Consider the following 72,089-nt stretch of genomic DNA (forward strand, 5'->3'; position numbering starts at 1 on the left):
ATTCAAATCCATTTGGGCGACTTCAACGCAAAGATTGGCTCCGACAATCAAGACCTTGAGCGCATCATGGGGCGCCATGGCCTAGGACAGATGAGCGAAAACGGAGAGCTGTTTGTAGAATTTTGTGGCAACAACAACATGGTGATCGGTGGATCGCTCTTCCCCCATCGACCAGCACATAAGGTCACTTGGGTATCCCGAGATGGCCGAACAGAAAATCAAATTGACCACATCTGCATCAGCCGAAAATGGAGAAGGAGCCTTCTTGATGTCCGCAACAAGCGAAGCGCAGACATTGCATCTGACCATCACCTCGTCCTTGGCGAGATACGACTGAGAGTTGCGCGTGTCCAACGGCGTGAGGAGAAAGTCGGGTGTCGATACGACGTCCGCCGGTTGGAGAATCCAGAGGTGAAAAGGGCATACGTTGAACAGCTAGAATCCCGAGCCTCGGAGCTGCCGACAGACGGAACAGTCGAAGAACAGTGGTGTGGAATCAAGAATGCCTTTATCACGACGAGCCATGGTACTCTCGGTAAAGTTTGTGGAAGAAGAAGTGACTGGATGTCGGATGAAACTTGGAGGATGGTCGATGATCGGAGAAAGGCGAAAGTCGGAATTGAGCAGGCATGTACCGGGTCAGCCAAAGCAGCCGCCCGCTTACGATATGCGGAGCTGGAAAAGGCAGTTAAACGAGCTTGTAGACGAGACAAGAGAGCCTGGACAAACTCCCTAGCCGAAGAGGGGGAAAGAGCCGCCGCCAATGGAGATATCCGATTACTTTATGACATTTCTCGCCGCCTCAGTGGTGCAAGGACTAATGCAAGAATGCCGCTGAAAGACCGAGCAGGTCAGTTATTGACCGATCGAACAGATCAGCTCAAACGATGGACTGAGCACTTCGAACAACTCTTCCGAGTCACGAATAGCGATGGCCAACAGAACCCGCAGCTTGAAGCGCCAACAGTAAGTCGCATAAATGGCGTCAACTCGGAAGCGCCTTCGCTGGCTGAAATAGAAGCGGCAATCAAAAACATGAAATCCAACAAAGCACCTGGGATCGATTGCATCCCTGCTGAAATGCTGAAAGCCGACCCTGCCCTGTCAGCACAAATGTTGCACCGTCTTTTCGCTGACATCTGGGATACTGCAACATTCCCGGCCGACTGGATGCAGGGTATCCTTGTAAAGGTCCCGAAGAAAGGAGACCTGACAGAGTGCGGTAACTGGCGAGGCATAACGTTGATCTGTACAACCCTCAAAGTACTCTGCAAAGTGATCCTGAACAGGATCCAGGAGAAAATCGACGCTACACTCCGACGGCAACAAGCTGGATTCCGATCCGGACGATCATGTGTGGACCACATCACAACGCTACGAATCATACTGGAACAAATCAACGAATTCCAGGACTCTCTTCTGCTGGTGTTCGTTGATTTCGAAAAAGCATTCGACCGACTTAATCATGAAAACATCTGGGCGGCTCTAAGGCGACGAGGGGTCCCAGAGAAACTAGTCCATCTCATCGAAGCACAATACGAGGCATTTTCGTGCAAGGTCTTGCACGATGGTGTCTTGTCCGAACCAATCCCGGTAACTGCTGGAGTGAGACAAGGATGTATCTTATCACCGCTACTTTTCCTCATCGTAATGGATGAGATTCTGACTGGATCGATCGACTGTGCACCGAACCGAGGATTGCCGTGGAATCCTTTAACAATGGAGCAACTGAACGACCTTGACCTGGCTGACGATATTGTTTTGCTCGCCCAAACACAACCGGACATGCAGAGCAAACTCGACGACCTCACCGAAAGTTCCAAGGCAGCAGGTCTCAAAGTCAATGTCGGAAAGACCAAGTCAATGGAGATCAACACAGGAAATCCCTCCAGTTTCATGGTAGCTGGGCAACAAGTTGAGAAAGTGGAGTGCTTCCAGTATCTTGGTAGCCAGATAACGCCTGATGGTGGTACCAGGAAAGACATCGAAACCCGGATCAGAAAGGCCCGATTTGCGTTTGCGAGTCTCCGAAACATCTGGCGGTCACGCCAGATCTCTCTACGAACAAAAATCCGAATCTTCAACTCAAACGTCAAATCCGTATTGCTGTACGGGTGCGAAACTTGGTGCACATATGCGGTGACGACGCGAAAACTGCAAGTATTTGTAAACCGCTGTCTGCGGAACATCATCCGCGCTTGGTGGCCTGGCAACTGGATCTCGAATGAGGAACTACATCGCCGGTGTCATCAAAGGGCGCTAGAAATCGAGATTCGGGAACGTAAGTGGAGATGGATTGGGCACACGCTGCGAAAAGATGAAAACGAGATTTGCAGAGAGGCGCTTGACTGGAATCCAGAAGGTCATCGAAGAAGAGGCAGGCCCAGAAACTCGTGGCGGCGAAGCCTAGCCGCTGAAATCCGAACTGTCGACGAGAATCTTGACTGGGACCAGGTGAAGTCGCTGGCTCCGGATCGTCAACAGTGGAGGTCTTTTACCACGGCCCTATGCACCGGAGGATCGGCGCGGGATCATTAAATAAAATAAATAAAAATTTTCTCAGGTGGCGAATGATCAACACTTTGGCACAAAGCTGCCACTCCAGGGCCGGTGTTGGAAAATTTAAAAAATAAGTTCTTGGAAATAAATCCAAACATAATTTTAAAATGAAAGAAACAAATTCTTTTTCATTGCTCATTTGTTTCTTTTTTTTTCTCAGGGAACATTGCTCATTATAAACACAGGCAGTAATCAATATTTAATTTAGAATTGAAATATAAATTTGGTACTAAATACAGCCGGTTGTTTTGAAAGAAATTGCTGGCTTCCAGCAATCTGGATTGCTGATTTTCCAGCAATTTGAATTGCTGGAAACCAGCATTAACGTTTGCTGTTTTTTCCAGCAATTTAAATTGCTGGAAATTTTGCTGGAAAGTCAGCGGGACAAAAACCAGCAAAATTTTGCTGGTTTCCAGCAAAAAAAAATTTGCTGTGTAGAAATATTACAAACCAGCTTGTCAACTTGAATGGGGATTTCTCTTACAAAACTTGTAAGACTCAATTTTTTTTCAGACAATGTTCAGCAACAACACTTTAGTTTTCCGTATGCATGATTGTTTATATGATTTGGTTAAAGAAGGACATTGGTTGGAAGGAATTGACTGCTTCGATTTTTTGGCTCTGAATGCAGTAAAGCATGACGAATCGCAAATGATTGATTTTCGGAACATTGACTCAGGCAGGAGACGGAATAAAAATATTTCAAAGATACTTGTTTTCGAGATATCAATGGCAAAATGGAAATCTCCGCCAAACCCCGTTGCGATCGTAACAACAGCAACAGAAGGCCACCACCGGACCCCAATGGAAACTGTTTTCGAATACGACCCTTTTGTTATCCTTTTCCCCTTCCTTAGTAAATTTTTCTAACCGTTGAGTTGCCGCGACTATTACGGCCCCCTCCCCTACTAACCTATATAATTAAATGTTAAATTAACATTGATAAAGATATCAATGTTGTCCGGCCATAGACAAGGTCTCCCTACCCCGGTGTACCTTTAACTTTTTTTGCCGAAAAGTTGCTGAGCAGAATTTTTCAATAATACCAAAAAATTTTTCATAGAAAATAATAAATAAAAAATGTGTTTCTCTGATTCAAATTGAGAGAATTTTCAAAACATTTTCGAGGTAAGAGATACTTTGAATCGGGTCTCCAAAATAATTATCTCTCAGAATTTAATAATAAAAATGAACCACCCTAAAATTGCTCCGACATTAGGATGAATATTCGAAAATTTGTATTGAATATAAATACCTATAATCATAATAATTTTTAAATAATTTGTAAGTTTTTCAAAAAATAATTACCGTTTGCTTCTAATTTACGTATGTCATAACTTCTTAAAACTAAACTAATATATGCACGTTTCACTAACCTGAGTCGATTCTTCTCCAAACACATTATCGAAGTAGTAAACTTTAGGTGGTTCACTTGGGCTGGCGTTGGGCTTAAAAACCGTGATGGACCGATTGCACTTATCTGCCTTGATAATATTCTGTGATCCAGAATCGATTTCATTTTTATCCATCGGACGCACTCGCACGACGACACGAACATTTTCGATCTCTCCCTCTGACTTTGTTTCCTCCTAAAATAATAAGGTTTGAGCTATTATGGGTTCATTTTACGATAATTTACAACAATTACCGGCATTTTGAATAACTTTAAGATGAATTTAGTTGGGTTTAACGCGAAAATCTAAACATTTATCACCAGACGAATCCTAAACTCGACACAGAGCAAACAAATTCAGATCTGAAAATTCGATCCGTTTTGCAACTTTTCTTTTATTTGTTTTGACAACCATTGCGCCAAGTTAGCCCGTTGGGTGACGGTGGGTGGTCAGGAGTTCTCAAGCTAGCATATACTTGGAAAGTTTAACCAACATTGGGGTTTCTTTCACAACCGTGTAGTTTGTTCCAAATTGAAACAAACTTGCTGTCGTTGCTGTCCCATGTGCTCAGCTCAAAAGTTGATTTTGCTGCAAAACTAAAAATTATCTATTTTGCTTTTTTAAAAGACCGAAATCGTGAAAAGTAACATTTAACTATGGCACGGCGGCCGGAGCATTTGGCTCCACCGGAAATCGTAAGTTCAATGGATCACTATAATGTTGAATTATTGAAAATATTGTTTGTTTACAGTTCTACAACGAAGAAGAAGCTCGAAAGTATACGAACAACACCCGTATCATCGATATTCAGGTAGAAATGTGTGAACGAGCCATCGAGTTGCTGGTCTTGCCGGAAGATGAAAACCATCTTATTCTGGACATTGGCTGTGGTTCCGGTCTGTCGGGTGAGGTGTTGGAAGAGCAAGGTCATGCCTGGATTGGTGTGGATATATCTAAAGCGATGTTGGATGTTGCGTTGGAACGGGAAGTCGAAGGTGACTTAATACTTGGCGATATGGGTCAGGGAATGCCGTTCAAAGCTGGCACCTTCGATGGCGCCGTTTCGATATCAGCCCTGCAGTGGCTCTGCAACGCAGACAAAAAATCACACGTGCCCTCCAAACGGTTGTACCAGTTTTTCAGCACACTATTTTCGTGTTTGGTAAGTAAAAATCGCTAGGTACACGTTTTAAAATTCCTACAAGTTTCTGGTTCGGAAAAGATATTAACGCTAAGGTTTAAGGTTCAAAAATTAAACTAGCGGTCTTCCAGACTTAAAAAATATGAGGTTCATGAAACGTTAAAAAACATTTAATTTTATCATTATTTTTCACAGACTCGTAACGCCAGAGCTGTGTTTCAGTTTTACCCGGAAAACTCTGAACAAATTGAACTAGTTACAAGCCAAGCAATGAAGGCTGGTTTCTATGGAGGTCTTGTAGTGGATTATCCGAATTCATCCAAGGCCAAAAAATATTTCCTAGTGCTGATGACCGGAGGTGTAGCCAAGCTTCCAACAGCACTGGGCACTGAAGAGAGCTCGGACCAAGTTAGTTACAGTCGGAAGCGAGATTTTGCCAAAAATGCTCGAGGAAAACCGCTGAAGAAATCTCGTGAATGGGTTCTGCAGAAAAAGGAACGCCGAAGGCAGCAAGGAAACGACACCCGTAAAGATTCTAGGTACACGGCGAGGAAACGTAGCGGAAGATTCTAAGGTTTGTACATATAACCTGTTTTATATATCTTCATACTTATTTTGAAACGGTTGTTAATATTTATTTATCCGAAGGCATGTCACCGAATTGTTTTTAAACTTTTATGGAATGAAAACAAGCTTCAGCTATGAAGTATATGCTATGACCGAGCCCTATTCTGCGCATTTTCTCACTTAACATTTTTTTTAATATAGTGGGTAGAAATTATTATAAATAATGTTTGAGAATACATTCGTTCAGTTTATTTTTAAATTATTTTGAATTTGCATTCATTGATATATTACAGTGCGCAGAATACGTGCTTGTAGCGTTATCTACATTTGATTCTCAACTTGTTTTTTGTATTGACATTATTATTGAAAGTCACCATTAAGCTTTATGACCCAATGGTATTTTTTTAAACTGATACAAACAAAACCACGTTTGCGTATTTTTTAATGTGGAAATTTTTCACGCAGTGTAATTTTTCCCTAACATTTCCTGAAGTACTGTTAAAAATGTTTGTATTTTAATACCTACTTCTTTTTTGCGGCGGTTTATAGTTTGTTTATGCATTTCATCAGTAAGTAGTCAAAAAAATGTTGTTTTGCTACCTTATCGATTATTTTTTAGACAAACCTCACATGATCGTTCTTTGGAAGTTTTGAATGCTTCATAATGAAATACAGTACGAGTTTAGAATCGGATTCAATTTGTTCAGTGTTATATATTTACATCAATTTAGGATACACCTTAACAGTTACTAACAACAAACTTGATAACTAGTCCTTTTTCTGCGGCTCTTTGGCCACCACTTTCGGTTGATCGTAGGACCTTTCATGCATAAATATAAAAAAGTACAACATTGCAAGACCCGCCACAGCATATACCACGTACCCTTGAGTAGTAGTCGTGTTGATTATGCTATCTCTTTCCTGTCTTTCTCGGAATTTTTGTTCCGCTTTCTGTCTCCGTTCGAAATTACTACCGTAATGATTCCGAGCCCATTCATCGAAATCGTAAATCGGCGTTCGCCCGGATGCATCCGGAACGTGCGTTCGAGTCATTCGTTTTTTATAGAACCGTGTTTGAGCGTCGTCCTCTTCCGGCTCTTTTGATACCGCTGAAGGTTGACTATACTGTCGCCCCGCGGTGTGTAAGATTCCTTTGTCGTATAACTTCCTCAGGCGGTAGTTTCCCAAAACTTCATAGGCCTCGGTAATGGCTCGAAATTTTTCTGCCGCACTTTCGCTTCCTTCGTTTCTGTCTGGATGGTACAGCTTCGAGAGTTTGTAGTATGCCTGTTTGATATCGTTCTGGGTTGAATTTGGAGTTATGCCAAGGGCATCGTAATGTGAGCTTTGTAGAATTTTGTAGATGCTGATACACCGTTGAATTATGGGATAGGCCGTGCCCAAGCTCAGGCACGTGTCGGCATGTTGTGCCAGTTTCAGTATAGAGCAGATACCGGATACCGTTTTTAGAGTATTCATGTTAGATACCGACGATATATTTAAAATAATTTAGAAACTGCTACGAATATTACACATCCTGTCCGTAAAATATCAAAACAATCTCGGGAAACGAAGGTAAACAAACGTTATATCAGGTTTATATAATTTGACATGTAGAAAAATGCACGGTTAACATAAAGAAATCATTTATTTGTTATGCGTGTATCTTTTTAAACTTTGTTAGTTCCTAAATTTTCTTAATGGCTTGATCTGGCTTAGTTTTTAGGTGCATTTTAATTTTATGTTTATTTAAATACACATGCCTTAATGAATCATTTCTTATTAAATATTTGCTGCTTATGAATTTGCTGCTAATAAAAATTTACGCAGGTTCGTAGAGTACGTTCTTTTGCGCCACCTTAGTAAAAGTGTAATATACCTTGGGTTTAGCGCTCAGAGAGAAAACTGTCAATTTTGTGAGCAAAAAGTTTAATTTGTTGTGAATTGTGTTTTCTAGTTAATGGAGATCTGAAAAAAAGTTGATTGTTGATTGATTTTACAAATACTTCGTGATACCTAAAGTGGAAGAAAATGTATCAGCAATATTTGTATCAGACTTTTCAAAAGTTACCAAATCTTAGCGCGGATGAATTGAAGGATCTGCTAAACGACGATGCTAAACTGGATGAACGAGTTAATCAAGCTGTAAGTTTGTTATTGGTTTTTCATTATTCTATTTCTCGCCTGACTCATCTTTTGGTTCTCATCATTTTAACAAACATGATCAATCATAATTAGGTCGAAACTTTAGAAGCTGAAAAAGATTCTGTGCTGAACAACAATCGAAGCCGAGCCGAGGGTAATCTCGAAAAAGAACCTCAATTGATTGAATTACGATCCCGAGTGAATGACCTTTCCGAGCAAGGAAAAGTCCTGGCCAATGCTGTGAAGGAGAAGTCAGAAGCACTAAGTATGAGAGTGAATATATCTAAGTAAAAATTTTGAATTGTTCGTAATATAATCTATTTTAGAATCCAAATCCAATGGAACTAATCCAGACACTGTTCTGGCCTTGCTCCAGACAGCAGCTGCAGAAAGCGAAGAAGAATCGGAACAGATTGTCAAACAATTTCTCGATAATGAGATTTCCATCGACGTTTATCTAGATCAATTTATGACCTCACGGAAAACGATGCACAGTCGAAAACTGAAGGCAGAAAAGATGACCGAACTAGTTCGTAATGGCATAAATCAACAACGATCGATGCAGCCTCCTCTGCACGGTTTACCTGCTCCAGGAATGGCTCCGTATCCTCCTTCAAGTGGTTTCTACCCATCATCAGGTGTTCCCTATCCAATAGGACCGGTGTCGATGCCTATGCCGGGGATGTTCAGACCACCTCCGTATTGATGACCAGAAGATGGAAGCATGACGGTTTATTCCAGCCATTATTATTTTGGAATCCAAGTGCACATACATCTGTTGTTTGTTCAACTAACTGTAATTATTAAAGAGATTAAAGCTTGAAGTTCATATGCATGTCGCATCTTGTTTATTTGAAAAATGTTGTTGCTTTTAGCAGCAAACAGTATTCTAAACCAATAAGGTTCATAATGAGTAATACAGTGTGTCACAAAATTTTTAAGGTCTGGCATCGTGTTTGCATCTAGAGCGGAAAATTGGATTCCAAAAAATTCAATCGAATTTGCGTTTTGGAACTTGCAACACGTAGTTGCTATTGGATTGATCGAAATCTATTTATTGCTTTGAAAATTTCAAAGCAAAATAGTGCTTTTGAGAAAGTATATCCAAGTTCAATTGTGTAAGTTTAAATTTTGACAAATTGTACGACTTAATTAACGATTTCTCAATTGATGAATATTCGCCAAAACGGTAGGATAAACAAGTTTTATTTATTAATAGATTGAAAATGAATAGTAGATAAATTCACTGAAGTTTGAATAAGTGCAAAGTGCAACCATACCATTGCTTTAAGCTCAGAAAATTAAGTCGGTAGACTATCATCGCTGAAATCATCATAATCTTCGCCGTCGTCATCGGTGAACAGATCATCTCCTTCATCGTCTTCGTTGTTCGCTAATTTAAGCTGCTCGAACTTTTCCATCAGTTCCTCGCGAGTCCTGGGCGTATAGTCAATCTTATTCCTGGCCTTAACCGTTACTCCTTCATTTTCATAATCTGAATCTTCCTGTGCCTCGGAGTTCTTTTCGTTTTTCTTACCCTTGTTCATGTAACGCAAAAATGTTCTTCGTTTGCGCTCTGGAAGTGACTTGATAAGCTGGTCCATTTCTACCTTCAGCTTTTGCTTTTCCGCGTCGGTTGGATCCGGAGGAATGATATTAACTTCGTCGGCTGCCTTCAGGCACTTGGCGCAGCATTTACTGCTCAAAGCACAATCTCGGCACAACACATGATAGGCCCGTTTGACCTTACGCTCGTTACACTTGTTGCATGTTTTCGGTTGAGTTAGCGGTTTGTACTTCCGATATTTGATTTTCCATTCGATCTGTTCCTTGCAACGTTCGCAAACTTCACATACGTTCAAATTATTGATCAGTTTGATCAAAGGAGTATGCTTGTCATGCAAGTCATTTTTGAAGGCAAAGGTATTCTGGTGCTTTTGAGCCCTAGTTCGCTTACCGTGGTCACCACGCTTCGAACTCATATTTTAATAAATGATACAAATTCTTGTAAGCTAAGTAATTTCTCGTTCAGTTGTTAAGTTCACGTGTTTTACTTCAAAACAAAATGTTGTTTTCGTACATGTATACATACACTTAAAATAATTTACTTTTTTATGAAAAAAAAAATTAGCTGTAAACAAATAAGAGTGTAAAGCTAAAGGGCTAACCCGAATCACACACTGAGAAAATGTCGGACACGTCAGCAAGCATCAATGTTTTCCAAAGAGATTACCGCAGATTAAACAGATGGCACACTCTTTTTTTTATAACTATTTGATACGGCTCATACATTAAAGCTTTAAAGATCAATTTTTAAACTGCGACCCAGAGATGGGTCTTGACTCAAACATTCAGTCAGCGAAACTATTTTTTTTTTGTAGAGAAATGAATCCAACCGTGTTAGATGAAATTTCAGGGACTAGATAAGAGAAAATCGATATTGAAAAACATACGAAAAAAATTCGCCTTGTCTCCCGGTAGGACTTGGCTGGATATCCAAATACGGCAAACGCATCATTTCTCATCATAACTGACAACCCGTGCAGGATATGAGAAGGCAATGCAAATCTTGCCGTGCTTAAAAATATCCAAACTTGATTCCAACTACCGTAAGATGAAATGATGGGAATAGAAATAGACCAAGAAAAATGATTATGATCACATGGGAGAACTATTCCCTTCATTCCGATAGACATCGACACTCAACCACACTCAGAAAAATAATATTATGTATGCCATAAGATTCTCTTATGAAGTGGCGCCATAAGAAAAATTAATGAAATTCATAAGATTGTCTTATGACGCGAATGAATTCTGAAGATGAACGCCTACACTCAGAAAAATACTCTTATATATGCCATAAGATTCTCTTATGAAGTGGCGCCATAAGAAAATTTAATGAAATTCATAAGATTGTCTTATGACGCGAATGAATTCTGAAATGAACACCTACTCCAATAAGAAATTTTCGCTTTTCATAAGAGGGTCTCATGGAAACAGGAAATGTCATGTTTGGTGAAAATAATTCAAGAAATTTGATGTTTAAAACTTTAATTTTATTATTCGGCCGACTTATTTCAAATTATATCACTATCAGCAGCACATCACACTCGGTACCAATAAAGTTATTCGGTAGCAACCGGTCCATTAATAAAATTATTTTAGACGTGTAGGATACAGATGAGACAGAACAGTCAAAAAGTTCAATGATTCTGAACATGCAGAATCAAGTGACGGACAAGTAAAATGAGATAATCGGAAAAACGGACTACTTCGATTGTAGACCATTTTCCGCGAAATGCACAAACAAATTGCCTATAAAAAGAACGGCACCTAAACGTAAAGGTGATTCTTGATTCGGATTTTGTAGTGCAAGCATCACTAGCCAAGAGAACCCAACAAACATTTTTCGCTGAACAACCGCTGAAACACTATTTCGTTATAATTTTAAATCAGCTATCTTGCTGAAAGAAGGCAACCAAAATTCAGGGAGAAGCTGCTGTTCAGCTCTTAAACATCGACATTTGGAGAAATTAATCAGCGAAGTTGCCATGAAACGTCAATTGACGGATCACCAAAAAAAAAAAAACAAAAATAATGATGACCGATGTATGCCCGATGTTTGCCAGCTATTTTTCCCCTCTCTTGTTGTTTTTGCTCCATTGAAACTGGTCTCGAACTCTAAACCTTCGACTTGTTGGTCTCATGCCGCAGAACGCAGAACCAACTATGGATTCTGTGGAGCATAAGAAAAGTGTCGTTCTTAAGCGACCGAAATATATCCCAACCAAGGTCAATTTCACATGAAGAAATTGAAATTGAAATGCTTCGCAAATGAAAAGAAGCTTTCCCGGGGGTCATTTTATCAAGCAAAATGAGAAACTACGAATAATTAGACGATTAAAAAAATTCTTATTTCGATACATTCGCTATCATGCATTGGTTGATCAATGACAACAACAGAAATTTTGATATAGCTGAAAGTCGCTGTCGAAGTTACCCTTGTACAGCTGACGCCTGTCAAATTTGAATGGTGTCAAAAATGGTTGGACAAAGGCTGAACGAGTTATTCTTCAACCAATTTTCCCCTACTTTCTATTGGCTGAAATAAAACTTCCTTACATGCTGAAACAGCGCTGAAGTATTTCGTTCTTCAGCCAGAAAGCTGAAACAGCAATCAGCACCTTAACACAGCATACGATCAGAGAATTGGCGTTTTTAATCAGCAAAAATGTTTGTTGGGAAGACGGCAAAAGAAGGCGAGAAAACTCCTGAGTTTACGACAAGACGGTGGTCAGCATGCTGAAAAGTAAACAAAAAAAGTACTTGAGTAAATAAATGTTTTCAACGTTCACAAAAAATGATTTCCTACTCAAACTTACCATTTAGAAGATCGAAATCACATTTAACTATTACAAAAACTTCTAACTCCAGAACTAGTGAGTCCTTTGTATGACGATGAAAAACAGACTAATGGAGTGAATGTGTTCATTATTTTTCACAATGCCGCTTCTTGTGTTTTTCATAAGAACTTCTTATGAAAATAGAAAGAATTTCATAAGACTCTTATGAAAACCAATTTTGCACTCTAAAAAGCGGTTCATAAGACGGTTCTTCTAAAAATTATAATAAGAATTTGCCTGAGTGTACTTCAATGAGAGGTTAACAATTGTTGCTTTTCATAAGAGATTCTTATGGAAACAGTAAATCACTTTCTAATAAGAAAAATTCTCGATATTTCATGCTGAAAACATTCACTTTATTGTTTGCAAAATTTGTTCAAAATCAAATTCTTCATGGTCACCATCAGCAGCGCATCAACAGAAGCTCCATCAATGTTTTTTTTTGCCGCATCTTAATCTTCGACCTTTCGTTTTTTGCCGATCAGCTTGCTGAAAAGTAAACAAATAATGTATTTTAGTTTACTAATATATTCAACGTTCACACCAAAAACATCAAATCGAACTTACCATTCCGGAGATAACAATAACATTTAACATTGAAGGAAAACTATAATAACTATAAACTGGCGATTGTTTCGTACTGTTAGATGATGAAAAAAAACTGATGCTATGAATGAATGTGTTCATCATTTTTTCACAATGCCGTTTCTTCTATTTTTCATGAGAACATCGTATGAAAATTGAAAGAATTTCATAAGACTCTTATGAAAAATTAGTTTGGACGCAAAAAAGTGGTTCATAAGATGTATCTTATTTTCAATAAATTTGTTTAACGACTGGTTGATTTTCGTAGATTTTTCGATTGGCATTTTCAGTCAAAAATAATATAGATCAAAAACAATACGTTTACATATTATCCGACGTTTCGGCCTTTGGTCTTGGCCTTCTTCAAAGGAGAATCTACAATTTTATTTTATTTTTGTGAAAATTAATTAATATCTAATAAACTATTTTTATAAATGGGCGTTGCACTTACTAGGTATTGTACTGTAGATCTGGCTATGGGTGTGGGACTAGATGGGAGCTTTTGCTACGATGGTTCTGTTGTCGGTAAACTATGTGTTATGATTTTTAGGAGCGTAGAGATAAATATTGTGACTTACGGTTTTTTGCGAAATGGGGTTTTACACATTTTAATTAGTGTTTCACTTGTAATAGCTGTCTACTATTTTTATAGGCCTACTCTTAACTGTTTTGTTGTTTTTGTTTTTGGAATTGTTTACGTTTGGAATGTTTTGGTATTGGTGAAATATATGGTTGGAAATGGAGTAAAGATATTGGTTTGTGTTTTGGATGATAATATTATACTGTGTGTGTTGAATATGTGTTTACAATATTTATCTCTACGCTCCTAAAAAGACAAGGCGAATTTTTTTCGCATGTTTTTCAACATCGATTTTCTCTTATCTAGTCCCTGAAATTTCATCTAACACAGTTAGTTTGTTTGTTTAGTTGTTTTATTTGGGATTTTAAGCCTCTTGGGTTTATTCATCCCATACACAGTTGGATTCATTTCTCAACAAAAAAAGCTTGAAAGATCTTTTTTTTTATTTATTGACAAAGATGTTAAAATCGCGAGTCTACATACACGCCATTCTTTGTAGAACTATTTTATTTCGTTAAGCGGGAGACACTACAATTTCATATGGTCTGGCAAAGAGAATGACGGGAGCCAATCGAACTGTCATTCGCGGGAGCCAATCGAGCAAACTTTCTAAATATTGGAAAATCATGGATAAAGTATTGTGATTCACAAAGCTTTCCTGGCTTTGTGATAACATTAACAAGAGTTATTTATCATAATTTTCATTTGTTTTTCACCTATACTGCCCCTACTCGCATAACGGTCCCATATGAATTTTCGTCATTTTTCATCTAACCTGACAGTTCGTCATTTTGAACATAGGGCTTCAATATAAAACAATAAAAAAGAGATTTTGTTCCAGAAATTTCGAGAAGTATATCAACTCGTGGCTGTCCCATATGAAATATACCGGCAAAACAGTCCCATATGTTAAAAAAAACCACGGATTTAGTTACTTTTCAATGTTTCTTTCGACGAAATAGTCTTTGATTTATTGCTTGGAATCATTTAATAAAGATTCAATTCTCTTGATGTCGAATTATGCACACTAGTTTTCGAAGGCAGACCAGTAAGAAGAAAGGAATCTCTTCCTCAGCGAAAAACTATCAGATGCAATCAAAATCGTAAAAAGATTGAACTCACATTGAAGAATTCACGATATTTTTCCAAAATTAGGTTTGTTTTTCTGATAACTGCGTTTAGAAGTTCAAAAAAGATCAAACTTAAGTCTTAGAAAGTAGCTTGGTGAGCAAAACATATTCTGTATGGGAATGTTATGACTTATGCGAGTAGATTAAATTTTGAAAAAAAATCTCAAATATGCTCGCATAACAGTCCCATAACGAATAAAAATGGTGCTCCCGACCTTATCAATGTCCCAATTTCGAAAATTTCAGGTCGAACGATTTGTTATGACAACCTTGAACACATGTTTCATGCAAAAGAACTAATGACGTATAAAATTTCACCAAAACTTGAGCCAAATGAGTGCTTCCCTTAATATGCGCATATAGCCCGGCTCTCCCCTATATGGTGCAAGAATAGAAATAAATAATTTTATTTATTATAATAGCATCCCTGTTCAAGTCAAGTCCGAATTACACGCTACTCACAAGTTAGACGAATTTCTCGACTAAGTGCTTCCATTTTGTCCGCTAGAGGATGCTGATTAGAGTGTCTTACCCGGGAATTAGAAAAATTCGGGAATTCCCGATACCCGGGAAACGCTTTAAAAATCCCGGGAATTCCCGAAGCCAGTAAAATGTTCTAAATTACTACAAATTTACACGATCTAAATTGGAAAAATGAATCATATTGAGCAAGGAAAATGATAGTTCAACCACTGACCATACTGACTGGACAGTCGATTTCGTTTATTGGATAATTTTTCCAACAGTACGCAATATCGATTCCAGAGTGCACATTGATCGGTTTGAGAAATGCTATCCCAGTTAGAAAGTGCCACAGAACTTAAAAAAAAGGCAATTTCTACGATAAAATCGGGCTAAACAGGCGCTTATTTCCGTCGGTTTTGCAAACCTTCAAAATTTGAAAAAAAAAAAAAAATAGCCTGAAAATGGTTGAATTTGTGTTCTAAGTGTCATGTCAGTGTGATCTGTGACCTTGATGGCTTAGTCTTAAATTTTTTTTTCTTAAATTTGGTTAACATAAGGAATTTGATAAAAAACATGTATTTCCTATCGAAAACTTAGTGAAATAGTGAAAAACGCCAAAGAATCTATAAAACCAAAAATGAAACGCTACGGAAAGAATCTAAATGTTCTATTCTCATCATTTAGAACTTCCGTTTCGGATACTGTTAACAGTAGCAAAATCATCAGCAAAGAAATGACATATTGTTGAACAAATGGATAGTTATCTGAAAACTTACGATGTTCGATAAATAACAGTCTAGCAAACTAACTATCGATAATGAGAAATCTTTCTCCATTATTTCAAATTTTTGCAGCTAGAATCAGACCAATTTTTCGGTTAAAGTACTTTTTTTTGGGTCTTTGGTTTGCTTATTGAATTTTTGACGCATTGAAAAAGTTTGAAATATTTTGCAATACTAGGAACTACCTTAAATTTAACAATACCATATTGATAAAGATTCTTACGCAATTGAAATCTTCATTTTAATTTTTTCCCGGGATCCCGGGAGTTCTCGGGAAACGGATCGTCAGATTTCCCGATTCCCGGGAACGCTAAAATGGCCGGGAAATGGACACTCTAATGCTGATGGTGTCGCCTTCTAATTGTATGAAGAAAATAAGTGTGGTCACAGTGTGTGGTGTGGTGAATATTGGTTTCAATTATATTTGATAGAATGCTCGAATGGCTCCGCGCGAATGACAGTTTGATTGGCTCCAGTCATTTCTTTGCTAGACTATTTGAAATTATAGTGTCTATAACTTTAATTAATAAGATACAAAGTTACGGTCTTCACATACAAACTTAAAAGTACAACTTTTACTCCTGTAAACGTTACTTAAAAACTCTGCAAAAAATCATGGATGAGTTTTGAATCAAAACGAAGCTTTTTAGACCCCAGAGTTTGAAAAATTAAAAAATTACCACAAATCGACTCAGTCTAATACCACATACGTTTTTCGAAATCTTCAAACTTGAACAAAATTATAATAATAAAAAGTTAATAGAATAGCCGTCAAGAATTCTGTGTTTAGTGTTTTTAAATCTAAAGATGCCAAAATGTCACCAATTACGTCAATTCACGTTTCAAAAATTTTCTACTGTTACTGGAATAGTTTTGGCGTTTGATTCATCAAAAAGTACTGTTTTACATCACTTTTTTACATTTTTTGTGGCCATGATCTTAAGAAATTAAAAAAAAAATATTTCCATACGTGCAACATATACACTGCCGGCCAAAAGTTTGGGATCACCCGCTAAAAACATGCAAATTTTTATCGTTCATATCTCAGCCGTTTTAGGACATATTGCAAATCTTCTAATCTCATTTGAAAGATAATGAGCAATAGCTATTTCGGAGGTATTTTGCCTAGAAATAATGTTTTAGTTTAAGTACCTTAAACTTAGCCTAAAGTTAGAATATTTTCAAAAAATCGCACTCAGTATTCAAAGCCGATCATCTCGGGATAGGGTGGACCAAATTTCAAGATTTGAGTTGCATTAACATCAAATATATGTTTGTTGGAATCCTTATTCTATACTTCTCAAAACACAACAAAAAAATGTTGTGCAAAAATTCAAGAATGTATTTTTAAATAATAAAATAGACACTTAAGTTGTCGTCCAAAAGTTTGGGATCACCCCTTAGTATCATTTAGCCTATCATTCTTGTAAAAAATCGCTAATTTATCTCATTCATATCTTTCTCATACAACATCGTATTGCAGATCCGAAGGGAATTTTTTTCAAGCACTTCATAACTGACTTAACAGCCTTTTTCCCGAAGCATGTTTATTTTTTTATTTTTTAGGACTTTGAATAATTTCAAAATAAATTATTAAATATTGTTTGAAAACATATTTGAGTCACGTTAAAAGCTTTTCTATAACTATAAATTTTATAAAAATCGGTTTAGAAACAAGAGAGTTTTAGTGGAAAAGTGCTAGGGGTGATTTGACCCCCGGCGGTCAGGTATACAAAGGTAGGTATACAAAGTGTCGGTGTCGGTGTGTTTATCGTTAAACCAATTCAAGTCCGTTGATAGTAAAAATTTCAAACTTAGACAACATTTCACTTTATTTTATCATATAAAATGTGTTCTCTAACTAGAGAGCTCATCAAACTCTCTAGTTTAGATACAACTTTTAAAACTAGATTGCCATGAGCTAGTATGGTCAAGCGGCTTGAGGTTTTTACTTCTAACCTGAAGGGCAGTGAATCTCGAGGCTGATTTTGGTTTCGAAAGTAAGTAAACTACGAAAATACCTGTAATTATGTAAATATTAAAATCAAAAGAAAAATTTATGATAGACCCGACAATCTAGCAGCCTGTCGTCTGGTTGTCAGAGCGATTTGTCAACCGGCTTTTTTGGGTTGCGTAGGGAGTTTTTTGATATTCTCTTAAGGGCTGTATAGCATTCTCTTCAGCCAATGAAACCAACTTCAAAGTATTTCAAGGTTTTCTATTTATTTGTTTTCGTTTGGTTAAAAATACTTGTAAGCCCAATTCCCTCCCTTTGTTTTATTTCCTCTTAAACACGTACTGAAGATAAAAAAAATATCACATTACTAGTGTTGTTCGGTAGCAACACATGATTCTCTCAATTAACATTAAAAACCATCGGCACCGGATGAATATTGCTTGCCTCAAGTAGGGATCTGCATACCTAATTACAGTAATAACCTAACTTGGAATCCAGCTAGTAGATATTATTGAAAAAAAGTCACAAATAAAATATGCTAATCTATGTCGAGAGATTTAATTTTTTCCCGTGTTTCGTCTATCAAATTGGATTTTCCAGTCCGCACCCGTTCCTCTGCGATGAAGAAAGGTTGCATTTGCTCAAACTTCTTAATGTGGTCCTGGTGCAGTTCTGCTACCGATTTCAGCTCCCCGCCATAATCCGACGGAAGGCAACTGCGAGGAATCCACTCGTCGTACAGCTTATCTAGATTGGCATTTACGGGGTGTAGGAAAAGCTGCAAAAAAGTGTTTACAATTAGACTTTATTGTTTTCCCTTTACTTGCTGGTGTCGGGACAGCATAGCTACCATATTGAGAATTTCGGCACGGAGAAACGGTTTGATAAGGTACAGGACTTTATCGAAGAAAGAGACGGCATTCAACACGTGGATGGCTTTCAGTTTGGCGGGCAATGCATCTTGGAGGTAATGGAAGAAATTTCGTAAGGTTGTCATGTTGACCCGTAGTAGATGTGTTAATCCGACGTTGCTCATGTCGAATAGGCATATCAATCCTGGACGAGGTCCCTGGGTGTAAAGACAAGAATCTAGCAGCATGAAGTATGTTTTGACAGCGTCATTGAAGTTGTAGTTCGATGCTTTCGGGCTGCTTAATCTGTGATAAATCACCGAGTACCCGGCAGGAGTTGGAGGTAACGGAAAATAATCTCTGAAATATGAATAACATTATAAGAACACATTCACGCTTTATAATTCCTTATCATGTATTGTATCTGCAATTTATGCAATCACTGAAGCATAATATAAATTTTGTATTAACTAACCTACATTTAACCTCTTCAAATAACGGTGCCTTCGATTTTTGAATAAATAAATGATTTTGAACCCCAGGTTTTTGTCCACCCAAAAATGAAATTGAGTATTGTATCATCTTTCCGTGGGCATGGTAAGAGGCTCATTTATATCACTCTGATATAAATGGGTATGCCTTGTCGCGCAAGATCTTAAAATATCGAATAGTGTAAATATCACACCAGATCTTGCGAGCACGAACGGATCACTGATGAACACCAGTGAAACGGAACCTACGTGTTGGCCCCACGGCTTTAAACTAACGTCTTACCAGTGTTCAATATGGTCCGATCAGTATTGATTGTTTGACCTGATATAATTATTCATACAATTTGTTTAATAAAGTTTTATATTTCAGGTCCTTGTTTAAGAAGTCCAGATGTGTCCCCGTATCCTAGGCTTCAAGGAGTCACGGATTAATAACTCTCATAACTAATAATAAGGTAGTAGTATTCGCGTCCCCAATGCTCTAGTAAGTGTGCATTTGCGGTTTATGAATTTCGAAGGCTTATTCTTAAATCAAGCATTTTACAAGAACTAGAGGCTCATTGGATCAGAATGCTTTTTGGACAGTTTCCTGTTAACAATAATTCTTTCTCATTTCTTTTTGCTAGATTTGCCTAATGTTCGGTTAGGTTTGAAATTCAATTAAGGAAGTCAAAGAAAGATGGTACGATTTGGAAAAACAATAATAAAAGATAGTCCAGGAAAATAATATCGGGAATCAAAAATAGGAATGTAATTTATTTCAACTGAAACAGATTGAGGAAAGTTGCTCTGAGAAGTTGCTCAAAGTTAGCGATGAGGCTTTAGAAGAACAGCATTGTCATTAGTAGTATAGTCCTGTTCGGTTATTAATCAGTTTATTTTTTATTCTTTGTGTAACGTAGAATTTTTACAAGTGCTGCCAGTGATAAACACCTTTCAATGGAGATTCGGTTTTATGGTATCCAAGTTGTTAATGTAATTACATATTTGGAAATATCTTTTATTAGCCAATCTATGCTAATCTCAAGCGAAAACAATCATAGGCTCAAAGTTCTTGAATCGAGTAAGGTTAGGTGACAGGTAGGGTCCAACACTATTCACTGTGACAACAAACCTCAGCCCTACAGTGGCTACTATTTGTTGCTCACTTCACATGACACAATACTACTCACTGTGAAAACAAAACTCGTCCTTACAAAGGCTACTATTTGTTGCTCACTTCACATGACACAATACTACTCACTGTGAAAACAAAACTCGTCCTTACAAAGGCTACTATTTGTTGCTCACTTCACATGACACAATACTTTCATTGTGACAACAAACCTCAGCCCTACAAAGGCTACTATTTGTTGCTCACTTCAGTTGACACAATAATACTCACTGTGAAAACAAAACTCGGCCTTACAAAGGCTCACTTCACACTACACAATAATACTATCACGACAAACCTCAGCCCTCTAAAGCTACTATTTGTTGCTCACTTCACATGACACAGTGTTACACATTATTCAACCGATATAAAATACCCTCGCTCGCAATACAGCTCATTGGCAAGCCCAGCCCTGGTTCGCCAGGGTCTGACTTGTCAGAGAGCAACCGGAGTTTAAATGAGACACATTCTTAATCCGCCCGGTGTATTGCGGTCTCCTCCCAATCCTTCCCATTTCATTTACCTAGCTTTCCCCCGCGGTGAAAAATTTTGGCCTCAAAAGGGCCGTGTGATTTCTCATAAAGCTGCCGCATGAAAAAAAAAAAAAAAAAAAAAAAAAAAAAAAAAAAAAAAAAAAAAAAATTGAGTATTGTATCATCTTTGAGGCCAAGGCAAAAATTAATCCCTCGATCACGGGTTTTCTTCCGAGGCATAGCCTTTTTTGGATTTCCACAATACGAACTGTCGTCAACAAATTGTCAACAGTGGAGGTGTTTTGCCACGGCCCTATGCGCCGGAGAATCGACGCGGGAGCATTAAGATAGTAAGTACAATAAACAAGTTTAATAATTTTCAATAGATAGAAATTCTGGATCTTCTAAATTACACTGACGTTAGACGTGTAATTTTCACATATGAAATCATTGAAATACTATTCGAACCATAAGGTTTATTCTACACCCATAGAAGAGGTTGCAAAAATCCAATGCCTATTTAGCACATCTCTGTGCCGATAATGCGCTGAAATGTGCACTGTGCCGAAGATGATATGTTTGAAAAACCGTAACTGGCATAAGGACTCGGCTCCCAACTAAAATGATGCATGACCACTACATTCAAGCAAAACAAGAAAAACATTTTATGGGATTTCGTTCCTATTGGATAATTCATCCCAGAAACAAGAAAATAAAAACATAAACCACAGCGCCCGTAGGGAGAATCGAACTCAATTCACTAACTAAATGATCTTGTCAAACCGACATCTTAACCAGTGTACTAATTAAGCTTCATGCAGGAAGAGGGATATTTGTCATAGGCATTCTGCCACCGATCAATCACAAAAGAAACGCACGACAGTGGCTTCCCGGCGTTTGGCCTCCTTTCAAGGTATTCATTTGTCTTGCGATGGAAACGGGAAAGGGAACGGGAGTGGAGGAAACGGGAAACCCATTGAATGAGAACTGTGCTTTGCTTACTGCCTGCTATTACATACACACGCTACATATACACAGCTGCTAAAGCCGGGCAGCTTGGCCGGTGCTTGTTTGCCTTTGAATTGAAGGAATATATTCTTGTTGCTTTTGCTACATACACACGCACAGCTTAGCCGTGGTTGTTTGCCGGCGAATTGAATTGGAGGAATGTTTTTTTTTGTTGTTGCTTTTACTGCATACATACGCACAGCTCGGCCGTGGTTGTTTGCCGGGATTGAATTAGAAGGATGTTTTTGTTGTTGCTTTTGCTACATTCACACGCACAGTGCTCGGTTCGCTGGCTGCCTGGTGTTGGCCGGTATTTATTTCCATCCTTCTTCGTCTTGTGATGCGATAGGGAGGGACGTGAAAGCGTTTTTATTTTGTTTCTTTCAGACATAAGCAATTCGGTTAACTTGGGAGATTAATGCCGGTGGGAGCAAATCGAATCAGCACCGATCGCGTTATCTTCTTGTACCAATGATGCTATGTAATTGACTACACGCCATTGGCACAGAGGCTGAATTTTGGGTGTAGAAATTTTGAGAAAAATACAATGTAAAACACATGTAAACACTACATCATTGGGTACCTAGTTTCACTTCATCCATTTCCATCCATGCATTCAAAATTTTTCACAAAAGAAAGTGTTGCATTTTTTAAAAGTATTTTCACTCCTTAGTATTTTGCGGCATAAGTGTCACAAACGGATTTTCTTTGAAAAAATAGTTTTTTTGATCAAAGCTTAAACGATAGGAATATACTTTAGTAATCTACGGCAAGGATGAGCAACCCGCATAATACAGCATAATAAAGACGGGTTGAACGATTATAGATTTTTTTAATCGTCATGACTCAGCGAATTTCTGATTGCATCTGTAATTCTGTGAATCAACCCAAAAAGTTTGTAACGATTACACAGGCGAACACCATTTTTGATGCCTATGTTTCAATAACTGATTTTGTAAGATTTTGGCGTCCCGAATTCATAACATTCCAGAGATTTCGTCTGTTACTTCTAGTTTCGGTGATATGACTGAAAACGGTGAAAACGGTGAAAATTATTAACCCTTCGTTTCATGATTTTTTATTTTTTCTATAAAATCATTTTAACACTAGAAAGACCGCACCAGTCAAAATGACTGGTTGGACACTTTGTTTGTTAAATATCTTTTGCATACTTTGCTTTAAAAATTCGCAAAAAATACGACTTTTCATGAATTTGGAATCTCTACAAAACTGTGTATTTTTTATTTCACTAGCTCTCTTAGTAAGCGAGAAAAATTTCGCCATGGACACTCGGACCGTGACCAGTCAAAATGACTGGTAAAATTCACAACCCTATAACTCAAACAAGATAAAATTTTTTCGCTTGCTTTTGGTTTCATATGCAAGCTACATTCAAGACAATGAGTCCTAGTTAATTTATGGTGGGCAGAAGTTTGTCATTCGTTATGAAATTATTGATTTTCGATGCGAAGTCATTAACATTTGAAGAAAAAGTTCTCGGATTGACCGCTGTGCGGCGCTTCAAGCACTTGACTCTCAATTTTTTTGGTCTGTTTTGTTGCTCAACTATAATCGAACTTTCTGGCAAAATTTGGCGGAATTTCATCACGATTTGTAAAAGTTATGTTAGATTTAATACATGTCCATTCGAGTAATCGAGTAGTTTTAGGTGATAAATATGTTTTATACTAAACTAGAATGAGTAAAATTATTATGAATTGAGTACTTATTTATTCAAATTTGAAGACGTCAGCTATGAAACTGAATAATTAAAATGATATTTCAACATGGGTGGACGATATATTCTTATATGTTGGTTACCCACCATGGGTGCACGGAATCACCGCAGTTTCTGCCCAAGTATGTATTCACTTGCATTCTTAGATTATTAGGCTCGACAAATTTCCAATGCAAGTTCACTTACAGGTATTCCGGCACCCGTGTATATAAATGGCCAGCTGACAACTGATTGAACATTCTTATTATAAGAGGAAACACATCTTACCTGTCGGCAACTTATGGGGTTTGAACCCTAGAGTTTTCTTGCCGATACCGGGACTCGAACCCAGTACACCTGGCATACCTAAACTAGACTCACGCCAGTCTATCTGATAGACCACATCGGCGCTAAGATATTTCAACATGGGTGCACGGAATGGCTGTAAATTCGCCTTGTTAATTATATAGAAATAAATAGTTTTTAACTTGCTTCAGACCACAAAATATTTTTGAGTTAGATATTGTAGGCATTTGAAATGCAATATTAGTCCATCGAAAAACTTTTAAGGAAAAACAAATCAATGTGTACATTTGACAATGTTGATTAATTATTTTTATTTCCACTGTTTTTCGTCGCACGACATAACTTGATGTATATAATTCCTAAAATTCACTCGATCCATGATAACCGTTTTCCAATTTCTTGGATGTTGATCAGATCTTATCAGATAATTATACGAATGCAAAAACCTGTTTTTTAATAATAAATAAATAAATTTATTATTTCAAGATATAATTGAAATATTTCTTTTCCAGGAATGAAAAAAACGGAACTTAAATCATTGTGTCTCAACATGAAAGACATGGTTTCGACTTTGGTTTAGTTAAGATTTGTAATAATGCTTTTTAAAAAATTGCAAAAAGTCCAATATTTGACTAAAACGCGGCGAATCCGTGCACCCATAGTGAAAAACCATGTATATAACACAAATTTTCATTTGAATCTGTAAAAGTCTTTATTCTTTACCTTTAGCATGCAAAAAAAAATAATTTTGGATGAATGGCGGTGAATCCGTGCACCCATGGTAAATTTATCTACTTATAAAGAAAATATGCTTCAAAACCTACAATATCAGGTATAATTTATAGGCATCGGGTTGAAAAATTTCAGAGCGATGGATGCTAGAAAATATCTACTAAAACAAAACTGAAGTGAAACCGTGCACCCATGGTCAATACTCATAGCCATTTAACATGTTTTTATTATAAGATTAATAATGTGTTTTAAGTTTTTGATAATTATTTGACATATTCATTTTATGACATACACGCATTCGTCAACTATGCCAAAATGAGGAGATTCCGGGCACCCATGGTGAAAAAATATTTCCATTTTATAACAAAAATGTTATCGAATAAATAACAAAATAATTTCAAAAGAAAAAAGTTAAAAATATTTTGATAGAAAAATTCCCCCTTTACCAGTCATTTTGACTGGTCACGGTCCGAATAGGTATATTCAATTTGCCGGTCCTTCTAGTGTTAAACAGTTGAAAATGATGAGTACATCAAGAAAAAAAATTAAAATAAAATACGATTTTTCCATTTTTCCATACATTAATTGTTGCAAATTTGTTACACTATGAAACGAATGGTTAAATTGATCAGTTTTGGGTACAATTGAACTTTCGTAACTGATAAACCAATAAAACTACATTAAAACCAAAAGCTGATTTTCAATCAACTAACCACCCTTCATTCAATCAAGGACTCAGATATTGCCAAGATGTATAACGCTCTAAAAAATGAATTCTACAATTTATAATTATTCCTAAAAATAAGACATCATCAAAGGAAGTTATTGAATATTGGATATTAAAGATTTAAACTTATTCAACAAATTTGTTGAAAACTGCGAAATTATTTGACTTTTAGATATAAAAATATCAAAGATTCAATTTAGTTTAATTTAACTTTTAAATTTGGTCAAATTTGCCGTTTTTTGCAGGTTTGGAAAAAAAATAACAAAAAGAAAACTTTCAACACTTTTTTCTCAGAATTCAAAATAACTTGCAGTCTTTGGGAAAGTTAATCATTGATTCAATAAGTATTTGTAATTTACATTGTTGTGAAAAAAAGGTCACAAATTGAAAAACTAATATTTTACCTATTTTTTAAAATTATCTCAAGAACTTGAGCTTACGAAAAAACTAATTGAATATTAGGATTCAGCGCCTCTGAATAAGTCAAAATCAGACTGGTCTCACACTTACGATTTGTTTTTGCTGATGAACACGGATGAACACTGTATAATTCAAGTATCACACAAACAATCATAAATATATAGTTTAATTAACTATATTTATAGTTCGATACCTAGATTCAATCATACATTTGTAGTTGAATCTATCATATTTAGAGTTGAATCAACTACACCAGTACAGTTGAATTTATCATATCTTTAGTTAAATGTTAGAGGTCATCAAGAAATGAACAGTTGAATCTATTCTATTTATAGTTGAATAACTAAAATCAATCATACTAAAATTAATCATATTTATAGTTGAATCAATTATACCACTATAATTGGGTCTATCGTATTTATAGTTAAATGTGAGACGTCAACCAGAAATGTATAGTTGAATCTATTATATTGAAGTTGAATACAATTGTATTTGAATCTATCATATTTACAGTTGAATCAATTATACCATTAAGTTGAATCCATTATATTCATAGTTGATTGTGTAAATTCAATAACCAGTTTATAGTTGAGTCTATAACATTTATAGTTGGATGCGAGAAAATCAACTACGCTTTGATGATTGGTATAACCAACCAGCTGAAATAATTAGAACAACTGTAATCTTTTTTCTCCGTGATATTAAGCGTTTCAGTTTTTTCCCGCACTTGTATTTTTATGCTTCTCGCATCATGCAAAACTTTACGATTTCTCCGATCTTATGTAACCATCATGTAATTTCATGTGATTTTAAGTGTTAATAATCGATACTTTGAGCGCTTTCAGACATCTTCAAATCAAGTTTAATTGAGCTGAAATTTTACATTGATCACTGTTCTCACCCAATGAAGAAAATGTGCATACAGGCTTCTTTGGATTTTGGCAACACGCACGAACATTTTGCGTTGCGAAATCGAACTGTGCTTAAAATGAACGGATTTATCGTCGAATTTGTTTACTTGTTACTAAAAACAAACCATAGTTATATTGGTGTTATGTGTTATAATAAACCATAGTGAAAAACAAACAGTTACACTGACATCACTACTGGTGCCTATCGTGGTATTGCAAGACTACTTTAGCTTCGTTCAATGGTTGGTAAAAATCAGTTTCAAATGGTTTTCGTCAACGGGTAGATGTTCAACGAGTCAATGTTTTGGTCGAAACTAGTCAGGTCGTTGTTCAATGGAGCAAGTAGAAACTAGTCGAAACCAATCTAGCTCGGCAGCAGGATTCGTATCGACCTGGTAGAAATCGGTAGAAGTCAATTGGAAAGAGAAAGGTGATCAACTGTCAATCCATTTCTACTTGTTTCGTTTCGCACGTTTCGACTAGACTTCATTGAACAGACATTTTGCATGCAATATCTTGCTATGAACCAGCAGTGATGCCAGTTGAATTGATTGTTTTCCAATTCCAAAAAACTCCCTATTCAACAGCTTTAACTTTTTCCGCCTAATGAGATGCGAAGCTACAGTCTTCGATCAATTTGTTCAGGAAAAAAATTGCTTCAAAGAATTAGAAATTGATACCAAACGAATCCAAAATGCATAAAACGTCAAAATCAGGCGTTTTCTCGAAAAACAATTTTTTGGTAAAAAATAGCCTTTAAGATTTCAAGGATAACCTAAGGGAGGTCAAAGAAAATCCGGAAAATATTTATGTTTATTTAGATGAAAAATGACTTAAAAATGCATGAAACCCGAAAATTTTTTGTTGGCCCAAATCGACTTTCTGGGACAGGTCGTTTTTCAGAAAACCGACTGTGTTTAAATTTTAATTTCAAGAGAGTTTTCAGGAGATACAACTAATGTGTACGATTTTCAATTTTTTTTTTTTTTGCTTAAAAAATAATTTTGTTCCACCAGAATGAGCTTATCGTTGGCGAATTAAACCAAACACTAAACTTACTGATGCTGAAAACAATGTCGTATCTTTGCATCAAATGGATCTCTGTTGTTGAACAGCTCCGGAGCAGATTTCTTGACTTCGTAGTAGATTTTCAAAACTTTTCGTGCGTCTTCTACTTTTTTGTTGCACGCATCGTAGAAGCAAGCCAGTAGTTTATCGGTGATTTCGAACGGAACTCCTTCGACAGCCGGGGTCCTCAGGGCTTTTAGCTCATCCTTGTTGATTCCTTCTCGCTTAAGGGCCTCTTCCAGATCAAAATCAAAATCGTGTGCCATTGTTGCTGAAATGATAAAACATAAAAGGTATAGCATTAATAGTGACAATTTTTTTAAACGTTCGTCAGTCGCGTTTCGGGTGCCGTGTCGAACGGTCGAGTATTTTTTCCGCTTCTATTCATACCAATCGAGTGTCGATTTGTTTTCTCCCGTTTCTAGTTGATATACGTGGATTGTTCAAAATGTGTTGTTTGATTTAGCTTGAAAGTGTTTTTACTGTTTTTAATGGGCAAATGGCAATAGTAATTCGGAAGTTTATGCGCAGCAATAGTTAAAAGTTTAAATAAGAATCATATGGAATCGCTTCGAAACTCGTGTCAAAGTGATAAGCCAAGTGAATATTTTTGTGGCCTTTTCTTGGGATTGTTTGATTTGGTGATTTAAGTGATGAAGGTTACGTGGGAGAAGTGTAACCTAACGAGGGATTTCGATTATTCAAAACGAAACAAGTTTGAACGTGCTTGGACATGTTTCGATCGAAGTAGGCGGTGTTACCGTTTGTGTCAAACCCGGTGAGGAAGTTCCTTTTTGTTTCTCTTTTCTTTTGTACATTGAACGACGATTGTGCTTTCGTCATTCAGAATGGAAATTATTCATCTAAATATATTAAAACTTAAAAATATCATCAATTCCAAAAAAATCAATTCAATATTATAACGGTACCTTTAAAACGATTTTTTTTATTTCATTAATATTCAAGAGTCCTGATTGTGAACATTTGAAATGTGTTCAAATTGATTGGTTCATTGACTCCGGAGATAGTCCGGAGATAGTAGTAGAAATAATATTTTAGGAAGTTAATTTTTCAAAACTGCCATGTCTGTGTGAGGAGAAAAAGACTAGGGGAGATGGGGGCATAATGGCCACCTTAAGGAAAACGCTTATTTAACCATAGAAAATAGCTATAATATGTAGGATACATTATTGTTTCGTGTTCAGACACTTGAAAAGCCTTTTCCCTAACGGGCTGAAACGTGAAAAACTAGATGAAAACGTTAAAAAATGCATTTTAAAAATTTTTGCCAAAAACTGAAAACCAGCCACTGTAGAGGCATAATGAGAACCCCCCTGAGGCAGTATGAGCACCATTAATCAGAGCAAGATGTGCGTTTTCTGTCGGGGAATCTAGCAGCGAATTCAACTCGATGAAGTCAGGTTTGTCGTAGATTCATCAAACAAAGCAATAACAAAATAATCTTGGTCTGTTTGTAGAATACAAACAATTCACGCACGCTCATACATTATGGGCTTTGTTTGGAGGATGATGCTACTAGCCGTAAAACGTAACAATAAAAAAAGCGATCATGAATTGTAAATGGAAAAAAATCACCTCGAACAGAAATCGAACTCTAGTCTTTTGATTACCTCTCCGATGAAAACTAGTCAAGGTGTGGCTCTATAAATCAATTTTAATTCGCTGCTAGATTCAACGGCAGAAAATGCTCATTATGCCTCGATAACATGCTGCTCTATATGCCCCTAGTCAACAAATTTAAGTAAAAACGTGTTTTAAAATTGATTCAAGTGAAAAATCAAAAATGTTTTGATGCTGAAAATTGAGAAACAATGTGTAGATCATGTTGCAGTGCGTACATTTCAGATCAAGCTGATTTAAAGGTCATAAAAGCTTATTTGGTGGTGCTCAAAAATTATAATATTTTCGTCACTTGAGAACCTTGCTGGTTATTATTTGATATTTCTGTATAGATGAAAAGGACATTTCTTTTTTGGTGAAAAATTAATTCTATAGGTAGTACGAAACAAGTCCTCATGAAAATTTGTTTAAGAAAATACGTACTTATGTAGAAAAATGGAGTGCTCATTATGCCCTGGGTGCTCGTTATGCCCTCATCTCCCATACTTTAAATCAAGCACAGATAAATTTTCATAAATTTCATTCCAATATTGCCTCAACTGCTTTTAATGTTTTCGATTTCAGCTTCATGAAAAAATAACAATTACACCAAACCAATGAACGTTTTAGATATTTACTCTTACTACTTATTCATTGTTTAATTCATACGAATATATTAATCTAGCAATATTCCATTTCTTATCAGAGAAACGAATACGTGTGACAAATATTGTTTTTATAAGTAATCAAATATATGAGTACGTTAAAAATAAAAATTTCAGGTTAAAAAACGCTTTCATTAAAAGTTATGAAGACAATTTTTGAAAAAAAATTCTTTCTGTAGCTTTTTCACCGTAAAAATAAACGTATCAACACATAAAAGTTTTAAAAATTTAGCATTCTATTACTCTAAAGTTACACTTTTTTACAGACGCCTTAAATTTTTACTAATTATGACTAATTGATGTTATTTTTTTCCAAATAAAAGTAAAATAATGTGAACGCTAGATAAAAAACGATCTTTCATAATACTAGATTTCGATCTCTTTTTTGTAAATGTTTTGTTAGTCCAAAGACGTTCATATTGAGTCTACACATATCACAAATAACGGTTATGCCTACACATTTTTCAGTTGGTTCAGAAGATTTAATTATTTAAAACCATTGTTCATTTTTATTTAGTATGCATACCAAAACAGCTCTGAAGCAACACTAAAGGCTAGTGTAACTGTGAGATAGTGAGACGATAAATAGTTGTCTTCACTGCTCCGTCCCGTATCCTTTTGAATAAAATAATTATAACAGTAATATTTGTCCTTTTGGTTATTCATTTGATTATATTATATATCATATCATATATTTTCAAAATATTCCCTATATCATATTATTCCTTGCATTTCCAGATACAAATAATATTAGAAGAAATGCATCTGGGGATAACCTGAAAAAAATATTGCAAGCGGCACGGGTAGCCGGCCATTGTAGGTTTTTGAGGGTTGGATGCCTTCCTTCGACGAACCATCGGACCGTGGAAGCCCTAGAAGAAATTCGAAGGCCAAGCCACACAGACATAGGCAGGACCTTGCTACCGATGGGGGAACCATACATACATACATACATACATACAATTTTTTTAAACGTTCGTAGTGTTTCTTATAATACAAATTGTTTCGAGTATTTAAGATAAAAGGTATACATGGTTTATAGTAGGTCTGATGCAAGACAAAACTAGAGACATAATTTTCTTATCCTCGCTGATTGGGATGACCTATGCCAACAAATACTATGTACAAACAATATGTAATTTATTTTGCTTGACACGTCAAACGCCTTTGTCGACAGATACATTGATTGTATAAGGCTTATTGTATGCTCAGTACATTAGGATATCAAAAATTACATTCGTTGTCACCACAATATCAAATGATACGTGTAAACGTTGTTCGGCATACCAATTCATACCTTAAAAGTGAGAAAGGTCTCAACAAGCATTTACCTAAGGAGGATTCGAAGTAGTATTAGACTCGGAGTGTAGAAAAACAAACGCTAATTATTCTAACGACTGCCGCTGGTGGCGCAAAACGATGATGGTAAATAGCAAAAATAATTATGTAAATTTTATTTGTACCCAAGGGAGGTGGAAATTCATTCGATAAGCCACAGACCAATTGACCTTTTCTGCCCGTGTTGGGGAAGAAAATAATCCCTGGGATATGTTAATTTCTGGAACTACAAAAGCAGCGAGCGTTGAGAATGATTACTATGAACGATTAATATTGATTGAATTTTTGACTGTGAACTTATGAAAGTGATTCGTCTCCCCAAATGGCAAGAAAAAGTGAATAACCTCCTTATGATTGAATCACAACAAATATTGCGTGGTGCCTGAGAGTTGGAAAAGCAGATCACCTAAAGTTTGTTTACTCCATTGATTCGAGGTGGGATGTTTTCTCAATAAATGCAGCATGTGAACGGGTTTCTTTACTAGTAGGTCGTTCGACAGATTTTGTTTCTTAGATAAATGTTTTTTTTCAGTTCTTCTATTTGTTGCGGCTAAACTCACAAATGAGTTTTGGATAATTTTTTTTTATTTCGTGAAGATGAATTGATTTCTTTTTCTTGTTTTCAACATAGTTCGTTGTAAATTATCAAAACTTCAACTTTTGGGTAGTTTTAACAGGCACTAATGCAGAATATTTAGCCTTGGAAAGAATAAACCAACCGGTTTAAAATCCCTGAAATAAGAGTAACTTATTATCCCTGATTGATTTAGAAGCACGTTATAAATTGTTGATTTATCTCGTAACCAAATAATTTTCCATGCCATAGTTGGTTCCATTTGTTGGCTTCGTTTGCATAAATTGAGAACTTATGCTAACAAAATTGTATTGGGCACACCTCCCGCCTCCTATCTACCTTTTCACTGGAAGGAGGATGGTGTGTTAAATAATCATTGAATCATACCAAAATGATTTTCCATGTCCAATTTGTAAAAGAAAACTGTATACAAACCCTCCTCTTCCCTTCCTATATTCCCAATCCTATCCTCCTTCTGCAAGATAGGAATTGTTTCACATAGAAATATTTCTCGTATTGAAACCAATGGTCCGAAAATCAATCAAAACAAACACTCAGGATGCGTTTCCTGTTGGAAACATTCCGATTGTATAATGGGATAGCGCCTCTCGCTACTGCTTCGCCTGGCTGGTATGCAATCTCGATCAGCGCTCCTATCAGCTATGCAAACCGAGTCGCATTATTCAGAATCATCGGTTCAGCAAACATCGCATATCGGAGATGAGTGAGATACAAACTGATCCATTCTGAATGTAGCTCACTCAGTATCTGCCTGAATTATATGAAATTCAAAATTATTTTTTGCAGGACGAGAAAAATCAAACAGTTGTGCGGGACACCATAAATTCTCAGTAGTTTTAACGTGACGTACGACATTTTAATAAGAGAACTTGTAAAAATTGAAAAACACGGCGAAAGTGAACATCTTTCCCTCACAAACACAACTGCAATTTGATTTTGATCATACTGATGTTAAAAAACGTTATAACAACAAATAAATTTATTAATTTGCTTTATATCAAATCAAACAAAATACGCTAATGATCGGCTTCATGTATCATTCACTCACTGCCTGATCCATTCACTCCTGATCGAAGACCAACAAGATTCGCCATATGCATTGCGCATTGGTGATATTCCAATTTGATGATGGTGCTGCACTGTTTTGACAGCAAGCATCGTGCGAGGTGATCTGTATTTTAGCGATGAATTGAACGATCGATGATCGGGTAGGTCCAGTAGCAATCAATAACGAAACCCGACCGCTGTACGTTCAGGTGCGAAGTGCAATCAGAAACATTCATTGAAAATGAGTGATATTCAGAACACTGATTGAAACACCATCCCATGCCAAATTTGGTTTTATTTACAGAGTAAGTTTTTGGGCTATGCAAAAACTTGAAAGAGAGAACTTAATATTCATATAAATATTTTTCCTACTCAAATACCCTTTTAACACCAAATTTGGTTTTGCTTGCTCTAATTTTCCAGCTAGGCAAAAAAATTTATGGAAGCCCCCCTTCCCCCTTCAATTTGTCATAGAACATTTCTCGTATTCAAATACCCTCACATGCCAAATTCGATTTCACTTGCTCGATCAGATCTTCAGTTGTAAAGGAGACCGCCCCTTCCCTCCCCTTTTCCAATCCACCTCTTTGAAGGAGTGAGGAATACTAAATATTCACAGAAGCATTTCTCGTACCCAAATACCCTTCCATGACAAATTTAGTTCTATTTGCTGTAAAAGTTTTGGAGTTATGGAGTAAAAATTGTATAAAGCTCCCCTCTCCCTTTCCTTTCTCCCCACTGGAAAAAGGAAGGGGTCTCAAATAACCATAGAAACATCCGGATACCTTTACACGCCAAATTTGGCTCTATTTGCTTGATTAGTTCTCGAGTTTTGAAAAAAAAAATATTTAAGAAAGTCCCCTCCTCCCTTCCTATCTCTCCACTTAAAAAAAAGGAGGAATTACAAAGTAACATAAAATCATTCTTATTACCGAAATTCGCTCCCATGTCAAATTTGGTTCTATTTGCATGATCAGTTCTCGAGTTATGAAGACTTGTTATTATTGTTTAAAAGACCCCCTCCTCCCTTCCAGTGAGAGAGGGGGGGTCCCAAACTATTACCTGCCAAGTTTCACGTTCCACTCCCTGAGTACAGCGACTTTGCGCCAGATCAACAGCGTGGTGAACGAAAACAGTCGTATGCTGGACTTTTGCTTTGCCAACGATGGGTATCGTAAACCGACCATTTTTTTCCTGTTGGGGGAGAGAGCAGTCCACTGCGACCATTGAGTTGATCTATTGTGGTATTATCCCGCGTTATAATTTTTACTTTGCTATGCTACTTGACACCCCTGCACTATTGGTTGAAGTTTCAGTTGTTTGCCGGTAGCACTACGAGCACACACATATCAAGATAGGATCTCCAAGTGCAATCTAAGTTCCTTTGAAAAGCTCCATCCACATGCATTTGCTGCATCATCGAGGCGTACTGTTCCAAAGTATACCCGGCTAGCATTTCACTTATGCTAAAACCGTCATCTTCATCATACTATGTGTGTCAGGTTATGTCACGACCAGGGTTCGATCTCATGAACGTTGGCTTATAAGACATGGATGCTATCCTCTAGGCCACGATCTGCTACCATTGAATTAGCTCCTGCACCGCTCGTTAAAGCAGTTCCACATCATCCTGCTTCACTCGAAGTAACTAAGTTGAACGCTACTGTTGTAAATCTACCAGCCTTTTACCTCGACTAAGAACTCCAACTTCGACGACATTTCTCGCATCATGGCCACCATTGGCTGGGTATCGGAGCTCGATTGATCGGATCCTAACGCTGCTGCTGAAACCTTCTCGCATATCCTGAACTATGTCATTGATCATCACGCCAAAACGCACTACCAGAGAAAATCTACGAACTCCCTGGGTTACGACTGAATTGCGATAACTGAAAACGGAAAAAAGATGTGCGCTTCGAAGTTATAACGAACAAAAATCACCCTACACCAAGTATATATATGTATATCGGAAGCTTAACTCCGCTTATAAGAAAGCCAGCGATCGTTGTTACCAGAACTACCTTCGCCGAGTACAACGTCACCTCAAGTTCTGCCCAAAAATAGTCAGCGGAAAGAACCTGGTATTCCTACCCATATGTTTCTGGATGACATTACGGCGAACTCTGATCGTGAAATTTGTGATTTCTTTGCCTCAAAAATTTTCAAATATCTTCACTACAGTTTCCTCATCCGCAGAGCATTTGGCTAGTGCTGTCAAAAACATTTCGCCACTGGGCTATTCAATAAACGGTATTGAAATCGAGGATGCAATCATCTCAAAGGCAGCGGCGAAACTCAAGAATATCTTTTCTACGGGTCTGGACGGGACACCAGCATCATTTCTAAAAAAGTTTCATGCCTGTTTTGTTCACTCCTATTCGACTTATTTTGACAGAAATACCTTTCCCCTACTGTGGAAGGAAATTTATATGTTCCCGGTCCACTAAAAAGGTGATAGACGAGATATCAACAACAGCCTTATGTGCGATAGCCAAACTATTTGAATTGGTGGTCCTGGATCCCATTTCCTCGTTTTGTAATTATTACATTTCTAATGATCAGCACGGGTCCATGCCCAAACGCTCTACGACAAGCAACTTGCTGAGGTTCACTTCTTTTATGCATGAAAGCTTTGCTGGAAAATCTCAAACTGATGTCATATACACCGATCTGTCAGCTGCATTCGACAAAGTGAACTACGAAATTGCCATATGGAAACTTGAACGCTTGGGGTTCGGTGGTACTTTACTTGACTGGTTTCGCAGTTATTTGACTGGGCGCAAATTGACTGTTCGGAATGGAGATACCTTTTCCAAGCAGTTTTCTGCTTCCTTTGGTGTGCCACAAGGAAGCCATCTGGGACCGATTATTTTTCTAATCTATTTCAACGATGTGCTTTCCTTCCTCAACAGCCCAAAACTTTGCTATGCTGATGACCTTAAACTGTTTTACACCGTTCAGTTTTTCTCGTAAGCGGCAGCCTTTGATTGCGGAATACTATCTTGGATAACAGCCCATCGCACGCGTGGACCAAATTAACGATCTGGGCGTCATCCTCGATAAGCGACTGGAATTCAAGACACAAACAAACTACGTAGTCAACAAAGCATCCAGAAGTCTTGGTTTCATTTTTACACTAGCGTAGGACTTCAAGGACGTGTATTGCCTGAAAAGCCTATATTGCAGCATTGTTCGTTCCATCCTTGAATACGCATCTACCATCCGGTGCCCCTACTTCCAGAACGGTGCTGAACGACTCGATGCTATCCAGCGGTGCTTTTTACTGGCACATGAACTGGCAAGACCTTTTTTGCCTACCAAGCCACGAAATCGATGCTGCCTTATAGACATTGACACTCTTCAATCCCGTAGACATGCAACCCGTGCTTCTTTCGTCGTTGATTTCTTGATATCGCGAACCGACTGTCCCACGCTACTGAAAGCTAGTGTGCGACCCCGTGGTCTTAGAAATCAGGATCTTCAATTGTCTGTTCCCATTCGAATGAACAATTATGGAGCGAACAGCGCCCTTATCGGTGAAATCGTTCATCCATTTTTCCGAGCATTTTGACTTCGACGTTTTGAGGTATGATTTCCGAAGGAAAGTTATAAGTTGTGGACCCCGTAGTTAGATCTTAGTGTTTGGTTTTAATTTAATTTTAAGTCATCATTTGGATCAATATGTGATGTGTTGATCAGAAATGATTAACAAATTTAATGACATAATGGCGAAAAGTTCTGAGTTTTCCTCGCTGAGAGACATGGCCTTTTGAACATTACACTAGATTTGACGATCTTTTTTTTACCATAATCTGCTCTAGAGTGTCAATATGGCGCTATTGGAAATCTTTGCAGAATTTTATGGATAATATATTATTCCATCAAATATATTTTGCGCATAAAAAGGCATATAACATTGAAGATTGCAAACGTTTTGGGGTTACATTATCAAGTTTATGCAGGATTAACTATGAATTGGTATTTTTTTCTTCTCATTAACATCCAGTCAAATGCAAAAAAGAATACCCCTGCATTATGCGAAACTACTTAATGTGAATGACGCACAATTTAATTTTTATACTCGCATTACAGTTTAAAAACATGTGTCTGAAATCGGTAGCGTAAATCATCGAAACATGTAATGTACCCTAGTATTAACTGTCAAATGGGTTGCGTAGTGATTATTAAAATAACGCAAAGATAATCTATCTTGGCATTGTATGCTGATTAGTTGAACTAAGCTGATCTCTTTGCAGAAAATTTGTTAGAATCTGTGTTTTAAACATCTCGTTTACATATCAGTTAGAATCTTTTATTATTTTTGTTATTTTTACGTTAAACATCTAGTTACAGCAGAATAGATAAGGAACGAGTCAGACGCTTTTGTCATAAATCATTCACAGCTACATAGCTATTTCATTCAAATTGATGTTAACACAGTGAAGCTTCAGCAACCTAAATTAGGAATTGATATGATTTGAAAACCTGTCGAATGATGCGTCATTATGGTGTCCCAAAATTGCATAATGTCTAGGAATCTGGGAAGCTTGCTTATTTGTGATACAATTCTGGAAGACTTTCTATTTTTGTTTTCTAGTCTGAAATGTTGAAAAAAAAATATACAAATTTATAACAAAACAGCTCTTTGAGAAGTACGTCATGACTTTTTGTTGTTGTCCCTTACAAAAGTTCATTCTCCACACCTACTTGAAGTTGAGCCCCCAGATTCCCTGACATCAAGCAATTTTGAATCTTCCTACTATACAGGTCAGTAAATACAAATTTTCAATAATGTTCATAAAATCTGTTAGACTTATCCTAGCGTTGACTCACATCATTTGAAAGACATTTCTGATAATTTTGGTAATAACTTTACGGTGTTTGACTTTTATTTGACAAACTATAGATCGCAGGGCTAGAATTAAGTAACGAAATTCGTTACAACTATGTTTTCTAATCGTAATATGGGAGGCACCTAATAGCCCAAGCAACTAAAAGTCCCATAAAACAGGTACAAAAACGCTTACTCAGCCCCATAATTGGTATGAAGTGCGTTCTATGCAGCTCAAAATTTAAGTTCTTGTTGAAACTTTCAAGTTCTAAAACAAGTCTTAATGATCTTCTATTCAGCTTCCAGCGGCCTCTTAATTCAGCTTCCAAAAAGTCGCCAAATGAGCAAAAAATCTCTCTCTATCTCAATTGGCTCCGGTTCATATCACCTTCTCTTGATTATTTACTGTGTTCTGTACCGGTGCCGTCACGATGCCACAAGCCGGATTCTAAACTCGACAAATTGCTTAATTTCTTCTTTCCTACATTTCCTACATATATATCGCATCAAAATAATCACTCAATTACTAAATTACTTATTGAAAAAAAAACTTGCCGGCTTGGGGATTGAACCCCGACCTTCGTGGTGAGAATCAAACACGCTACCACAAGACCATGCCTAGATGTTGTTCTAACTGAAAGTAAAACTCGAAGTGGTGATTTGATTTTGAAAGCACATCAATGCACTTTTTGTGACTTACCAAATCCCGTTTTGAACACTTTTGTGCCCTTTATGTGACTTACCAAGTCCCGTTTTGAGCACTTTTGTGCCCTTTATGTGACTTGAGTCCCGTATAACGTACGTATTGATCACTTTTGCAACTTTCAAGTTCGTTAATGAGTACATATAGTTCACTCATGGGAATTGGGCAAAACAAGTCACATACAACGTACATATTAATCACTTTTGAAACTTTCAAGTTCATCAATGATTACATAAAGTTCACAAAGGGAATTGGGCAGTTAATTCTCTTTGTCAGCCAATATGTACCATTCTATGCCTTCGTTCAAGTAAATATGTGAAGTTTGGTTGCTTGGGAGATATTTCTCAAAAGTTAATGGCAATTTAAATTCTGCTCCAATTAAGATGCTGACTGTTTTTAGTTATAATTTACGTAAAATTATTGAAATATACTAAACTATTTATGGTCATTGGAAAGTTCATATGAGTGGGAAAACGAGAAGCTGCAGTTTTTTTTCCAGAATGTGCAGGCTGGTTTATCATAAAACTTTATATGTAAACCATAAATAATTACAAATACCTCACATATTCGATTAATTCTGCTGTTTCTAAGAATTAAAATATTTTTAGTGAACCAATTTATACAGTAGAAAAGCTGGTTCGCTACAATAACATGAGAGAAAAAATAATTCGAACTCATAGGATAGCGTATTTTTGTTAAGTTATGGCACATGCCATTAGACTGAGTCGATTTGGGGTCATTTTTGAATTTCTCAAACCCTGGGGTCTTAAAAGCTTCGTATTGGTCCAAAACTCATCCATGATTTTTTGCAGAATTTTTAAGTAACGTTTACATGAGTAAATTTGAACTTTAAGGATTGTATGGGAAAATTGAATATTTTGTACTGAAAAATCATCATCATTTTTGTATCTTCTGTGCAACCGAGCCAGCTGATGGTTTTTGTGCCAATTTATAAATTTCCTAAGGGAAATTTTCCGCTGAACAACTTTGTTGAAGGCCGTAACTTCGTATCTTATTAGGCTAAAAAGTTATTAGCTGTTTAACATGGGTATGTCTTTTCGCATTGATTACCATTAAATTCAATTGACATCACTGCTTAAGCCCCGTGAAGTATTGCAGGAAAAGTAGTCATGCAATTCTCGCTAGGCACCCAGCAGTGATGTCAATTGAATTTATTGTTTATCAATGCGAAAAGACATACCCCTGTTAAACAGCTAATAACTTTTTAGCCTAAAAAGATACGAAGTTACGGTCTTCGACAAAGTTGTTCAGCGGAAAATTTCCCTTAGAAAATTTATAAATTGGCACAAAAACCATCAGCTGGCTCGGTTCCACAGAAGGTACAAAAATGATGATGATTTTTCAGTACAAAATATTCAATTTTCCCATACAAACCTAAAAGTTCAAATTTACTCATGTAAACGTTACTTAAAAATTCTGCAAAAAATCATGGATGAGTTTTGGACCAATACGAAGCTTTTAAGACCCCAGGGTTTGAGAAATTCAAAAATGACCCCAAATCGACTCAGTCTAAAATGCCATCTTTCTTTTTATTTTCTTGTATCCCCTCCTTCGATTTTAACTCCTAGTACAGTATTGTTCCGATTTTGTCAGCCCCATCTTGAATTTAGGGCTGACAAAACAGGGTACCTGACAAAATCGGGAAAATTTTTTTTCTTGAAAATAATTTCAATTTTGATTTGATAACTGTCCGTTTACTTGTTATTTTGATATTTTATGTTAATACCATGATAAGGGGTGACATTGACCCCTTTTCTTTATTTTTTACCCTTCTTACAAAGAAGGGAATACAAGTCTTTTGAAAAACCAACTTTCGATCCGAGACCCGGAGGGCCAAGTGTCATATACCATTCGACTCAGTTCGTCGAGATCGGAACATGTCTGTATGTGTGTATGTATATGTGTATGTGTGCTTATGTATGTGCGTATGTGTGTGCGTATGTGTGTGTGTATGTTACAAAATAATGTCACACACGTTTCTCGATGACTGCATGACCGATTTGAGTTCTTGAGGCGTCAAATGAAAGGTCTTGCAAATAGCAAAATGGAGGACCTGATCAAGAACTCAACTCTAAGTGATTGTTTACAAACACCTTTCATACAATGGATTGTGTACATGCCATTTGAAAAACCGTTGGTGCGTAGCTGCAGGATTGATATGCAATTGCAAAACAGCTGAATTTGTTGATCACGTTTTAATTTGAAGTATGTAATGGTACTTTTTTATGGATTTACAAAAATAAATGTTTTATTTGTCCTTTATTTTTCTGAATTAAAGAAGAAAAAAAAAAGTTTCATGAAAAACAACAAATCCACGTGGTTTGTGGATAGTTCCCTAAGGGCTATTACTTCTCTCAGCCATTCAACTGATGTGGGACAAAGGGTCTAGAACGCACCTTTGAAGCTTTCCATAAAATATGCTCTTGGCTCATTTTCAACATCTGTAAATTTTCTCCTACTAAGCATCTGCTTTATCTATCCGTCATTTAATTTTCAGTCTGTAATTCTTCTATAAAAGAATTTTCGTAGTAAAAAGTTCACCGCAATGCCAATAAACTATCATATAATAACAATCAACGGTGACTATTCGTTAAAAAGTTCCCTAAGGGACTATCCATAAACCACGTAGACTCATTTTTGGTCATTTCAGACCCCCCCCCCCCCTTCCCCCCTCGTATACTTTTGTCCATATAAAATTTCGAAAATTTGTATGCAGCATAGACTTTGGCAAACCCCCCCCCCCTTCCCCCTGAAGTCTACGTGGTTTATGGATGATCCCTTAGGGCTATCCATAAACCATATGATCAAAATGTGGTCAAGTTTCAACCTCCTTCCATTCGTCATCAATGAAAACTCTTATGAACCTTCAATCACCCCAACCCTTAAAATACCAACCCTTAAGGGGACGTTCAAATATTACGTAACGCAATTTTCGAGCATTTTCAACCCCCCTTCCCCCCTACGTAACACAATCGTCTCAAAATTTCTAAGCAAAATCCACAAAGCGTAACAAACTGCTATACCCCCCCCCCCCCCCCTGAAAGCGTTACGTAATATTTGAACGGTCCCTAAAATACCGAGGAGTTAATGGATGGTCCTCTACGTGGGTCAGGACAACCCCAAAAAACATACAGTGTTAAATGACTGGGAATTTTAGTTCAAAAGCAGAAAATTTCAACTAAATTTAAAGGCTGACAAAATCGGGATAAAATGCTGACAAAATCGGGGATAGACAAAATCGGGGGTAGACAAAATCGGGAGCTGACAAAATCGGAACAATACTGTATTGAAATCGCATACTCAATTATAATGTTGCACTAAAATTTTACTCGCATAAATCTTTTCCATCTCTTTATTATTTAAGATGCTTAATGACAATAAACGCTTGCTTTGTTTAGCAATCACAGAACCCTTTTAGCGAAACCTTGTAGCTAATTTGTTTTTTTCTTGTCACTCATGTTAAACTTTAAAGTCGCTGCCTACAGAAAAAAAAACCATAACCTAGGCAGGCAAACGACCACAACAAAAACAACACCATGTTATGGATCCGTTCCGAATCCGATCCGATAGGCTAACGAACGTGACATTGACCCTCAAAACTAGTTCGATAGTGCCGAAATTCGGCGAAACCAGTCAAGCAGCAGCGAAAGGAAAAATTTACTACCGCTTCCTTTCCCGCCGCAGAGTGGAATGGGCATAAAAAATTAAAATCAATGAAACCCGCACCTTGATGACGACTGCCAAACCGATGAATGCGGGTGCTATTTGTACATATCGATTAAATAACTCTCATCACCTCAAAATGACCGAAAAGTTGGTGAAGGTAAATTTGGAATCATTTTTCAAAACGGGCTAGAATATCTTCTTAGTATAGCGAGGTAGAGTTATTTTCAAATTGACAAATTTTCGCGATAAAATCAGAGCACTATAATTTCTTCATAGTTAAGACCTTTTGATTAAGTATACTATTATTTTGCTTTATGAAGAAGTCAAAAACAGTTTTGCATCATTGTGGTTGTGGCTGATGGGACGAAATGTAATAACCCAACTTTAAGAGATTTTTTTTAAAGTTTCTCACATGTCTAGCTGGGATCGCATTACAGTTGATGGCTTTTGGGGATTAATGCTATTCTGTTGTATCTGGGAACGCGATAATAAATGTCCAATCATTTCAGCATTGAACAATTGTCGAGTTTTCGTTGGCATCAAGAATAAGTATTCAACCATAGGCAAAACAGGTTTCAGTATTTTCGCAGCTGGTAACCATTTGAATCCTCCTAAGCATTTCAACAAATAGCCAAACGAGGCTGAGGTCATGAAGAAACCTCGTCACCGTTGTTTTGAAATCGATAATAGCAAGAGAAATTCCTTACTGATTGTTTCTAAAGTTTTATTTGTGAAGGAAGTAGGCGTATGCCAAAGGGGTTTTTTCAGCTCCGAAAATTTTATATCTACTTAATAGAAATAGATAGAAAATTAAAAAATTTTAACAACTAAATACAATTTAGGTGTTGAGAGTTCTTCAGAGAAACCGTGTATGTGGAAGTTACGAGTTGAAATTGCACAAGACACTTTTGAAGAAGTTCGTGGTACAGTGAAAGTATAGAAAAATTTGGCTTGAATTCAGAAAGCCTACAAAAGGAATTTTGTGAAGGCAATTGTGAATTGGGTTCGGAGGACAAATTCAATAAATATCAACACGGAGAAGCTGTAGTCACCAAAATTCTGAAATTTACTGAAGATCACAGGAAATTTTATCGTAGGGTAGAGGCCCCTAAGACAACTGCTTAAGGAAGCTTTTTTCATTACTTCAATAGAATTGTCTTCCATGTTGGTTTAAAACTGACATTCATTCATTGAACTATATTCCTAATATTGTGTTATGAAATTATGCAGGAAATAGATCAATCCATTACGTACTTTTGAGTCAATTTATGATTTATTTTTCTCATTCAAGTTCCTCCATTGTCGTACCAGGTCCCTAATTCCGTCGTACAAGGAGACCGGAATTGTCTCAATTTATTCTACCCTTCAGAAATACATTTAAAATTTTGCGGTTGCGGTTCATGCAATTAGCATCAACTTACATCGAACGGATCAACCGCGCAGGATAATAGCAGAAGTTCTCTCGAGTAACCAGTCGCAATAAGCTATGAAACTAGGATAGCTTTATTGTAAACAGGTCTACCATTGCTTGGCTAAGAGCAAGTCCAATGGTGTTGGGAAAAAGTGGTAGGAATTTTGACGTCTGTAGCACAGATGGGAATTTTTCTATCGTGAAATATAGACCAAAAAGGTTGGCCGTCCACCGGTGTGATAGAATACGAAGGTATAAAATTGAAAGCAACCAGCGATGCCAAGAGAATTTGCTTTTCAGTAATTTTACTGACTTTTTGTATTTTGAATTCACCGTTTGAAATTTGAAATCAAATTCATTTTACTCGATCATTAACTTGAAATAGTAATGCCAATATGAAAATTTTATAATTTAGATGTATGAATAAGTATTGTTTAAGTTATAATGCATCCCAATATTAAACTGTATTCTGCAGAATTAGGAGTTTTGTATTGGAAGGCATTTGATTACACGAGTTGATAAAGTTTTTGAACTCTTTCTAAAACTTTCATTTTCAAAGTGATAATTAAGTAAGTGACAAATAAAAAGTATAGATATTTCAGACACAAGCTGAATTTTACTCCCGATACGACGCCTTACGTTTGATATAATTGACACTTGTCGAATCAACAGCGAGGGTTCCGTTTTCTAAAGATGATGGATCCATTAAAGACGGCGTTCCGAACTTGTTACCGGACATTCCGACGGAATATCTTTTTCAAATAAAAAAGCGAAACAATTTCCTACTCCCGAAAACCGCTCAAACAAAACATACAAACAGAATTTATTTATTCACCCAGCTATCTGGCATCTCTGCGCCTCAAAATGTATTCGATTGGCAAGGGCATGAAAAAAAATGGCTGTAAGTTTTAAAGAGTTCATTAACTTCATTGCAATTCGTATCAATTTATGTGATAAAAGATTTAAAAAAAAAGAAAATATCACTTTATGTTTAAATCCTGAAATTGCTCAATTTCCTCTATTTTCCCCTCAACTGAGGTTTTGAGCATAATATAGATGGCAGCACCTAAGCGTTTCATGCACGAATACTGTATTGCAACGCCTACTCTATCACTCGGTTCGGTGTTGCAAAATATCGTGTTTTTCTATCACCCTCAGCCAAAAAGTGTTATACGATACAAATTTTGCAGCGCGAAACTGTTCGAATATCAGATTTTCCCAACACCGGTGTACGGCAAATGTGTTGTGATGTGTTGTAAACCTTCGAAATTTCCAACTCCATCTCAACCAGTGAACTTGCTCTAATGCATCTGCAGGCAGCAAAGTATTATACCTTCTATTCAATTCTACCGAAATTGTATCAAACTATTCCTCCCTCATGAGGGATAGATTTGAAATTTTGCGGTTGCGGTTCATACAAATGCGATTATTTACTACGCACGGATCAACCGCGCAGGATAACTGCAAAATTCGAACGAGATCTAAGTCGCAATAAAATGGACTTGCCAAGAAATTCCAAGGTAGCGTTTTTGTAGCTAGGTATCATTGCTTGGCTAAGGCAATTGCAGGCAGCACAATATTAGACCTTACAAATTGAATCCACCCTGCAAATGTATTTTCTACCAACACACTCTCCAGCGGACTGGGCTGCCATGATCTAGGATTTGTCTGTTAAATAAGATTTTATAACATTCAAACAGAAATTTTTCACAAATTACATGGCACAAATTAACACAGTAACTGCATATATTTAAAGAACATCAACATTTTTAATAGTACAATATGTTTTCCTATACGCAATGAGACTGAATAGTAAGACATTTGAGGGGAGGCGGAATCACACTTGCGTTTTGTCAACATGTGTATTCTTATGCATGTGGGAACCCTGGCGAAGGATATCGACACAAAGCAAAGCCACGTTGGTGCGTGTAATGCGCATTAGACTGGTTCAGCTCATCTATTCAAGTTTTTTTTTTCGAGCGATAAAAGTTTTTGCAAAAATGTTTTTTTTTTCGGAAATTGACGCTTCGTTATTTTAACATTTTGTTGTTTGGGTTCAATTTCAAGATCCAAACCAGAGACTCATGAACTCTTATTTCAAAGTTTAAATGATACATTCATCCAAATTCTCTTGTCATTTTGACCTTCAACGGGATTTTTTTGCATCGTTTTTCCATGCATCGTAAAGATTTAATAAAAATCGAGGTTTTCGGTCCAGGAATTGAATTTTTTTCCTCGAGTTGATCCCCATTTAGAGAATTTCTGAAAACTGGAGAAGTTTTAGTTTTAGTTTTCAAGGATCTCTCAGTGACCATTCTGTAGAGCAAAGCGTTTGGTCGTATGTGAGATATTGCAGTTTGAATGCAAGAAGTTTAAAAAGTCTAATTTTTAAATAATTGATGTATCTCATGTTTCAAACACTTGAGAAAGGTTAAGTGTCATCAGATAATAGAACCAAAAATAATAAAATCTTAAAATATGAAATAACTTTGAAGAAACAATGTCATTGGAGTTGAACGTTAGAAATGTGAAAGTTGGAGATATTCGTGCGTGCACCCAAACGTCTATTTAATTATGCACGATACTGTTAGTAAATAATTTGTAAAACACCAACCACTAAGCTAAAAAATCCATCAATTCTTTGTTCATTTGAAACCATGCATTATAAGCAATGCTGAATACATTCCAGTAATTTTTTAATATAAATAGACTCTTTGCACTTATCTCCCAGTGCATCAAGTTCCTAGCTTTAAAATAAACAAAATTACTGTATTGTGTTGTGATTACTTGGAAATCCATTATGTTCATTCTCTATGAGTCCGACTGTGTTCAGCAAAAAATAGTAAAAATGAACCGGTCTAATTCCAATTCTTGCAAAACGGTTTCCTATTCCTGTCGCAAAATTACGACGAATTATGGGGCCCGAGCGATTCGATTTCAATCGAAAATTGACAAATTTATATAGTTCAGATTAGTTTGAAATCATTTTTCTAATTTTATTTCAACACTTTTCTGTCGAATTTTATTATTTTGATCGTTATATGCATTGACAGGAAGCGATAAAACAAAGAAACACGTTGGGGGGATCACTAAGTTCGTTTTACAATATGGCGGAGTGCGTCAATAATTCAATTCACTTCGCGATTTAAATATCAAATAAATTAAAAAATAGTTTCAAAAGTGACAAATTTGTGATGGAAAATACATTCACAAGCTTAAGTTTATCATGTGAAGTAGCCAATTAAAGTGGAAAGTGATTTTTCGGCTCTAAAACATGCATTCTTGAATTACGACGAATCAGAGGGATACGACGGAGGAGGGTACACCTACCCTAGCTGGAAAAGATTTCCAGATGGCATCAATAAAAAAAATGTATCGGCGCCAATTCTCGATAGTTTTTGGTAAGATCAATCCATTATTTTTTTTCTTACTTTAATTTCACATTTCTTACAACCTATTGTTTAGTAAAAAAATGTATTAAAAATCCTTTGTTTAGCAGGGAACTCCACGCTTTATTCCTACCCTTGAAGCCTTATCTTTCGCGTTTTTCTTCATATGGTTGGCCTGGCCGTAGTTTAATATATCATCTCTATGCCTAGCATCAAAGTTGAAATTTCCGATAGGTTTGATTGGTCCTAAGGTTTTATTTAATTTTCAACGTTCGTAAGCAACTTTTTTTTTAAATTGTGTCAAAACATTCATGATGGATTATCACGAATGTTTCTTTCAGAAAACATGACAAAATGATTTTTTACAAAAATATGGGAAAATGTCGACCATTCAAACCTTTTTATATCCGCCCACAACTTTCGTTAAAACATCTGAAATATCTTATTGCAAATAAGAGAAAGTTTGCACTAAAGAGGATTTCCAGTTGGAAATTTGTTTTTTTCTGTTCACTATTGGAAACTTTTTGTTGAACGTCGATTGATAGTAGATCGTTATTTGTTTAACGAACTTCAACATCTTGCTGCATACATGTTATGTTTTTTTTTTCAGACGCTTCATAGCTCACAAGTTGTAGCTGCAAATAAGTAGTTTCGTCATTTGGCTTGTCGGAATCTTCGATCAGTTATTACTTTGAGTTAATGGACCAGTGTCAATATTGACGAACGTCAAATCCGGTTCAAATTTGCCGTGTCACAAAAGTGTCGTTTTCGTTCAACTTTGCGGCATTAATAATTCAAGGTTACAAACAGTTTCTTTCATTTGTAGGTGTGTTTTGGCTGTCATGTTAAATAAATGTAAACTATTCGACGACGGTTCTCTGTCTTTGAGAGTGCATACATATTTTGTTTTTGATTTAGTTTGAGCTTTTTATAGTAGTTACATTATGTATCACTTGATTGATGCACATCAATATTTTATGTAGGTAATTGTTTGAGTTTTAGTAAATCAACTTCACACTCCTTTTCAATCGTCTTCTACACTAAGATTAATTTTCGGTATGTTCCTTACGGAGTGTTATATAGTGTGAAATGTTACATATTTTATGTTTCGAATAGCTTTGGTTATAGAGTGCAAATGGAGTATAAATAATTTAAATATGAATTCAATGCTCCATAAAGACATTTGAATAGTATCTTCCTAATAGACGTCAACCATAAGATAACCTTAAAAACATGTTTGTTGTCTAGAGAATCGAAATGCTTTGAATTTTTTTGCAAAATTTCAAATGGCCAAAATCAATGTTGAACACTATCGAAAATGACAACTAAACAAGTATAATCACCCCTTCACTGATCAAGAAGTACGCAATTGCAGTAATCAGTTTGAAACGTGTGAGTTGATTAGGATTGAAATATTCACGTTCACTTTTTCTTCTGATAGCGGAGGAGCCAGTTACTGGGATTTAGGTTGGCGCGCAGGTGTTAACTGTTACTGAACTGGAATAAGTGATATTTTTCGATGTTTGAAGTTTAAAATTACGATTTCCAAAACAAGTGCTTGAGTACCTCTCTACGTCATTTACCATAACAGTGTATCGAATAATTAGCTCGCTTCCTGAAATTCGCAATAATTTAGTTGATTTTATAATTTGTTCGATATTTTCAAATTAAAAAACAAAAAGATAAACATTTTTTTTTTTTGGTAAATCTTCAAATAAACAGAAAAACAGTACTAATTTTAACGTATGATTTCTCAATATGCTGCTATTCAAGTGCCAGTTAAAATAAGGAAAAAGTTTAGAAAAGATACTGAAAATTTATGATTGTACATGTCGGAATAAAACAAAATCATTTTAAAAGTGACATAAAATTCGAAGGCTCAAAAGAATGGTTCAGAATAACCCGATGCAATTGTTTACAGTGTCCGCGATTCGACGAAAGTAAATGGTACCAAATTTGGCATAGGAAGTATTTGGGTACGTTAAATATAATAATTATTATTTAAGAACCCACTTTCTATCCAGTAGGGAAATAGGAAGGGGGAATGGGTATTACAGTTTTGTACATAACACGAAAACTATTCAATCAGATGTAATTTGGCATCAGATGATATGGCCGGTATTAGAGCAGACCGAACTGAATGCCAATTTGAAAAAGAAAATGAGTTATCTATTGCAGCATATGCGAAACATGATAAATTATCTGTCCAATGAACTAATCTGTCCAATGTCGTCACGAGTTTATATCTGATAAATTAAATGAGTTTAAAGTTTTTAGCCACGGGAACGTTTTTTCCGTGGCTAAAAACTTTATGTTTCGGATTGTAAGCATTTGTTAAAATTTCGCTTCGCCAGACTGAACCGAATCCCTTGAGTTTTGTTTTCCAATTTACTCAAGGGGATGTTAAAATTTGTAACATTTAACGATAAAAGATACTCTATTTTATTGCTTACTGTCGTTCAGAACGCAACCGGTAAGTAACCATCAAAGATATTCCGGATTTCAAATGAGCGAATTATTGTGTAATTAGGAATCGATCAGTATAGCCTCGACGGCTTTATAAGAGTCTAAATGTGATGGTTAAATGATTGAATGAGATATCTTATAAAATAGTATCAGTTGGTAGGGCTGTGAACTTTGAACTCGATTTTCTCGAAATCAAGTTTATGGCGTTCAGTTCGGTCTGGTCGAATCCCGACCATATAAGGGTAAAAGAAACGTTTTAATTAATATTTGGCACCCCTTCCTCCTACCAGTGGAGAGATCGATTGAAGGGAGGTGGGTTTTCAAACAAATTGAACCAAATTTGGCATGGGAGGGTTTTAGGGTACGGTGAATGGAGTTTTTCGTACCCATCCCCCTTCCTGTGGGGTAGAAAGAGGGAGGAGAGCTCCTTCACAATTTCAACATAACTCGAAAACTATTCAAGCAAATGGAATCAAATTTAGGATTGGAGGGTATCTGAATGCGATAAATAGTTCTATGACTATTCCATACAATTTATATTGCCTCCCTAGAGAACAAATCTACACAGCAAAAATTATTTCCTGTAAAATAACGCAAATGTCCTGTAACAAAAAGGAGCAGGACATTTACCGTAAATTTACAGGTCGAAAACATGATTACGTGACATTTAATTTTTAGTGTACAACTTTTCTTCAGGACATTTGCTGTAATAATAAATGAATCTTCGTTAACTTTCGAGGAAAACTATTTAAAATCACAGGTTTTGTCAATACAGGTGATTTATTTTAAAGGTTGCAGTTTCAGTGACACGTAATAGTCAAAATTTTTTTCTGTGTAGCAAATAGAACCGAATTTCGCATGGAAGAGTATTCGAGAACAAAACTATTCAATCTATTGATATTTGCTACCACTGCCTCCTTCCAATGGGTAAATAAGAATAGGGAAGGGGTGCTTTTTCGATTTTTTGCATAACTTGATATTAATCTAGCAAATGATAAAAAATGGCATGGGAGAGCATGTGAGATATGGTTAGATGATTATTTGAAACTTTTCCATTTTCCGAAGTACGAGATATGTTTTTATGATTGTTATATTCCGCCCTTCCGGGAGGATAGGGGATCGAAGGAAGTTGTACCATATAATTTTGTTGTATCGCATAAGAATTTATCAATCAATAGAACCAAATTTTATATCAGAAGGGTTTTGCACGAAAAAATTGATATAATTATTACAAACGCCTACCCCCTTCATGTAATGGGGGTTGGGAAGAGTAAAAGAGGATGGGGCTCCCATACATTTTTTTTTGTATGTATGTAGATAATCCACCATGGGTGCACGGATTCACCGCAGTTTCGCCAACGCATGCGCTAACTTGCATCCTTTAGATTTTTAGTTCGGCCTATCTTCAATGCAAATCATCACATACCCGACACCATGGCTTCGTGTGAACTGACATGAAATGAAAATGTTTCGTGTAGGTGTATGTCTTATTTGTAGAACGAGCAAACTGTTTCGCAGCCGTATAAAATTCATAACATATTTAGAGTTAAGAATCTACGACAGGTATTCCGCATCCGTGTAGATACCTGCCCAGCTGGCAACTTTTTGTACGTTCTTATATTATATATTCAATCAGGGGCTCCCATACAATTTTTTTGGTATATAAATTGACCACTTATCAGTCAAAAGGGCCCAGCTCTTATAAGAAAAGTTATTTGCGTACGGGTTTGCGTAATTTGAAAACTTCCCTTTTTCAGGGCGGGGTCGGAAAAGACACAAGTTTTTTTTCCCATAATTTATTTGGCATAACTCGAAAACTTATCAAACAAATTGTGCCAAATGATACACGTGACGATATTTAGATACTAACAATGTTTCTATGGTAGTTTGTGAGTCCTCCCCACTTTGGAAGACGGAAAGGGTGGAGAATCCAAACCAATTAAACATACATTTTAAAATAATAAAAGTACTCATAATACTTATAAAAGACAGTAAACATTTCAGATAATGGAAAACAAGTTTAAAACTCAAGTTTCACTATGCAAGATGAACTGATCTCTGTATTGCAATTGGAAACTCCAGAATCAGTACTCATTTAAAAATGCTGAAAATGATTTATAATAATGTTAAAGAAAAAACGAAATTTGAATCTTTTTTACGAATTTCATTTGTTGTGAGAAGGTGTAGCCAAGGAAAGTTGGGTCCTCTGAATAGAAGGTCAATTCAGAAAAAAAACGATTAATATCTTCTGAGTAAAAACTGCTAACATTGGCCTTAGAATCCTAAAAATTGTTAATTTTTTGTTTATGTTGGTCAGAACTGCCTCATGGGGGGGAAGGGGAAGGTTGTTGGCAAAATTTTTCATATAACATTTTTGCTTGAAAAATGCATACATGAAGAATAATAAAATCCAAGAGTATCTCATTATTCGGGTTTAAGTTCTTTCATATAATCTGTTATTCATTTAGAATCATTACTTTCGAAAATAAGTCATAAAGTTTCCAGTTTTTTGGAAGCTTTAAAAAATAAATTAGGGATCTTAAAGGCTTCATTTGAAGAAAACACTTATCTGGGGTTCAAATCAGATTTATTTTCAACTCATTTGACTCGATAAATTCAGATTATGTTTAAATCTTTGTTTTTTAAGTATCGATAAAATTAATACTGTTGAACAACAAACCGACAAAATAAATTTCCAGCTGAATTTCGAAGCTGGTACAAGTTATTTTATCAATATTGTTCATGTCGTTCTTGAGATAAAAAAATTAAAATTTAGATTTGTCAAAGAACCGAATTTTGAAAATGATTTCAGAACTTATTTTATAATAGTTCTTTCCTCCTGTTTTGGGGTTTGTTTTGGACAATTTTGAATTTTAATTCCGGATCTGAATTTTGCATTTAAAACTTAAATAAACAAACAAATTTTGAATTATTTATTTGAAATCATTTTCAGAATCTAAATTACAAACAAAAATTCCCATCAATTATGAACAGAACATACAGAATCCTTAACAAAAAATCTCTTGTATGAAATTGGAACTTTTGATTTTTTATTTGAATTTTTTCTTCAATTATTTATTCGTAGTTCAACTATTGAATCTGAATGAAAATGCCTGATGATGAAACTCTGATATCTCAATTCTGGATATTTTTCCGCACATATCCGGCAGGGAAAATCCGGGCTATTTTATCTAAAATCCTTGAAAAATTCGGACATTCGATTCCAAATTTTACTACTCAAAACCTAAGCAATATCCAGACAAATTAAGAAATTCTTCAATTATAATCAAGACTCAACTTCGTTAAAAAAATTTTTTTGGACGCCATGCTCATCATTGTTATCATGCAATTTAAATTTTTCTTTGATTTTGCAAAGTATAAAGACTCGGGCAAAATCCGGGCAGTCGGGCAACCTAAGTGAGTCTAATCTTGTTGAAAATTCGATATGCGAGACTGAGGACTGTACTCAAAATTTATGCACCAACTTCTTGTGTGTATTAATTTTGGTAGCGTTTTTCGAGTTCAGTTTTTAAATATCTATCAACAAATGAGACGTTTTTTGAAAATCTTTAGTAGAATTGTGGACCTGGGATAAGATTTTGAGATTTTGGCCTTAGTTTTGAGCCGAAATTGTTACTGATTCACTTTAGCCGATCATCAAAATTTGATTCGGAATTTAATATTTTGAGTTTACAGAAGAACATTTTGCTTGACATTTTGTGGACCCTAATGGGAGGGTTTAACCCTGTTGTTTACGGCAATTCCATATGTTTTTGTTTAAAATATTTTGGCTTGTCGATACTTAATGGCTCATAAACAATAATGTAGTATAGTAACAGATTTAAATTGAACTTCATGTTACCAACATAGTAGAAATTGACATGTTCTGAATGTTTTAGTAATCAATAATTGATCTTTTAGGATGCTGAAGAAGTTTGAAAAAAAAAAAAAACTGGAAGACAAAACTATCAAAAAAAGTTCATTAATTAGAAATTAATACATAAAAAAAATTAGGGTTTTTAACTAATTTTGGTCTTTTCTTATTTAGTTGTCTATGTTTGGTTTAAAAAAGGTAATTTTAAGCATTTTTTTTTTAATTTCTTATCATCAGACTTAGTTGCAGTAGAAATTTCAAGCTTCAAAGTGTATAACAACAATAGGTATTAAGTAATGTATTACAAAATTTTGGTACAAGTGGAAATCCATTGCGCTCAAAAGGTGTTTTTCGCGTTCAACCACCTTGTCTTTCACGGTCAAGATGTTCCTCGTTAATTAATGTAAAATTTTTCGAAGTGAATGGTTGGCTAGTGGGTTATTTTGAAATCAGCGCCCCAAACGAATGCTGCTCCAATCGGTTTTAGCACTTCTTGTTTGTAATATGCATCCACTTCGATCGATAAAAAAAACTGTAGTGCACTATTATTTTTAGCACTCGAGAACTATTTTCACACGCAAACACTAATGCGGTCAATTTTCCACCAAAATAAATTACCTTCTTTTATTCCACGTCTTGTAACACTGGGGAACAGCTGAGCAGCGGCAGGCGAAAAAATTGACAACAAAGAAGCACGGATAAACCTTCGTTACAGTGGGGTTTTTCACGGATGTGATTAGTAAATCGAGTGTCAATTCAGATTGCCCCTCCCAACACAGTTGTCGTAGAACGTTGAACAGGTTCCTCTAATATTCTAAGAAGACACTTGAGCACTTTATAAACAGTTAATCTGAGGACGGTGTAAGCTTAATTACAAGCTGATTAATGACGATGCAATTGTTTACAGTGTGCGCGAATCGACGAGTGTCCAATTTAGCACCACTCCGATCAGCCCCGAGCCGAACCTTTCGTGAGTCGTGTTGAGTAAAGACTGAAGTCGCCACTTTTTCGGCCTACGATGACGATATTATCGTTGAAATTTTCTGTGGCGGTTCTGCGGCCGGCTTAGCACCTGTATTAGTTAGTTCGTTACAATCCAGTGCTTGTGGGCCCCAATGCCTCAATTCGTGATGGGCAAATAGCTGTCGCTGAATTAAGGTTTTTTTTGCTGCTGTTTTGATGAATTTTACTTACTAATGTGCCCGTTTGATGTTGCACATGGACCAACTAACGCTTCAAATCCATCAACTCTCGGGTGATCCCTATGAACTTAGCGGCCTGGTACTGTCCCACGATCAGCTAGACGTCATTAGATATTTATGCGTCGCGAGGTCGGATAAACTGGAATATTATGTAAGCTTCAAATCCACAACGGAAAGTAGTTTAGTTGTAGAAGGGTCGTTGATACCTACATGTTTCTTGCTAGATCTGGTTGTCGCAGAGTCTTAAGTCTTCAGTATGAAAAAACCATGCCCACTGTTAACATTGCTCAACGCGTGTGTTTAGCTCAAATTTAAACAAATCGAATGATAAAATCGAAATATCTAATTCCACTGAAGCGACGATTACAGATTCCCAACTAAAAATATTTTTTTTATGATTTGTCAATAACATCAATGTCAACGTATTTTCTACATTTGTAAGTATTTTGAAACCATATTTTTTTTAAAACAACAAAAATTTATTTCTCTGCAAAACAGATACCTAAACAATCGAGGCATTGGAGTTTTTAGTGAGTTAATAGCACTTGCTTTTCCAAATTTGCAAAACTTGCATGATTGAAGTCATTATAACATCCAATCGAAAGACCACGTCGAATTTTGAACATAAGTTCTTGTTTCTCAGACTGCGGCTTTAAAAGTCAGAAAATTATGTAAAATTTTGTTTACCAAGGATCGGCATTTTCAAGCAAAAATACTCAACAAGTGATTTTGTACAGCTTTTGCACAGTGATGCAATTTGATGCTTTTCTAGCACTTTTTCGGAACTTCAATGGATTTATACTGAATGTATAAGTAAAAAGTGGTTTGCTTCAAACTACACTTCAAACCATTTGGATGTTTATGAGGTATATTAAACTGTTTTTTTACTAGGGTAATTCCTAAATTTTTCCACTAGGATGGTCCTTAAAATATTAAATTTAAAAAAAATAATAGGAATTTTCAACAACGTAAAAATATACGTAAAATCAAGCTACAAAAATTATTAATATAAATCAATAAAATAGAAAATTTTAAAATAATGATAAGGTTTGACAAAAAATTGAATAGACAAAAACGAAGAAAAAGTATACCGTCAAATGGAGCATCATACAAAAGCAAGGTTAGATTAGGCTTGCCAGATACTTCCAGAAAAAAGCGGGACATTTCACTAAAAAAAAGTGAGACACAGCCGAAAAAAGCGGGACATTTGAAAAATTCTTTAAAAAAGCTTAATTGTTTAGTCAAACTTATTCGTTTACCATTAGCCAAAACTGTTAATTGAAAGTACACTAAGGACTTGGTACGCGAAATGATTTTGATCAGTTTTTTCTAAAATGACTTCTATTTACAAGGTTATTTTCCATGAGCACGATTATTTTCCACGGTTCTTGCGAATTAACACGTTAGATATTAGGGAGAACATATTTCAAGTCGTAGGGGAAAGATTTCCTAAATGGGCCTATCGGGTTAAATGACCCTACGGCTGTTTGATGAAATGGCTGGCTAGACAGCTTCTCTGACCAATGCATTTTGAGGTTGATACGCTTAGAACATAAGGCAAGAAAGAATTTTATGAATTCACAAACTCAAAAAAATTTAAAAAAATCATACAAGGTTTTGATACATTTTGATGTAATATTTCGACTTTTAAAAATTATACGTAAAGACGCTCAAAACAAAAACTAAGATGGTTTTTGTTTCTTACTCAAATGAACTTAAGAAATAAAACATATTTCAGCTTTTGTGGAGGTTTAATAATGATTATATAGTGGAATAATAGAGTGTTTTTGTATGCCCCCATCATGTTTGTAAAATGCCTCCATCCTAAAATAACAGGTTAAGTAGAATAAATAAATGATTTTTATCATTGAACCTTCAAATCTAAGCTCTGAATAACATCTAAAGAGAGAATTAAAGATCCAAAAACAGATTTGATGATGATTTTCTCATGGATAAACTGCCTCCATAGTATGGCAACCCTAACTTTTGTTTTATTCCATAAAATTATAATATACATAGATTTTTATAACACTTCAGCTTTGTCGTACGGAAATTATTACTTTCTAGCAGTTTCAATGAAATTATACGGAAATATTGCCCAAAAAACAAAAATTTTGTTCAAAACATAAATAGGCGCATTTAGCCCGCACGGTTTGAGGTTTGGCTCTTTAGACAACACTTATAATAAAATTGTTTTCTTGGAAAGAGAAAAAAATTTAACAGAAAAATTACTCCAATGTATAGAAAACATATGCCTGCAAACGTGTATATAGTTTTTGTGCACATATTCGATGTGATATTTTATTAAATCAGTGTTCTGCTTAATAGGCGCATATAGCCCGCTCCTCCCCTACACGTAATGGGGGATTAGATACCGCGTATAAAACCTTTGTGTATTAACAAACATACTTGAAATTTGTTATAAAAACTCAAAAACACAAGAAAACTTCCATCATTGTGTATTTTGGACAATTGAGTCTCAAAAGGTGGGGTATAAAATAAGGCAACTTAATGAAGATTACGACGAAAAATTAAGATCTATAATAATTTGGAAGCAACTTAAACACTATTTCCTTCATACCAAAGTAATTTACATTGCATTGGTTGAACATGCTCTAAGAACGCATAACTGAGTCAGAATCTTACTGTAATGCTAAGAACATTAGAGTTATTTAGTATTGTCTAATATAAACTATTAAAAATGCTGCTTATGTTGAGAAGAAAGACGTATTTGAAAGTTTTCTGTGCTGAACCAATGAAGTAAAATCGAGGCTAAAGGTTGATTTCTACTAGTGAAAGTCAGTGAACTTTGTAAAAGTTTTCCAAGAAAAAAAGCGGGACATTTTGAGGAAAAAGCGGGACGGCGGAACATTCAACAAAAAAGCGGGACATGTCCCGCTTTTGCGGGACGGATGTCAACCCTAGGTTAGATGCAACATTTGAATACCACAACAATCATTCAATTTTTATTTCAATATATTGTAATAAAGTTATCATTGAATGATAACTAATTGATGATGACATAGCTTTTAACATCGTGAAAAAGTTTTAAAAGTTTTTGATTCTCATAAAAATTTAAAAAATCGAGCAATAAATGAACAATAGATTTTTAAATAAATATTTTTATAATTCAGTTACCTGTCTGGGGCAAAATGCAAGAAAATGCAAATCAGAACTAAACCTCATAAATCGCGTTTCTATATGCTGGGATATAATTGTTTTGCATTATGCGTTTGTTAACATTAAAATTTAATCCATTCTAAGATTTATTTTCATGATATAAGCTTATTGAATATTTTGAAGTATTTTTTACCCCTGAATATATGCAGCAAATTTACACTTTTTTGTTAGAAACATTTTTGACAGAAAAAAATGTAAAATTTAATTCGAATAAAACCAAAAATTATAGCAATTGGGGCTTTATGCGTTATGACATCACAAATGTATCAAAAAACTATATATTTTCAAACGTTTTCATTTGATTTTTCATTAATAACAGAGTTTGTTGCAACTTACCCCTTTTTCTTTGTAGGGTGAAAATCGCATGTTTTTGTAAATTTAAAAATAACTGATTAAACCGATAATTTTTCTGACTACGTCAATTTGGTGTCCCATCAACCTTAAAAATTTTCGAGTACAAGATATGATTATCAGTCAGCATTAAGATTTTAGAAGCCATTGAAATTGAAAAGTGTTGCATGTTGCCCCAATTGACGGTATCAAATTAGCAAACAAAGACATAAAAAAACTTGTTTGTATATGGTCGGCTTGCGAAATTGGATGAAACAATTTTCGGCCATTACATCTATAGACCCCTGCTCAGTATATGATCAACTTTTATTCAAATGAGGATTTTAGGAATGTTTTGCAAATGACCTAACGATTTAGATTGCTGATAGTTTTTGAGTGGATTAGTGAACATTTAAATATAAATTTGTATTCATATTCATTATTCACCACCGCACAATTACGACCGTTTTCACGACTAGAAATTATTCACGTGGAATTGCTTAACATGAAGTTGAAAGCTGTTGTACAACAAATACATACCGCATTCTTATCCAAAATTATGACTGCAAAAAGGCGAGCGAGGGTAACAATTCATATTTTTCTGTTTATAACTGCAACTGTCAATTTGCGCCAGCGCCGATGTGGTCTAGCGGATAGGCTGGCACGAGTCTAGTTTTGGTATGCCAGGCGTACTGGGTTCAATTCCCGGTGTCGGCAAGAAAACTTTTGGGTTCGAATCCCATAGGTGGCTGACAGGTAAAATGTGTTTCCTCTTATAATAATAAGGATGTTCAATCAGTTGCTAGCTGGTCAGGTATATACACGAGTGCGGAGTACCTGTCGTAGATTCATAACACTGAAAATGTGATGAATTTTATACGGTTGTGAAACTGATTGGGGGGCATCCATAAATTACGTAACGCTCCTAGGGGGTGGGGGGGAGTAAGCTCGAGCGTTACGAATTGTGACATAGGGTAGGGGGGAGGTATGCTCACCGTTACGTAACGATTTTTTCTTTAAACATTTCAGTTTACTTGATCGCAGTTATTTTAATGTTATGCTATTTTTGGAGAATTATAAACAAATCAAAATCAGCTTTGAATTTGTAAGCTTCAACAAGATTAATATTGGTTTGTAACCTTTCCTCTTTAAAGATTCTGAGATAGACTGCTCAAAATGTGTATTGAATATCCGTGAAATAACCATTGGAAAACCGAATATTAGGTACATTTACCCTCAAGAACTCAATCCAATCTGAAACGAAAGTTTTACTAGTTTTTCTCAATTGATTTAAAAAAAAAATGCATTTTTGATTATTCCGACGAATATTACTCAGTGGAGTACATTTTGCATAAAAGTTTTGCTCCTTCAACAAAATAAAATAAACATGGTAGATCATCAGTGAACAATCACAGAGCAACTCGTAATAAGACAATCGATATATTTTATCAGAGATTTATGTCATCAGTGAGTCATCAATGTGTACTAAGAAGCGATTTGGGCTAGATATCAACTCCGTTTTAAAGAACGTTTAAAAGTATTATTTTAAAATCGTTTTTTGATTTTCGAAAATCAGTATTAAAAAACATGAGAAGATAGGGCGAGAGGGGGGGGGGGGGGGGTAATTATCAGCGTTACGTAATTTTCATAGGGGGATCAAAGCGTTACGATTTGTAACAGACGTGGGGGAGGGGGTCAAAAAAGTGCATTTTTGCGTTACGTAATTTATGGATGCCGCCTTGTCTCGTTCTCTAAATAAGACTCACACATACACAAAACTAAAAAAAGTCAACGCGCAAAAGTTGGCGAAACTGCGGTGAATCCGTGCACCCATGGTGGATTATCTACATACATGCATAACTGCAACTATAAATTTGTGGATGAAAAATAAATGCAATTATCCTTTTTTAAATTTAGAGCATACAGTGCCCTGCAGTGAAGTTTGATGACGGAATTTAAACCAATTTCGTGTTTTGCAAATCTTCACTTAAATAAAAAGATAATGTTACATTAAAGATATTTACGTATTGTGTTATTAAACATCACATCTTATAAAAAAAAAATCTATTTTAGTTGGTATGTAAATGCTCTTGAATTAAAAAAAAATCATTTTTCATCCTATTAAAAGTCAACCGGCGCCCATAAAAGCTGTTATTTCCTGTAATTCTTTTTCTGTATTGTTGACCCAATCATCGCAGTTAGTACGCTTTATGAGCTGGAAAATATACGAAGGCACGATGCGCACAATCATTCATGCAAACATGTGAAGTGTTTCTGGCTGGACCAGTACTGAGCAAAGCGATCCGAATCTGCATCTATTATGCAAGATCGGCTCATTAGGTTCTTTAGAGAGTTTCAATTAGCAACTGCTCGAAGAAGAGGGCTCGTTTAAAATGGAAAGTTATATGCCTATAAAGGAAACAATAAGTTCTAGGTTTTTGATTAACCGTACTTTTACCGTTATTTTAAGTTAAATCGTGCTGGTACATTGGATTGAGTCGATTTGAGGTCAGTTTTAAATTTATCAAACCCTGGAGTCTTAAAAGCTTCGTTTTGGTTCCAAACTCATCCAAGATTTTCTGCAGAATTTGTAAGATGAAAACTAGAAGAAAACTTGAACTTTTACACACCCTCACGCATACTAAGAACCAGAAACTTATTTCAAGCTGAGTCTCAACGAACCATGTACGCCAGCAACAAACCTGTAAACCAAATGATGAAAACTTATAATCAATATTGTGTACATATTGACATAACCATGTCCAGAGCTGCAATAAGAAAAGTGTTAAACAGAAGACATTTACAAAATAGTGGTTAAGACAATTTTTGTATGAGCAAATTGTAAACGTAGTCTACAACTGATTGACGAAATAAATAAACTAAACTAAACATCAGTAAATTAAGATGGTTTACATCAGTAAATTTGAGCATTTAAATTTGCATGGAAAGTTGAATATTTTGTTCTGAAAAGTTAACATTTTTTTTGTTGCTTTTGTGGAACCGAGCCCAATTTTATTATGTTAAACAGTTTTTTTCTCGTATGTATTAGAATTGAATTCATATTTTCATCAAAATTACGTGTTATAAATCACTTGACGACCACCTCCGTTCCATTTGGAGTATGTGATTTCGGTTTCATCCCTCCAGTAAAACTTTTATTCCGAACATACAAACATACAAGCAAGCCAACCTCCAGTTTGATGTATATAAATATTAACATCGCGTCAGCACTAAATTAAACTTCGAAAGTCGGACTTTCACCTTACTTCCGATGAAGAAAAATGGTGTTTGTACTAGATTGTCGGAAGAACCTTTGTATTCTGTTGTTGCTAAAATTTTGATTTTAATGCACAATATTTGTTTGATTGAGTTGAAGGGCGATTCGCAGCAAAGCTGTTTGAAACGTTAAGTCATTTGTTACTTAATATTTATTTGAAAGCTTTTCAGAATTTGGTTTTCATATAAATACCTAACAATATTTCAGTCTTAAAATAAACATGCATGTACAATAAAGTGCCCCAAATGACCCGACTTTTGGAAAAATATGCGTTACATGCTTAAATTGATGCTAGGGCTAATACAAAATCTCATGCCAAATTTGGGCCAGAACGGATCACGGGAAGCTCAACGAGCCTAAAGTTTGTATTGGATTTTGAAAAATGTTTTTGGGAGGAACATGAAACATCGTTCCCCTCGAACAGGAATCGAACTCGAGTCTACTGATTACCTCTCCGACACCTTACCAATAGGCCAAATCGACAGACGAAACAAGTCTAGCTGTAGCTCTATTATTCAGTTGACTTCATCGAGTTGAATTCGCTGCTAGATTATACAGCAGAAAATGCTCATTATGCTTCATTAATAGTGCTCTGTTTGCCTCTAGTGAACAAATTAAAGTTAAAACGCATTTTAAAATTGATTAAAGTGAAAAATCAAAAATTTTATGATGTTGAAAATTGAGAAACAATGTGTAGATCATGTTGCAGTGCGTACATTTCAGATCAAGATGATTTAAAGGTCATAAAAACTTATTTGGTGGTGCTCAAAATTTATAATATTTTCGTCACATGAGAACCTTGCTTGTTATTATTTAAAATTTCTGTAAATATGAAAAGGATATTTCTTTTTTGGTGAAAAATTAATATTATAGGTAGTACGAAACAAGTCCTAACGAAAATTCGTTTAAGAAAATACGTACTTATGTAGAAAAAAGGAGTGCTCATTATGCCCTGGGTGCTCGTTATGCCCTCATCTTCCCTACTTATTAAACTTGAAAAAGAAATATTATTTGATTTTTTAAATAAACGAATTCACCGATTTACACGCGTTTTCCCTTGACCAAATTTTGACCGTATCACCCATTAGGCGTAGGATCAATTTAAGACTGCAGCGCATAACTTTTTCAACTGTCGGGTCATTTGGGGCACTCTAGTGGACACGTAACTCCAGCTTATTATCACACAATATATTAATTTCCCTCAATTCTAAAAATATCGATTTCAACTTTGGTAAACAGGCAACTTCTTGATGTCCGCAACAAACTAAGCACAGACATTGCATTTGACCACACAGCAAAAATTATTTCCTGTAAAATTACGCAAATGTCCTGTAACAAAAAGGAGCAGGACATTTACCGTAATTTTACAGGTTGAAAACATGATTACGTGACATTTAATTTTTAGTGTACAGTTAGGTTTTTTTTACACTGATATACGTACCGCGTAAAAAAAAACCGTGTTAATTTCCGAAAACCGTGTAAAAAACCGTTTTAATTCCCGAAAACCGTGTAAAAAAAGACCATTCGAATTCTGCAGCTCTGAAGTTCTGACACTTCAGACCTGAGACCTGAGACCTGACACCTGACACCTGAGACTAGAGACCTGGACTTGAGAATTAAGACAAGAGACATGAGACCTGCGACTTTAGACATGAGACCTGAGACCTAAGTCCATCTGAGACATGAGACCTGACACCTGAAGAATGAGACCAAAGACATGGGACATTAGACCTGAGACCTGAGACAAGAAACCTAAGACATAAAACACGAGACCTGAGACCTAAGACATGAGACATGAGACCTGAGACTTGAGACTTAAGACATGACACCTGAGACCTGAGGCATGAGACATGAGACAAGAGACAAGAGACATGAGACATGAGGCATGAGACATGAGATATGAGATATGAGACCTGAGACCTAAGACCTGAGACCTGAGACCTGAGGCATGAGACATGAGACAAGAGACAAGAGACAAGAGACATGAGACATGAGGCATGAGATATGAGATATGAGACCTGAGACCTAAGACCTGAGACCTGAGACCTGAGACACGAGACATAAGACATGAGACCTGAGGTATGAGACAAGAGCCATGAAAGATTAGACCTGAGACATGAGACTGTAGACCTGAGACAAGCTAGTAGTGTTATTACCGCGAAAAATTAGATTAGCTCCGATTTCAACTTGCAACCCCTCTAGTGAAAGGGTTCGACTTGTAGGTGACGAAAAATAGTGTCGCGACTTCGCTAGTACAAGCTACTAGTGTTAGTATCGCGAGAAATTAGTTTAGCTCCGATTTCAACTTTTGACCGGTCAAATGAAAGGGTTTGACTTGTAGGTGACGAAAAATAGTGTCGCGACTTCGCTAGTACAAGCTACTAGGGTTAGTATCGGTAGAACAAAAAAACACAAAAAACACGACAAAAAATAGTGTCGCGAGTTCGCTAGTACAAGCTACAAGACACTATTTTTCATCACCTAAAAGTGAAACCCTTTCACTTGACCGATCGAAAGTTGAAATCGGAGCTAATCTAATTTCTACCAGTACTAACACTAGTTGCTTGTACCAGCGAACTCGCGACACTATTTTTCATTACCTTCAAGTCAAACCCTTTCACTAGAGGGCTCGAAAGTTGAAATCGGAGCTAAACTAATTTCTCGCGGTACTAACCCTAGTAGCTTGTACTAGCGAAGTCGCGACACTATTTTTCGTCATCTACAAGTCAAACCCTTTCATTAGAGGGGTCGCAAGTTGAAATCGTAGCTAAACTAATTTCTCGCGGTACTAACACTTGTAGCTTGTACTAGCGAAGTCGCGACACTATTTTTCGTCACCCACAAGTCAAACCCTTTCATTAGAGAGGTCGCAAGTTGAAATCGGAGCTTAACTAATTTCTCGCGGTACTAACCCTAGTAGCTTGTACTAGCGAAGTCGCGACACTATTTTTCGTCATCTACAAGTCAAACCCTTTCATTAGAGGGGTCGCAAGTTGAAATCGGAGCTAAACTAATTTCTCGCGGTACTAATACTAGTAGCTTGTCTCCGGTCTCAGGTCCAAAGTCTCATGTCTCAGGTCTCAGGTCTCATGTTTCATGGCTCTTGTCTAATGCCTCAGGTCTCATGTCTTATGTCTTATGTCTCATGCCTCATGTCCGTCTCGGATCTAAGGTCTTATGTTTCATGGTTCTTGTCTCATACCTCAGGTCTCAGGTCTCAGGTCTCAGGTCTCATGTCTCATGCTGAGGTCTCAAGTCCAATATCCCTTGTCTCAGGTTCCAGGTCTCAGGTCTCATGTCTAATTTCTAATGTTTCATGTCTCAGGTCTCATGTTTCATATCTCATGTCTCATGTCTCATGTTTCATGTCTCATGTCTCATGTCTCAGGTCTCAAGTCTCAGGTCTCAGGACCCAGGTCTCAAGTCTCAGGTCTCAAGTCTCAGGTCCCAGGTCTCAGGTCGCATGTATCATGTTCTTAGTCTAAGAGATATGATTTTCCCAACTTCAAAAAGATTCTAAGTGTTTTCCTTTGACAAGGACTTAGAATATTTTCTCTCAAAAACCGTGTTAATTCGCGAAAACCGTGTAAAAAAAAACCGTGTTAATTCCCGAAAACCGTGTAAAAAAAGCCGTGTAAAAAACCGCGTAAAAAACCGTGTAAAAAAACCTTGGTGTACAACTTTTTTAAGAACATTTGCTGTAATAATAAATGAATCTTCGTTAACTCTCAAGGAAAACAATTTAAAATTACAGGTTTTGTTAATTACAGGTGATTTATTTAAAGCAGGCATGTCAAACTGGGGGTTCGCGGGCCGCATGCGGCCCGCGGCCTTGGTCAATGTGGCCCGCGTAGCCCCGTCTTAAAGCATCACAAAATTCCCTACTACACAGAATTACACTGGCTTTCCTGCCACAAAATATTAAAAAGATTTTTTTTGCTAAGAGAGGTAATAATATTATTTTGGGAAATGAAAGATTTTTAATGCGGCCCGCACACTTAAACGAGTTTGACATGCCTGATTTAAAGGTTGCAGTTTTCAGTAACACGTAATAGTCAAAATTTTTTTCTGTGCATCACCTCGTCCTTTGAGTCGCGCGAGTCCAGCGGCGAGAGGAGAAAGTCGGATGTCGATACGACGCACAGTGGGCCAGGAACCACACTTTTGCGGTCAAAATTGACTGCAGGCCAGAGGCTTCGTTGTAGCTCATCGGTGTCTTCGACAAAGTTACTCGACTATATTTGCGCTATCTATTGATGGATTTGAATTAGTTCTATTTTTCTCCGCAAGGTGGCGCCAAAATCTAACTTTTTACAGAAGCAAGATACAGGCATGGTTTCTTCTACAAAGTTGTTCATTATACTTTTCATATTAACTTTGTAGAACATTGTTAAGCTCTATGTTGTGTACTTACCTTGCAAAAGTAATAATTCAAGGAAACCTTGCAAAAAATGGTTTTTTTCACATATTTTTGTTTTTAGCTATACAATACCTCAAATTTCCACAGTATTCGATTGGAATGGACTCAAATGAGATATTCTAGTGGAAAACTTTTTCGTTTCGTAGATTTTTTCTGTCAAAATCGCAAAAAATAGGGTAAATTATACATTTTTCAAATTGCAATAACTTGCTTGCGAGCAGTTTGGCGCACCTCATTTTTCGAGAAGTGACAGTTTTGATTATGATCTAAATGCATGTAGAAAATGTCGGTGGGTTCTCGTGGGTTCCTTGCCGCGACGTCCACCGGTTGGAGAATCCAGAGGCAAAAATGGCATATGTTGAACAGCTTGAATCCCGAGCCTCGGAACTGCCGACAGACGAAACAGTTGAAGAACAGTGGTGTAGAATCAAGAATGCCTTTATCACGACGAACCATGGTACTCTCGGTAAAGTTTGTGGAAGAAGAAGTGAATGGATGTCGGATGAAACCTGGAGGATGATCGATGATCGGAGAAAGTCGAAAGTCGGAATTGAGCAGGCATGTACCGAGTCAGCCAAAGCAGCCGCCCGCTTACGATATGCGGAGCTGGAAAAGGCAAATAAACGAGCTTGTAGACGAGACAAAAAAAGCCTAAACAAACTCCCTAGTCGAAGAGGGAGAAAGAGCCGCCGCCATTGGAGATATCCGATTACTATATGATATTTCTCGCCGCCTTAGTGGAGTAATGAATAATGCAAGAAAGCCGCTGAAAGACCGAGCACTGATGACAGATCGAACAGATCAGCTCAAACGTTGCCCTGAGCATTTTGAACTACTCTTCCGAGTCGCAAATAGCGATGGCCAACAGAACCCGCAGCTCGAGGAGCCAACAGTAAATCGTATTAATGGCATCAACTCGGAAGCGCCCTCGCTGACTGAAATAGAAGTGGCTATCAAGGATATGAAATCCAACAAAGCACCTGAGATCGATTGCATTACTGCTGAAATGCTAAAAGCCGACCCTGCCTTGTCACATTCCCAGCCGACTGGATGCAGGGTATCCTTGTAAAGGTCCCGAAGAAATGAGAGGCGAGACATAAGTTTGATCTGTACAACTCTCAAAGTGCTCTGCGGAGTGATCTTGAACAGGATCCAGGAGAAAATCGACGCTACACTCCGACGGCAACAAGCTGGATTCCGATCCGGTCGATCATGTGTGGACCACATCACAACGCTATGAATCATATTGGAACAAATCAACGAATTCCAGGACTCTCTTCTGGTGGTGTTCGTTGATTTCGAAAAAGCATTTGACCGACTGAACCACGAAAACATCTGGGCTGCTGTAAGACGACGAGGGGTCCCAGAGAAACTAGTGCATCTCATCGAAGTACAGTACGAGGCATTTTCGTGCTAAGTCTTGCACGACGGTGTCTTGTCCGAACCTATCCCGGTAACTGCTGGAGTGAGACAAGGATGTATCTTATCACCGCTGCTTTTCCTCATCGTAATGGATGAGATTCTGACTGGATCGATCGACTGTGCACCGAACCGAGGATTGCCGTGGAGTCCTTCAACAATGGAGCAACTGAACGATCTTGACCTGGCTGACGATATTGTTTAGCTCTCCCAAAAACAACCGGATATGCAGAGCAAACTCGACGACCTCACCGAAAGCTCCAAGGCAGCAGGTATCAAAGTCAATGTCGGAAAGACCGAACCGATGAAGATCAATACAGAAAATTCCTCCAGTTTCATGGTAGCTGGGCAAAAAGTTGAGAAAGTTCCACTAAGAGCACCTGCAACGGTTCAGGCGTAAATATTGGTTTTAAGTATACCAGTTTTAGCAAAATTTGAAATTTCAGAATCGGCTAAAACACCCACTTCCCACCGGTGTAGGAGCAAATTTAAAACGGAAACACTTTCATTGCAGACACTCAATAATTGAGAAGGAAAAACCCATTTTATTAGAAAAATTGCATAAGTTTTGAGTTTCACGGTTAATTGTCTTAAAATGAATTCTACGAATATTCTTTTTGACAGAACAATGATTTAAACTATTCTACCAGGATTTCATTAATTTAAAAGCAAAAATGACTAGGGTAAATGATCTTCAGCGGAACTAATTGGCTCAATTCGACGCAACTCGGAACAATTGATCAAGCGGTATGGGTATGGGTTATACCCGAACAAAATTTTTTTCAGTTCAGCGGATAGATCTTGGTTTCTACTTTCTAATGATGATTTTTAGAATATTTTAGAGCAAATCCTAATAACTTTAGAGCTGTTTTACTGAAGTAAGAATTCTGATCTTGAGCGGAACCACGCTGATCTTGAGCGGAACTAAAATATGATCTTGAGCGGAACCATTTTCTTCTGTCAACATCTTTAATAGCTCTTAATCCTAATACATGTGTAACTGTGAAAACTTCAATTAAATTTCATCTTTTAAGATTTTAAAGTTCAAAAATTAATGTTTTGGCGTAAAAAAAAAAACTTAGCGTTTCCAAAGTTGTTCTCAAAATATCTGTTCATATTTATTTCTTGCTAAAAAAAAGTCAAATTTTCACTTTGATTCACTGTATCTTATTTTGAAAGAATCGATTCTCTAAACTCAAATTTTAGTTTTTTTATCTCACAAATTAAATTCGTTAGTATATTTGATTGATTTTTGGAATGTGCGTGTTTAGGGTCATATTGCCCCGAAAAACTTTTGAAGGTAACGACAAAGTGAGTAATACAAAAGAAGATGCCTTTAATTACAGATTTTGCAAAACAAAATGTACATTGCTCTAAATCAATGTTTTTTAGAAAATAAATCTGATTTTTATTATTTCTTCCTTTAATTTTATTGGAAACTCATGATAAATTGGGTCAATTTTATATTTTAGTTGCGAAAAATCAGTTTACGTTGAAAATCATAATTTTTGTTTTATATTTTAGTTAGGAAAAATCAGTTAACGTTGAAAATCTTTTTACTTTTCTAATTCAAAGTAAGAATCCTAAATTTTATATTGACCAAAAAAATACAATTATGGAAATCCATTCGGAATTCTAAAATTCTGTGAACTCTGTAAATATTTCAAAATCTCGTGTTCTGTGACACAGATGCTGTGATAAAAGTTTCCTAATTTTCGAAGGTGATGGAAAGTATTAGAGAAACATGAGGTATCAAAGAATGAAAGAACACAAGCCGTAAATATCATGAAATTTTCGAAGAAGATATAAAGGCTCACCGACAGGACTTGAACCCGCAATCTGCGGTATAAAGATGTACCAAGACAAATCATAAGAGTGGTGTTGAAAAGTTTCCTCAAAATTCTGTGAAATAACAGACTTTCCTGTGATTTCGGCAACTTTGCTCTAAGCAACTCATTCATAGAATAAAGTTTATAATAAATTTCAGTTTCTTATGAATCACGTTAATATTTATTCATATTAAAAATTTATGGAAACATTCATTATTTAGCTCAACTGATAAAACAAGTATTTCTCAAACCGATTTCTAGTTCAAGCTCAAGTGTAAAGTCAAACACAAGGGAATCGGATAGGTTTTCAATACCATGCCACCAATTGAATCGTGGAGTATTATAAAATAACTAACCTGGTGTGCTTTGCTACACTTTGTAAAACTGAAGGAATGTGTGTAAAACAATTTGAATTTTTGTTTACAAGATAGTATATCGTTTTCAATTGGAATGTGAACATCTAAAACAACCTCTTTAAAAGAAAGCTACTTCATAAAGTACGAATAGTAATGGCAATGAAGATTGAATCTTATTCTGAAATAATGACTTAATTTCATAATCTTTAGATGTCCCTACTAAAAAGGACATCACTTTTCACCGCTAGGCCGATAAATCAAAGTAACAAACAAAAATTACGGTGGTTAATCTCTTCATAAAAATAATGACTTAACTTTATTGGATTCATTAGTTCTCGAATTATGCCAAAAAATATGTATGAAAGCCTTCCTCCTTCTTCCCGTTGTCACTCTGAAAAAAAGAATCAAAAACACATTTCTTGTACCCCAAGAAATTAAACTTTTTGTGTGCCTATTTTGGTACGCTGTTACACCAATTAATTAGTTTTTGTTCTATTCGAGCTTAATTTTACATCTTTTCTGTTCCTAAAACTGATGTTATAAGAAAAATACAAAGGTGCTGCATACATTCAGGGGTAAAAAACCGCTTGTGAGACATAAGGCATGAGGCAGCGCACCTAGCGGTATATTTCGGAAGCTAGTAGTTCCGCTCAAGATCAAAGATGGTTCCACTCAAGATCATATTTTACTTTTAAAAACTACGCCATTATTTGATATTTTGATGGAAAACTTCTAACAAAAACCCGAATAGTGCTTTTTTATGAGTTTTTCTACCGTTTTATTCATTGAGAATCAGTTTTCAACGGTCAAGGATGACATAAATTGACGTTCAAAGTCAGCTTAGATTGATGGAAATTGCAGCAGAAATAGGTATGTTTTTAAATCTTCTAATATCATTATTTCAGTTAATAAATTTAAGCAAAAATGTCAATGCTTGTATGAAAAGATCTTGAAAAAGTGTTTTTTTAACAATTTGATAAGATTAATAAACAATCATTGCCTAGATCTTCGGAAAAGTAAATGGTTCCGCTCAAGATCAGATTTTGACTAGTTCCGCTCAAGATCATTTACCCTACACAACGAGGAAAAAAGTTCAATTGAAACAATTCTTCAATTTATTCAATCAAATTTCTTTGAATCAATGGAATAAAATTTTGTTAAAATGAAATGAAAAAGCAATTTTTTTTTCAAGTTATTGCTGGCATTGATAAGGAAACGAGAAATGTTTATCCCAAAGTCAAAGGAAATTTTCCTTTGATTTGTCGACATTTTTGTTTGACAAAAACTTGTTTCACTATTTGCAAATTTATGTATGGATACAGAAAAATATGCTGATATTGACGAAAACTCCGAGCAATCCATACGAACCTAAACTGCCCCTACTTTCATAATAGTCCCATATGCAATAACAAGCAAGCACGAAAATTAGCTTTTTCTGTTTTGGAAAATATATTCTGAAATTGTGACCACAACTTTCAGCATAAACGAAAAACATTAGATGGAATGTGTTCTAGGTTGTCATAATAAATCGTAACACCTGAAATTTTCAAAATTGGGTCATTGGTAAGGTCGGGAGCACCATTTTTTTCGTTATGGGACTGTTATGCGAGCATATTTCAAACCTTTTTTAAATCTACTCGCATAACAGTCCCATACAGAATATGTTTTTTTCACCAAGCTTCTTCCTAAGACATAAATTTGATCATTTTTGAACCTTTCAATACAATTTTCATTAAAAGAAACATACTTTTGGAAAAAAATATCGTGAATTCCGCATTGTAAGTTGAATCTTTTTACGATTTTTGATTACATCTGATAGTTTTTCGCTTAGGAAGATATTCCTTCCTTCTAACTGACCTGGCTTCGAAAACTAAGGTGTATAACTCGACATCGAGTGAGTGAATTTTTAAATGATTCAAAGCAATAAATCAAAGACTATTTCGCCGAAAGAAGCATTGAAAAGTAACCAAATTCGTGGTATTTCACATATGGGACTATTATGCGGGTATTTTCCGTATGGGACAGTCACAAGTTGATATTTTTTTCGAAATTTCTAGAACAAAATCTCTTTTTTATTGTTTTATATTGAAGCCCTATGTTCAAAATGACGAACTGTCAGGTTAGATGAAAATTGACGAAAATTCATATGGGACTGTTATGCGAGTAGGGGCAGTAAAAATCTCTCAATATCTCAAATAATACAAAAATTATTGAACAAACAATAAACATTTATTTTACCTCATCGAAAAAGTATTAAAATTTTCTTTTCGTTTATTTTTTTCTAATTTAAGAACGCTGGCTGGATTAACTAATTCGTCGAGCCCTAATGAAAAGCTTCTTATTTATTTATAAAATCGAGAATAATGTGACATCTATCATTTATACTTGATATGGTTTTTTTTAACATCTTTTCTCAATGTATCTTACGTATAGGGTGGTTGAAGCTAAAAAAACATTCAAATAATATCTCAAAAAGAAATTACTATCACACCCAATGTTACCCAAACATGTGTGAAAGAAATCATTGTTGGCTAAAATTTTCTCACCGTGAACTAAATCGGTCTGTCGTATAATTTGAAATCCTGTTCCAAATTTGCATGAATTTGGAACAAAGGCGTATAACTGTTGGGAGTTTTGAAATCGATAACTGTGCTAAAACAGCAATTTACGCCACCGGTGCCAGCCGGATTGTTTTAGCGTGGTCGAAAACCGTGTTTTGCATCTACCGTTGGGACAGCCCTAACCTAAGCTAAGACCGACCGAACCGAATCCACGGAGGAAGAAAGTGATAGGCCGAAGAACCACCGCCACCGACCATCAATTCAGTTGCCGTTCAGCCATCGTAGCGTGCGCGCGTAGCGTATGTACATGGCTATCAGCATAAC

At 36.1% G+C, this 72,089-nt stretch overlaps 6 protein-coding genes across 6 annotated transcripts; 2 read left to right on the top strand and 4 right to left on the bottom strand.

Annotated features, from left to right (window-relative positions):
- Positions 1–3,911: 3,911 nt before the first annotated feature.
- LOC129752984 (kinesin-II 85 kDa subunit-like) lies at positions 3,912–4,366 on the bottom strand. The gene is made up of 2 exons (XM_055748775.1): positions 4,208–4,366; positions 3,912–4,148 (listed from the first exon to the last, which is right to left on the bottom strand). The coding sequence occupies exons 1-2, from the start codon at positions 4,211–4,213 to the stop codon at positions 3,912–3,914; spliced, it is 243 nt and encodes an 80-aa protein (XP_055604750.1). The 5' UTR covers positions 4,214–4,366.
- Positions 4,367–4,474: 108 nt separating this feature from the next.
- LOC129757961 (probable 18S rRNA (guanine-N(7))-methyltransferase) lies at positions 4,475–5,668 on the top strand. The gene is made up of 3 exons (XM_055755373.1): positions 4,475–4,648; positions 4,705–5,115; positions 5,290–5,668. Exons 1-3 carry the CDS (start codon positions 4,610–4,612, stop codon positions 5,665–5,667), a joined length of 828 nt encoding a protein of 275 aa, XP_055611348.1. The 5' UTR covers positions 4,475–4,609; the 3' UTR covers position 5,668.
- A 674-nt stretch (positions 5,669–6,342) lies between these two features.
- Positions 6,343–7,260, bottom strand: LOC129757962 (dnaJ homolog subfamily C member 30, mitochondrial). Its single transcript, XM_055755375.1, has one exon. The coding sequence runs from the start codon at positions 7,138–7,140 to the stop codon at positions 6,430–6,432; it is 711 nt and encodes a 236-aa protein (XP_055611350.1). The 5' UTR covers positions 7,141–7,260; the 3' UTR covers positions 6,343–6,429.
- Positions 7,261–7,565: 305 nt separating this feature from the next.
- On the top strand, positions 7,566–8,635 carry LOC129757964 (uncharacterized). Its single transcript, XM_055755377.1, has 3 exons — positions 7,566–7,806; positions 7,900–8,071; positions 8,133–8,635. Exons 1-3 carry the CDS (start codon positions 7,693–7,695, stop codon positions 8,510–8,512), a joined length of 666 nt encoding a protein of 221 aa, XP_055611352.1. The 5' UTR covers positions 7,566–7,692; the 3' UTR covers positions 8,513–8,635.
- A 374-nt stretch (positions 8,636–9,009) lies between these two features.
- LOC129757963 (uncharacterized protein C9orf85 homolog) lies at positions 9,010–9,895 on the bottom strand. Its single transcript, XM_055755376.1, has one exon. The coding sequence runs from the start codon at positions 9,786–9,788 to the stop codon at positions 9,108–9,110; it is 681 nt and encodes a 226-aa protein (XP_055611351.1). The 5' UTR covers positions 9,789–9,895; the 3' UTR covers positions 9,010–9,107.
- Positions 9,896–17,952: 8,057 nt separating this feature from the next.
- LOC129757960 (alpha-tocopherol transfer protein-like) lies at positions 17,953–54,190 on the bottom strand. Its single transcript, XM_055755372.1, has 4 exons — positions 53,810–54,190; positions 27,557–27,836; positions 18,559–18,919; positions 17,953–18,486 (listed from the first exon to the last, which is right to left on the bottom strand). Exons 2-4 carry the CDS (start codon positions 27,829–27,831, stop codon positions 18,247–18,249), a joined length of 876 nt encoding a protein of 291 aa, XP_055611347.1. The 5' UTR covers positions 27,832–27,836; positions 53,810–54,190; the 3' UTR covers positions 17,953–18,246.
- Positions 54,191–72,089: the final 17,899 nt, after the last annotated feature.

This window comes from Uranotaenia lowii, chromosome 3 (genome assembly GCF_029784155.1).
Source record: "Uranotaenia lowii strain MFRU-FL chromosome 3, ASM2978415v1, whole genome shotgun sequence".
Taxonomy (NCBI): Eukaryota; Metazoa; Arthropoda; class Insecta; order Diptera; family Culicidae; genus Uranotaenia; species Uranotaenia lowii.

Coding starts and splice junctions, on each gene's coding strand:
- LOC129757961 (XM_055755373.1), top strand. CDS start 4,610: ATGGCACGGCGGCCGGAGCATTTGGCTCCACCGGAAATC. Junction 4,649..4,704: donor ATTTGGCTCCACCGGAAATC/GTAAGTTCAATG, acceptor GTTTGTTTACAG/TTCTACAACGAAGAAGAAGC. Junction 5,116..5,289: donor GCACACTATTTTCGTGTTTG/GTAAGTAAAAAT, acceptor TATTTTTCACAG/ACTCGTAACGCCAGAGCTGT.
- LOC129757962 (XM_055755375.1), bottom strand. CDS start 7,140: ATGAATACTCTAAAAACGGTATCCGGTATCTGCTCTATACTGAAACTG.
- LOC129757964 (XM_055755377.1), top strand. CDS start 7,693: ATGTATCAGCAATATTTGTATCAGACTTTTCAAAAGTTACCAAATCTT. Junction 7,807..7,899: donor ATGAACGAGTTAATCAAGCT/GTAAGTTTGTTA, acceptor AATCATAATTAG/GTCGAAACTTTAGAAGCTGA. Junction 8,072..8,132: donor GGAGAAGTCAGAAGCACTAA/GTATGAGAGTGA, acceptor AATCTATTTTAG/AATCCAAATCCAATGGAACT.
- LOC129757963 (XM_055755376.1), bottom strand. CDS start 9,788: ATGAGTTCGAAGCGTGGTGACCACGGTAAGCGAACTAGGGCTCAAAAG.
- LOC129757960 (XM_055755372.1), bottom strand. CDS start 27,831: ATGGCACACGATTTTGATTTTGATCTGGAAGAGGCCCTTAAGCGAGAA. Junction 18,920..27,556: donor CGACATTGTTTTCAGCATCA/GTAAGTTTAGTG, acceptor TTCATATTTCAG/AGATTATTTTCCGTTACCTC. Junction 18,487..18,558: donor GTGCCGAAATTCTCAATATG/GTAGCTATGCTG, acceptor ACTTTTTTGCAG/CTTTTCCTACACCCCGTAAA.